The 72,089-nt window shown below is 42.4% G+C and overlaps 1 pseudogene; it reads left to right on the top strand.

Annotated features, from left to right (window-relative positions):
- Positions 1 to 41,940: 41,940 nt before the first annotated feature.
- LOC133767206 (chromobox protein homolog 1-like) lies at positions 41,941 to 43,205 on the top strand (annotated as a pseudogene).
- Positions 43,206 to 72,089: the final 28,884 nt, after the last annotated feature.

Here is a 72,089-nt window from a genome sequence, read left to right as displayed (position 1 = left end):
GACCAGGAGGAAGCTCCTGGCTCCTGGCTTCAGATCAGTGCAGCGCGCAGGCCGTGGTGGCCATTTGGGGGGTGAAACAGCAGAAGGAAGACCTTTCTCTCTGTCTCTCTCTCTCTCTCACTGTCTAACTCTGCCTGCCAAAAAAAAAAAAAAAAAGAGTAAAGATATAGTGTCTTGGGGTCCCAATCCACCCTTTCATCCTTCCTACCTGGACTAAGAGTCAAGAGCAAGGATAATTACTGGACCAAAATGCTGATGGATGTAGCTATCCCCAATAGGAACAAAAAGAATTGAAAGTAGTCCACAAAGGATAGACTCTTTCTCTGGAATTTACTTCCAGAAGTCTGGAGAGGTAAAAGATGAAAAGGGAAAATGAAGACAGACGTACGGGTGGTGCTCGGGACGTGGAGTGGTAGCTACAGACAGCTGGTCTCCAGCCAAGCAGGAGGGGCCCTCCAGTAGCGGAGGCTCCCTGCTGAGGTTCTGAGCCAAAGCCACAGTTGTTTGTGGTAGAGGACCCCAAACACAGGAAAATACCATCAGAATAGCAAAACCACTTTTTGGGATTTACAAAATCCACAGAGCGTCTCAGCAAGATTCTGTTGCATCCAAGTGACTAAATCATGACATAGAAGCCTGGGGAGTTCAACCTTTTCCTCCGCCAGGATAGGGAAACCATTTGCCAGAGACAAGACCAAATCCTGAATCTCAGCTGTAGCTTTCACCCTCCCCCCATCTGCGAAGGCTGGGAGTTTTCTTGGTTACTGCAAGTCTCATCTGACTTTGTGACAGGAGCTTTATCCTCAGGGATCTCTTAATTGGCGTATAGCATATTGACATTGAAACACACCATCTTCCTTGATGTCATGCCAACCTCGCAGAGAGCCCTAAGCTCATAGGATCATTGTCTCATTAATGCTTCTTTTTGCAAAGCCCACCAAGTAACACACACCTGCCTGGGAGGTGCAAGGCTTCAGCTGAACAGGACATGCCACCAATACAGAGTAATTCGCCGACCCCCAGCCCGACCTCACTTAGCTGCTGAGATCTGATGGGATCAGAGCAGGAGGTGACAAGGCTATGAGCTTAATTAAAGGAATGGTTTTGTTCGGTCCATGCTCATCCTTTCCCCCCTTCACCCAGTAATGCTCACACATGCCAAGAAAATCACATCGAGGATGAGATTATGACCTAGTGATCTCATTCGGGATGTGACATTATCTCATTGCAACAGCCTGGGAAGAGCTGTGTCATTTACAGCTCTGGGAGAAATTTGACCGGCAACGGAGCAAAATTCAGCCCAGACTTTGTGCTTTTCCGTTCATCTCCAAGGCAAAGGGTCCCCAGCCAGCTGTGTCAGGGAGTCCAGGCACTTTCCCAGTCCTAATAAACAGCTTGCTGGCAACAGAGCCTCCTCGACCCCATCTCTCCACAGGTTAGTAGAATCCACATGTGTCCTAGAAGTGAGACATACACATTCAGGGAATGAGAAAATTATAGAAAGTCTTGTCGCTCCAATCTTTACCCTGCCTCCCCCGAAGCCAGGAAAGGATTTCTGTCTGCTACACAAAAAGGTGGAGATTTCAACCTCTTAAACTATGACTCAATATTAAAAGGATTTGGTTACTGAATAGCCTTAAAAGTCCTTTCCTCTCTGCTCTCTGTTCCAATCTGCTTTTGGTCACTTTCATTCATCTGCTCATGGCTGGCTGCCTGGATTAATTTTCTGGACTGAACACATTTCCTTGCATTACCAACATATGTGACAAATAACTAATCTGACTCATCAAAATGCATTAGAATGCAGTGTTCCAGTTACTGAAGGACATTTGAAATTCAGCAAGTTGTCTTCTTACTCTTACTGCCAAAGATAGTAAAAAATTATGAAGAGGTAGAGATGGCGCTAGAACCTAATTTGTGCCTAGAAGTTGTATCAGCATATTTCTCATTACTATTCCAGCAATCCAAGAAAACTTGGCCTTGTCTCTGTGTATTTTGCACATCGTAATATATTTTTCAAATTAAAATTAGGAATATAACTGGAATAAATTCTGAGAAGCCTAGCATAGACCAGACTATAAAGTATCCAAAACAGCATCAAGTGTATATACTAAATACACCTAACAGTGTTTAAAGCATCCTAAATATATCATTGCTTTCCTAGGACTATTTCCATATTCTGAATTTCAACAGAGACCTTCTAAATCAAGCAATAGTAAGGCTAGATGAGTAATACGTCTAAATGAGATGAAAGAGAATATGTTACAGAGAATGTGAGCTAAGTATCAGTGTTTAATCGACTGTAATGGACATCCTTCAAAAATTTCCCAATATATACCAGGAGTTGCTGGCAAAGAAATTAACACAGTGACTCCTTGAAAGAAAAAACAGGGGTGATTTTACAACTCTATTTTAAATTACTTTTTTAAAGAATTATTTTTATTTGAAAGAGTTATTTATTTATTTGAAGAGTTTATTTGAAAGAGAGAGAGGTAGAGCCAGAAAGAGAGTTATTCTATGCTGCTGGTTCACTCCCCAAATGACCACAATGGCCAGAGATGAGCTGATCTGAAGCTGGGAACTAGGAGCTTCCTCTGGGTTGCCCATGCTGGCACAGGGGCCCAAGGATTTGGGTCATCCTTTATTGCTTTCCCAGGCCATAGCAGAGGGCTGGATCAGAAGTGGAGCAGCCAGGACTCAAACTGGTGCCTGTATGGGATGCCAGCACCTCAGGCTGGGGCTTTAACCTGCTGTGCCACAATGCTGGCCCCTATTTTAAATTATTGCAAAGAGCTGTCATGGAGTCAGAAATCCAAGAATATTAAACGTGATTGCTACAGATGGATAAATGCATTAAAACATATTTTATCAACATATTAGTGACTTGTAATTTTGTCAGCATTGTTTTACCTTGCTTTTTTTTTTCTCATGGATTTTCCTTTTTGATGATCTCTTATACCTATGTTTTCATCATTATATGCTTAGGTGTCTTTTTTGAGGAGCAAAAATGACTGCATTAAGAGATTGCCAAGAACCTGAGTTCTGGAGAAGTAAACCTTGTTTTCCCACTGATTTTCTACCTAACTTGGAAATCCTACACTTTTTTCCCCTTTTTTCTTTAATCTATAAAGGGGAGATTGTGAGTTATTTGCCTGCTTCAACGATTGTGAAGGAAAAAAACATGTATCATAAAAATACTGCGGAGCCCTTTTGCAGTACAATGTGTGAGAGTGATGTAGGCAGACATTCAGCTGGCTGCACTGGGAGGCTGCAGACGTTCATTATCACATCCTAAAGTCTCATCACCGCCTCTCAAATGTTCTTGGGCAGAAGTGTTCTCCTGACACCAGCAAGCATCATGTGCATCTTGGTCAGTTTGGCCAGAGAGCAGAGTGGGAGAGAATGCAGCACCGGGTTTCTGCACTCTGACTGCCGGGGTTCAAGTCCATTTACTATCTTGCAGTTTTGGGCCTGGGTGCAATTGATTAAACCTTTCTAAGCCTCAGTTTCCATATCTTCCGGGGTGACTGTAAGGAGGAAAAGCAGAGCTTAGCAAGCAGTAAGGGCTCATCCATGTTGCTGCTACTAGGACAGATATGCTAAGATTTTGGAGGCGTTCAGGGGAGCAAACCAAGGAATAAGAAGACGAAATGCCCTGTCTCAGAGACCTGCAATCTAACTGGAGAAAAAGCACATCTATTCAATATGGGAAAGTCACTATGGGATTTGTGGGGGCAGAAGAGCAGTTTTTACTTCTTGATTAAACTTCTGGGGTTGTCTTACTTAGGACCTTAAGAGAATGGAAACACTGGCCACCACTTGGATAGACCTCAATAGGATTTGGATTAGCCAAGACTAATGGTAGATTAGGTCAAGTTCCTTATTGTGTGGGGTCAAGTTAGAGTGTTTCTTGAAAAGGGACAATCTGTTTAAAGAAAACGCATTTACAGCTGTGCCAATTTGTGTGCTTTCTTTCAGAAAACCATGTGTAATGTATTCTGTGTTAGAATATTTAAAATGTTTTTGATGATTAAATTTATGCCTTTTAGAAGAGGTAAGAACATCTCCTACTGGAAATGACTTCCTTTTTAATTTATTTTTTATTCATATACATAAAGGGAACAGTTTTCGTATATTTCATAGACACACTTTTAAGAACATAATGATACTTCCCTCCCTCCTGCCTTCCCTCCTACCCTCCCTCTTCCATCCTTATTTTTTCATTCCACTTGCAATCTTCTTGAGGACTGGGTCAGCCTTAATTTTTGGACCTAGGACAATTTGTGTGCGAGCTCAATAAATTTTACTTCAATTGAATCAAATTTGATTTCATAATGTGAATTTTTTATTATTGTTTGAAGGGGCCTTAATGAAGGCAAAATGGGCTTGGATGATGACTGGGATCTCTTTTGTCTTCCTTGCTCATCTTAGTGCTGGGGAGAAGGACTCCTGAGCAAAGATCATGTTTTTTAAACTAACTTTTTATTTATATAAGGTGAACAAATTTCTTGTATTTCATACATACAGATTTGGAGCATAGTGATACTTCCCACTCTACTTTCCCTCTGTCCCACACTCCCACCTCCCTCCTCCTTCCTTTTTCTTTCTTTTAATTTTTATGATGACACACTTTCAATTTATTTTATAATCATAAGCTTAACCCTCCACTAAGCAAAGATTTCAACAAATATTAAAAAAAAAAGTATTCCTTAACAGTAGAGACAAGGACTATAAATAATAATCAAATCTCAAAATGTCAATTTTACTCATACATTACACTTTTTGGTACTCTATTAGTGACCACAGAAAAGATCAGATGTTAAAACATCCTCTGAGAACACACAGCTGCCTGAGCAAAGCTTAGCAATCCCACAGACTTAATCCCTGGTCTTTGCCTTTTATTCATCAATAAACTTTTCAAGCTAGCTGAGAATATATCAGAACTGAGATATATTATACTCTTTTGGGAAATTTATTTCATTTAAGGCACACACAGAGAGAGAGGATGATCTACTTGTTGGTTCACTCCCCAGATGCTCACAATGGCCAAGCCAAAGCCAAGAGCCAGGAACTCAGTTCACGCCTTGCATGTAGGTACTAGGAACTAAACCACCCAAGCCATCATCTGCTGCCTCCAGGAAGCTAGACTCTGCAACAGGAAGCTGGAATCTAAGCGGAGCTGGGACTCAAATGGCACAGGCTCCTACACAAGCATGTGTGCATCCTAAGCAGTGTCTTAATCACTAGGCCAAATGTCCATCCCATTGATCAGGATGTCAAGGGCCATAAAGAGTTTGTAAAAAGTTCTTCTTCAATTAATGATAAAACTTGTTGTCAAAGAAAAAGAAACCATATTATCATAAAATTTAAAGGAAAAGCAGAAAGGAAGTAGGAAGAAGGGTAAAAGTGAGTGAGGGAGGGAGGATGGGCAGGAAGTATCATCACGTACATGAAGCTGTATGTATGAGGTACATGAAATTTGTTCTATTTATATAACTAAAAAAATTAAATAAAAAATGTAAAACTTAAAAGTTTCTCAGGTAATTCTCCATTATATCTCTGCCCACAACCCTGGGCAGAAACAACAGTTGGAAGCAACTGCTACAAAATAATATTATTTTAAGTCTCAATGTTTATTTCTTTGTCAAAACTCTGCTCCCCTGTGACTGGAAGCAACGAGACCATCTTCAGTCTCATTGAAGTAATGCACCACTTTCCAAGATCCCTATTGTATCCAAAATTCTAGATTTAAAAAAAATTAAATTCTGAGGATAGGATAAAATAAAGAATAATGGGGCATGGAATAGACAATAATTGTGGATTGAAATTAAGACTTCGCTTACATGTTAAACTAAAGAATGTTCCAAGGCCGGCGCCGCGACTCAATAGGCTAATCCTCCACCTTTCTGCGCCGGCACCCTGAGTTCTAGTCCCGGTCGGGGTGCCGGATTCTGTCCCGGTTGCCCCTCTTCCAGGCCAGCTCTCTGCTGTGGCCCGGGAAGGCAGTGGAGGATGGCCCAGGTGCTTGGGCCCTGCACCCGCATGGGAGACCAGGAGAAGCACCTGGCTCCTGCCTCCAGATTAGTGCAGTGTGCTGGCCACAGCAGCCATTGGAGGGTGAACAAACAGTAAAGCAAGACCTTTCTCTGTCTCTCTCTCACTGTCCACCCTGCCTGCCCCCCCCCCAAAAAAAAGAATGTTCCAGAAATATTTATACACATATTCATAGAACACAGAGCAGACCAAATGTTGGATTTTTAAACTCCCTTTGCCATTCTAACCTAAGGAAGAGATCCTCTACTTTTATCAAGGACGTACTTAAAACCCAAGAATCCCCTCTGACTCAGTATCCTATAGAAAGGAGCCATTGAGGAACAAATGAAAGGTTTTAATACCTTCCCTCCTCCTCTGGCAGAGTGTTTATTTCTGTGATTTAAGTTGACTTTAATGAGATTTAGGCTAAGTACACATTCTTCTAAGAAGGCTCGTGACTTAGGAGGGCAAGACATACCCTTTGAAAGAGGACACGATGGCTACTTACGTTAAGGCAAAAAGTCAACAGAAGCCAGAGAATTTTCTTTTCAAGTAAGACAGCAGACAAGAAGTCAAAACAGAAATCATAATGGAACCAACCAAGAAGCCTGGGGCTGCTATCCATGTGCCAGGAAGAGCTACTGAGTGTAAACAAGCCATGTCCAACCTATATAATCATATCCAGCTAGCAGACCGGAAGTAGGTGGTTGGATAGGAAAATGCTCTAGCAAAGGTGAGGGGACCCCAGGTCTGTTTAACAAAGGCCAGAATATTCCACTTGAGTCAGAAAATTCAGGTTGAGAGAGCAGTTTTGATCTGAAGAGAAATGTTATAACTAAACCTTATAGCAAAATGAGTCTTCAACGAGTCCTTATGAGGGTACATTGGAGAAAAAGGAAGAGGAAAATGTAGGGCCAGAAATATATGATAATGCAACATAGTAAATACATATTTGGTCTCTGTCTCTGCTCCTCAAATCTTTGACATTGCTTAAGTGATGTGTCTTTTTATGTACTACTGAGATGACTGATGGCTGGGGGATCCTGGACAACCTCAGGATGGGGAGCTGGTTGCCAAGGCAACCAACCATGTGGTTAGAGGGTTGAAACCTTCAGTCTCACCACAAGACCTCTAGGATGGGAAGAGGGGCTGACAGTTGAGTTGATCACCAATGGTCAATGATAAAATCAATCATGTCTAAATTTAAAAAACCCAAAGGGATTGTGTTCAGAGAGCTCCAGATCATTGAACATGGAGAGGCACATGGAAGTTCCACCCCCCCTTCCCTCATATCCATGTCTCTTCCCTATCTGACTGTTCATTGGAATACTTCAATATATCCTTTATTAATAGATGAGTAAATGTCTCCTTGAGTTCCATGAGCCATCCAAGCAAAGTAATTGAACTCTACAATGGGGATATGAGAACCCTGATTTATAACCAGTCAGTCAGATGTAGAGGAGGACAATTGACTACTGTGATTGGCTTCTAGATGAGGGTACTTTTAAGGGACTGAGCCCTTAACTGTGGGATCTGACTATACATATATATATATATATATATATATATATATATATATACACACACACACACGCACACACACATAGTGTCCGAATCAAATTCAGCAACAGGATTTCTAGTTGGTGTTCACTGGAGAATTGCTGGGCATATATATGTGTTGGCAACCAGAGGTAAAATCATCAGTATTGCATTGAATGTAAGACTGAGAAAAACTGAAGTGTTTTTCTTGTCTCAAACAGGATGAAATTAGGGAAACAGACAAGCAAGCATGAAGACTCATGAAAGAGGACTCAGACAGCAATAATATCAGCAGCTAACATTTATTATGCACTTACCATGTAGCCAGGCATGGTTCAGTCCCCACAACAAGGGTCAGCATATTTTTTCTACAAAGGGCCAGATAGTTTTATGACAGCTATTTGGCTTTGCCTTTGTAGCACAAAAGCAGCCATCAGCAACAAGCAAATGAATTGGCATGACTGCATGTGGCTCATGGTGCCCTAAATATGGCCCCAAGGCCATAGCATGGCCCATCCCCTACACTAAGAGGTAGGTGGTATAATTATCTCCATTATGGATGTGAAGAATGAGGCTTGGAGGTATAGAGGGAGAGTAAATAGTTTGGATCCCCCTCAGCAGGAACACTCATACAGAGCAAGAATGAGTTGTGCACTAAAGAGACAGGTGGGATGCCCAAAAAAACTGGACCACATGACCCTACTGTCATCAGGGAACAAGACTGCACCGGGCACCCTCTGAATATCCCCCATATTAAGACTAATATAAACATCAAAGGAAAAAAAAAGCATCATTAAATAGACCTCGTGTGTGCTGTATTTTCAGAGCATGCAGGCACAGAAGATACTTGGGAAAATAAGGAACAAAGGCTGTAGAACCCCTGGGTTGCAGTCATTCTTAGGAGGACCATTCTCTTAACTCTGTCCCACCCACTGCTGGCAGTACAAAGTGACCCAGGATAAGACACGTGGGGCTGGTGTCAGAAAACTGTCTGTCCTCAGAGCCAGACAGCTCTGCCTTCAACTCCTGCTCAGCCTACTAATGAGTGTATCATCTTGAGCAGTGGACAGATGGGTCCCTGCCTCTTAAGAGCTTGAAATCTAGAACAGAAGGCACGCAACAGATTTCACATTATCATGGATCTTCCTGAAGTGGCTTTGCTATTACATCTTCAAGACTAACATATTGAACCATATATTTGCTGCTGACGTCAAGTGTGTGACTCTCCTTGGAGTTAAAATCTCCTGCACCACTCGGAGTATTTACACCTCTGATATTGATGAAATAAATACCATAGTGACAGTAATAGGGTGTGTACTTTAATTGCCAGAGGACTGCAAACCTTTGCTAACAGAAAAAGAAAACGTGAAAGAAAACATTCTTGACATGACCCTCACACATTTCCCTTTCAGTTGAAATGCAAATATCACAGCAATCTCACATTTATTAGCTATTTTGTTCAATTGTGGGAATTCTTAGACACAGTTTGGGATCCTGACATGGTCCTCCTTACCAGCATCATATCATATTTGCCTCTTCAGAACAAAACAGGAAGTAATTTGCAAGTCACAGTGTGCAAAGCCTGGTTAGAATTCTGCCCTATGTTGGAGAGAGGCAAGGGCTTAACCAGGGGTACTGGGTGAGCCTGGAGACCAACACATGGCCTGCACCAGAGCTAAGGGCTCTGCTTGAGGAAGACCAGGAGTCCTGCTGATCTTCATTTTATTTTTAAGATTTATTTTATTTTATTTGAAAGAGTTACAGAGAGAGGTAGAGACAGAGAGAGAGGTCTTCCATCCACTGGTTCACTCCCCAATTGGCCGCAATGGCCAGAGCTGCGCCGATCCGAAGCCAGGAGCTTCTTCCAGGTCTCCCATGTGGGTGCCGGGGCCCAAGGATTTGGGCCATCTTCTGCTGCTTTCCCAGGCCATAGCAGAGAGCTGGATGGGAAGTAGAGCAGACAGGACTAGAACTGGCACCCATATGGGATGCTGGTGCTTCAGGCCAGGGCTTTAACCCACTGTGTCACAGCGCTGGCCCTCTGATCTTAAAGTGTGTTTTCATTGAACTTTTTCAACCTGCATCTTCTCTCGTGCCTCTACTCTCCCTAGAAGGCAATGACAGACATATTCATCTTTAAGCTATGACCTCTACTTATACAATTTATATAGACCCTGGGTGGTCTAATACCTTAGCCAGTAACCCAATGTGGCATTATAAATTTAAATTCATTAAAATTAAATAAACTTTGAAATTCATTTCCTCATGGTACTAGTTATATTTCATGTGCTTTGCAGTCATTGGCTGCTAGAGGTTGTCATATTGGAAACACAGACACAAAATATTTCCATCACTATAGAAAATTCTCTTTGTCCCTACTGTCAATGTGGAAAGGCAGCTGCAGAGAATCTGGGCAGGCATTGCAATCGCGCCCTCCTGGACACCATGTGCAAGGATTGTGAGCCCTGTGTCAATACAGCGGAAACTTAATGTGGTGAGATTGATGGAATGTGTTTCTATCTTCATTGCACCTTGCACAATACCTGGGTTGACTCAAAATTTACATATGAATAAGATGAAAAGTGTATGATAAAGAGACTGGAAGAAAATATTCCAAAACATTAAGCAAGATTACTGAGGGGTAAGAATTTGAGCCATCATTCTGCTTCTGGCTATTTGTAGGGAGTTTTGTCTGCCCCTCCCACAACACATGACTCAGGAAACATTGCTTGAATTCCTGGAACCAGCCATGCTTGAAGTTCAACTCACTCCTGTTAATTTTTCTCATATTATAAGCCAGCCAAACTGATTTCAGTTACATTTTTGTTTCTTAGCACTGAATAGATATTAATTTTGCTACTTTTATGAATTTCGGTGTCTCTTACCTTGTGCATGTATTTTTCCTGTAAGTAAAAAGAAACTTGAAATTTGCATGTGATAAACAGTGTTCTTCTATATTTTGTATATCATTTGTGGGCTGATATTTATAAGCTCATATAAAGCAGTTTATGCTAATAAGCTAGAACTAATTTCCAAAAATCCACAAGGAAGACAGCATACTATGCCAAAATAACTTTGTTTATTAAAAGGAAATTTGAGACAACTGTTATTGTTGAACTGTTTGGAGTCTTGGCAGAAAAGCTGCCCCCAAATATGATTGGAACTTCTTTAGTAACTCCTTTTGTCAGATTTGGTTGTACAATACAGAGTAACATCTCACTTGACCAACAAAACTCAAATTAGCATAATTTACCATTAGAAAGCATTCTCATTTGCTAATCTGGCTAGTTCCAAGGATACTAAATCATAATTTTCCATTTTAACAAATGAGCCTATTTGCAAGTCTTCTAACACCCATGGTTTGGCTGATCAAACAAAATCTACCAGACTTGGCTCTTAGCACAGGCTACAGAGAATTTGCCCTGGGATGATATTTTGGTTGGTGATGCTATTGAAAAGATTTCTAATTAGTCCATTCTGCATATTCTTCTTTGCTCTTAATTGAGTGCCCAGCAATAGAGTCACATAGGTATTTATCTCACGTCACTTCTGTGCAGCTTTGGGAAGCACTAAATGTCAGTGTCCCCTTGTCTCTAATTGTTGAGACACCTAGTGAAAAGCCAAAAGAAAATGTCACTTTGCTGACGCTGCCCACAGTGGACTCTGAGCTGTTCCTCTGTGTTTTCCAGGCTCTTTTACAAATCTTTCACCAGTGGGCTTGACTGGGACTTTAGAGACATTAATCCTATCCTTGAAATCACGCATGCCACACTTAGCTTAGACGTGGCTCTGGTGGTGGGAAAATGTGGGTTGGAAGCTGTTGCCTGCTGACCCCCATTCTCCTGGCTTGCTACAGCAACTGCCACTATCGTAGTATGTGCCCTCTTCAAAGGGGGGGGGGGGGGCTGGCCTTCAAGGGGGTCATCTCAGGGCAGGACCATCTGCAGCTGTGCAGAGGAAGCGCATGACCTTAACGGACTGGATGCTCCTGGTACCCACTGCCTACGCAGTAGCTTCTCTTCCTACTATTGTTATTCCGTGGACTTTCCCTTTGGGTCTCCAAAAAACACAACTTCTTCCCTCCTCCAAACTGGCTCCCTTATCTAAGTGGCCTTTTGTTTTGTGTCTGAGGCTCCCAAATATGTCTTCTGGGCCTCCAGTGCCTATGGCTTGTATCGGGATGGGATTTTCTATATGAACGACCCAGCTGTGGTTAGGCTATATGTGTGTCAAAGGGTCTTCCTATTTGCCATCTCACTTGGCTCGCGCATTCTGTGAGAACTAGATACGGTGGGATTTGCCTCTGCATTTTAGAGATGAAAAGGCTGTTTAATTTTATTTCTTCTTAAAAATCTAACAGTTCTTTATCCTTTCTCCCTTGATGGTTTGGCTCGGAGATTTGCCTTAAATGAACATCGCAATGGAAAGAAATTGGTGCAGTGCTTCACAATTATAAAAGTGACGATTAACAGGGCGAGTGTATCATAGGCCCTACCATCTAGCCAGACTGCATTATTTATCTGTAGCTGGGTGCCCTTCTACAACTGCTTTAAGGAAGATAAAAATGTGTCTTTCTCATTCTGTTTCCCACTGGGAAAAAAGAGTCGTGCGCTCTGAATATTACTACAATTCATAATAACAGTAACTAACATTCATCATAGTATTTTACTGTGTGCTAGGCGCTATGCTAAATTCTTCACATAGACTACATCACGCCATTTTATAATAACTCTATGAAGCATTTATGAAGAAAAATAAAGACTGGAGTGACTTCATTAACGAATATATGAGAAGCAGTTTTCTATCTGATTAAGACCATGGAGTCTGGAACTCGGCTGTAGACTCTAGATTCAGTCTCAGTGTCCCACTTACTCGCTGTGCTACTTTGGACATGTAACTTAAGTTCCCTGTGCTGCAATTGTCTTACTTGTAAAATGAGCAAGAATAATACCTGCAGGTAGGTATAATGGGATAATAATAATACTTACTTCCAAGGATTATTGTAAGAGCAAATAACTTCATGTATTTATAAAGGTTTGAATACTTCAAAGCCCTTAAAACCTTCTTTGCGTGGCCCAAAGAAAACTCTGTATAGTGTTGCTATGGTTACTACACAGCTGTGTGACATTTAGCAAGTTAGTTAACGTCTCTGTGCCATTATTTTTTAGTTTATTTTTTTTAGTGTGTAAAATAATATCACCTACCAAATGAGACAGTGCCTGGCACATTGTAAAGGGTCAATAAATGTTAACTATTGCCACCTGAGCTTCTAAATAAATAAATCTGAGGGTTTACTAAGCTATAAAAAAATCCATACTCCACAAGCAAAGCTGGGGGTGCTGGTCTATTGGAAATCACATTTAAGTTGCTGGGTCTTTTTGACTTTGGAGATGATTACACCCAAATTGACTTTTAGACAAGGTAAGTAAAATCACTTACAAAAATCACTTGTGAGTGGAAGGAATTGGAAATACTGCCGAACAAGATCAGCTGCCAGTGAAGTCTGTGCAACTGCTTCCCCTCCACAGCGCAGCCGCCATAGCTCATCTTCTTGGCTCAAGACTCTTGCTTATGAGAAAGGTCATCTTCAAGGTCACTGCCACCAAGGTGGAGCATTCCCTCTTCGAAAGCTCACAGCTTTCAATAGCAGGGCTGGGGCAGTGTGGAAAGGATCTCAGGGCTTTTGAGCTTTTAGGTACCACGCGAAAGCCCAACTCAAGCTCCTGTCAGAATACACGGAGGGGGAGAAACACGGGTGTTGAGAGTGAAGTAGAATCTCAATGCATGCCAAACTTGAAATTGCTCCTGGGTTCAGAAGATCAGCATGTGCGGAGAAGGGGTTGTGTATGGGCAACCAACCGGCAGAAGCACGCCTCGGAGCCCAGGCAGCAGGTGTCTGGCGCCTTGCAGATCTGGAGCGAGCTTCTACCTCAGCTGACATTTAGAAGACATAATGGCAGTGCGTGTCCCTGCCAAGAAGTGTGAGTATGAGATTTATACAGCCTGTGCCCACCTACTTGCTCCATGTGGAAATTTACTCTCCCGCCCACCCAATTAAGAAAATAGGATATAGAAGACTAGAGGGAGGAATAGTTATTCTATTGTGGCTGATTTCAGTCGCAAAGTTTATTTTTTCGCAGAATTCTGGGTTGCCTCCTTCCCAGGAAGGAAAATAAAACCCATAACAACCTTGCTACGAATCTCACTCCTTTTTCGCTCCAAAGCTGCTCAAACTTGGGATCGTTCACCACCCACGACCAGCAAAGTCAGCAGAGAGACCTCTGGCTGGTCCGAAATCCTGCACAGTGACAGCATCAACAAAAAGATTAGTTGTCCCCTTTTTTTTGAGATCCAGTGTGAATGAATAAAAGCCAGAGGCAGGGACTTGCTCTTCTTTGTTTAAAGCCTTGTCAAAGAATGCTTTGAAATGCTCGACTTCATGGTTGAGAGAGTTCACTCGGAGCCCAGCCTCTAGAATGGATTGGTACTTGCGGGTCTCTCAAGACTCCTGCCTGGAATTTCATTACTGAAATCCTTCCGATCATTTCCCATGGAAGCCATCACCCTAATGACTGTGCACCATTCACACTCGGTAGGACTCACGCAACCGGCCGCCTTCCCACCCAGGCTTGTGAGTTACACCTTCCACACTCCCCCCAGTGGTGACAAATCTTTTGGAAGAGAAGAAGTGCTATTTTTCTGGAACTAGAATTTGTCCCCCTGGAGATATGAGTGCCAGAAGCCTGGGAGGGCCCAGTGACTCAAACAAAATTCTTATTAACAAAGACTCAGACTGGGTATGATGGAGAGACCCGGGCGTGCCCCCTGAGCCAAGGCTTAGAGAGCTGAGAGCTTGGATCTTTCCACTCTGCTTAGCAAGTTCTTAGCAAGACCTTTTCGCTGGTACAAGGAAAGTACATAGAAACCACATTGGCAGCAGTACCTTAAAGGTTGATCAAATCACAGTGTGGCCAAATATCTAAATGCATGGAAAAACTCTTCCGCGGTTTAGACTTAGCATGGGCACAGAAGTTGCCTTTGTCCAATTTAAGCACATTTAAGCACCCCGGCGCCACAATGCTTCCTAATGGATGCGGCCCGGGCTGTGGTTTTCAGTGTTCCCCTGCCAGACACATAATTTGTTTAACATCAGTTCTTATTGATACAGTGATATCTGTAGCTTTTGCATTAGCAAAAACATTTAATAAACTGGGCTCTGCAGACCTGAGCAAAGGAAGCTGCTGGGGCTCCTGCCCGGGATGGGCTGCGTGAAGCGGGCTCACGGTGCCTGCACACGACAAGCCCTCACCCCCTTGTTTTTCTCACCCATGCTACAAAGAATGACTTGGGAACTGGTGCCGGTGGTTGAATTATTTTCAATCCACTTAATATTCAGGAGTATCTGTGGCTTTTTAGAGGCAGAAGCGCATCCTGCCAGGGCTGGTATTTGGGCTTGACACGGGACTTCAAAGTTTCTTTGATCCAAGCCCTCCCCTGCACCTGCCACCTCTGATTGGTGCGCTGAGTGATCAGTGCGGCTGCTTGTCTGCAGCAGACGGTGGGTCAGTGGAGAGGCACCAGGATGGTCCCCACTGTGACAGGAAGAGCTCCACACTCTCAGTCTGCATCAGCTAATCATGGTTGCAATTAGGAACTCACTTGGTGATGTTCGCAAGTCCTAATGGAGAAAAATTAAAAGAAGCAAGAAGGCTTCAAACGGATCTAAAGCTGATGCGTATTTTGAAGTGACCAGTAAGCAAATTTTGTGCCACTTCTTGTAAAATGCTTCAGGAGAGCGTGAGTGCCTGGAGAACACCAGCGTTAGAGCTGCTCGCTCGCTCGTGCTCTCTCTCTCTCTCTCTCTCTCTTCTTCATGGAAACACGAACTGCCTGGTCTGTGTCCATGTTGTTGCTGAATGAGAAATTCATGTTTTTAAAACATACTATGGTAAAATCTGAAGCATGGGGATCTTTTTTCTACAATATTCAAGGCCTCTGAACGTCTTCTCTTGTTGGCTATTGGCTCAACATACTGAAATACACCGAAACCCACTCAAAAAGCATCTTGTTAATATAAATTGCTGATTGCTTTTCTGAACCCCTTGAGGGCCTATGTGCTGACATTTAAGTTTTTTTTTTTTTATTTTAGAAAGGGAATGAATCTGACAAATATGTCATTGACTACCTAACACCCTCAGTGACATCTCAAAGGCCCTGTAATCAAACATTCACACACGTGTAGAGGTGCGTGTGAATAGCTCAATGGAATAGGATACATACATGTATATAAGCAAGGACTCTAAATAGCGTCACGTCAGTGCAGGTCGGGTTTCCTGTCAAATTAGTTATAAAATAAATAAATAAAAAAACCTTTCGTTGATCAGAGCTTTTCGGATTCTGGGTCTGTGGAGAAGGAATTATAGGCTTATATGTGGAATCAGTCTCCCCTTGCAACAGCAGGGTGTCAACATTAGGAGAGTTTCACTGTGTTATTTTTGCTTATTTCTCCCCCACTGAAATATTTTAAAGTATAATTTTAATCAAAGACTCTTTTATATATAAGCTCCTTCAAGGAGTTATGTTTTAAGCTACTCTCTTTGATCTGCAAATCGGTTAAACCCAACTGTTACTTTCTGATGCAGAACAACCTTTTCACACATGGACTCATCCATCCATCCATCCATTCATTCATTCATTTAATACTTCATACATTCAAGCATTTACTTAATACTTGATACATACAAAACATCATCCTTAACTCTAACACAGCCTCTGAACAGGCAGAAGTGGTAAAAACACTAGAACGCAGGAAGTTAAAGCATCAAGCATCATATTCATGAAAAAGTAGTGCTCAGGACATGGCTACTTTGAATCAAGACAGCAAGCATGATTGACGCAAGGGCCCTGGCCCCTTGAGCTCACCAGACATCACAAGGTAGAAGCCACCCTCACTCCAGCCACCGTCAGGAGGCAGTGATATTACTGAGGGGTGACCTTTGCCTCCCTAAAGATGAAAGCAGGAGAGAAAGAGACATTTAAGATGGAGGTCACCTGTACACGGAGGCTCAGAGCCAGAGGAGTTCATGCCAGAACATACCAGAAGCTGATATTTTGGGATAGAAAGGGATAAAAAAGAAACAGCAGAAAGAAATGCCCATTTCTAGCATCTGGGGTCATCAGATTAGCCAGAGGCCATGGATTACTGTCTTTAGGAGGAAAAAACATCCTCTCCACCCTGCTTTCTTACCTAATCTTCACCTACAGTATGATGCAATTAATATATATGTCTTCTTCAGAATTCATTGAGAGAGGGAGACAACTTAAAAAAAAGCAGGAAGAATGAAATAAAGACTTTAGTAATATTATATGGGACAGAAGAAAATACAGGGAGAAAAACACAGGAAAAATTTTTTGGAGGTATGGAGAGATAAGATGTTACCTTAAGCAGACATATGCACCAGACTAAATTTGACACACCCTTCTCCATCTATACTGCAGAGATCTCCCTGGTTCTTTCAGGGATGTTTGGGTCACAATCGGTGCTACAGGATGGGTAATGACCAAGTGGCTTATTCCCAGGCCCTGGATGTCACATGGGAGCCAGCCGATGAGGCCAACAACAGCCTCCCTCGGCCGCCATGCGGTGGCCTGGGCTTCATGAAGAACCCTTTGTTCTTGCTCCCCGCAGCCCATACAGTTGCCTTGTGTTTTATTTTCAATTAAATTTCTACTAATCCTAAACTACAGAAAAACATAGCTGCTGGCACACCCCCTCTCCCTTCCGAAAGCAATACAGTCTGCAGAGAAACCTTTTATTGTCCGAGGCCCGCCTTGCATGCACCATAAAAGGCGCATATGCCACTGGTTTGCCGACAAGTGCTTTCAAAAAGGTGCTTAATGGGGCCCTGGCCCCGGGCTTCCATGAATAGTGCCTCTTGTTAGGGTGGTTGCTATAGCAAGTCCTTATTTTTTAATTCAATTGCACAGTAAATAATACTTTATACACAGTGAGGGAACAAATGGTCCCTTTAAATCGTCTCCTCTTCATTTGATCCAGAGGGGGCATTTATGCGTTGCAAACACAAGCAGAACACCTGCTTCTTCACCTTGTTTGGATCTCCACTTGTTCTCACCTTGTAAGGTATTGAGGCCGACTGTATTCTCCATACTGGTACTGACATGAAAATCAGATTTTATTAACATTTCTAAATGGACTGAGGTCTCTTTGGGAGGTCACACTGCTACTCATCCATGGACGCTCGAAGCGCCTCATTCCATGACCACAAAGAGATGTTTGGTCACATTTGAGGGACTTTGGAGAGAACACTGCAGCACCAAGAAACAGAAAGCGTGGTTTTAGAAAGTATGTGTGCCATATTTAAATGGTTGACAGCTTTGGGGTCAGCTGATTGTTCGGGAAACATCGAAAACATAGGATCGGCTGAAAGAAACCAGAGGGGGACCAACGAGGGGTTCGCCTCCTGGTACTCCACAGCTGAGCAGGTCAACAGTTGTACACTTCTGGGGAATAAAAATAAAGGGAGCATAGAGGTTAATAAAATGGGGACTTATTCCTCTCTCCAGACACAGGGAGGCGAAAATTACTTATCACCTGCTGGAGTGGATGTGAGAACGGGCCAGTGAGCAGGAGTGTGGCAGGGGCTGTTTTGTAACGGATAAGCAATCTGAAAGCAGCCCTGCAACAGGCTTCCTCGGGCTTCCTTGCGGAGCAGCATCTTGTGGCTGCGTCTCCTCATTAGAGACAACAGCTGTTTCTTACTATAATTAGCTCACAGTTCAATAGTTAGCTCCAGTCTCTTCCACCTGTACCACACGCAATGTGGAAATGACAGCAGCACATGTTGTTTTTTTCTTAAATCACCTCCACTTACACACATTGTTAAGCATCTAATAGAAAACAACCGTACCTTCCCTGGTTCCTCTCGCCCTAGGATCACGTTTTAAAAGCAAGTTGGGAAAGCCTTGGTTTTTATGGGTCCCAGTTCCCATTTCCAATCTCACCTCCATGCTCTCCAGCACCTCCACCCCCCACCTCCGAATTAAAGAAGGTCTCCAGCGTTGTCAACCAATCCACCATGCATCAGGCCATAAAATCTGATTTTCAGCCACCTGCAGGGTGATGGAAGGAAGGGGAGAAGGGGCTGAGCGAGGGGTTGGGAGAGAGCTCCAGCTGGCCGCTGAAGATGGTTTCAACAGAATTCTTTGGAGGGGTGGTGGTGGAAGGGGGTGGAGTCCAGTCATTTCCTGCCAGGTCTGTGCTACATAGAGGAGAGACCATAATCACATGTCTCACGGTTCCATTAGTGTCAGAACTCATTAGAAGCCCATCTACTCGGCAGCAGTGGGCACACAAAAGAAGAACCAGCCAAAGTCTGCAGAATCCATAGTCGTTGTTAGAATTGGGGGGCAGGCGGGAGGGAGGGGTTGGAAAATTCCCGACTGGGTAATTAGAGTCAGCAGGGAGGTAGGCGAGGCAAAAGCAGGCCTTTCATTTCCCTCCTGGCGGTTTGAAGGGATTGGCAAGGGCTGCTTTCTTCCAGGGGCGAGGCCATGCGCCTGTGTCATCATTCACAAAGACAAATGATCATCAATTTGCTCCCTGTTCCTGGGTTAAGCCAAGGAGGTGGACTGTGGTTACCATCGTTATTGGCATGCAGGTGGGACAAGGAGAACAGGACACTGTGAGGTGGTTGCCTTGGCTGCGCTTAACCAAAGCAACTTAGATGGTATACTAGCTGATTTCTAGAAGGGTAAGAGGAGCAGCTTTGTGTTCCTTACGCATTGGGTGAGGACATGTGAGAAGGTTGGGGAGGCGTGACAAACCATGGCAGTGTTATTATCTATACCAACGTGCTTTGGCATTACCCTGTGTGTCATTCCAATTTTCTTCAAATTCAACTGCGGCAACAAAGCTAATGCGATACAGGCCAAATAAATACAAAACAGTTCGCTGTGGCTGTCGGGTCTGCTTTTATGTCAGATTTAGAAAATATGAAAATTTATCTACCTAGGAGGAATTTTTAAACAAGTTTTTTTTTTTGTTTGTTTGTTTTTTTTTTTTTTTTTTTGTGATTGAAATGTAATCTATAGGCACTGAAATGCACCTGTATGGAGTGCTCTGATGAATTTGCTGAGTTTTACCGGGATGGTTGCATTCAAAACATGTCCACCTGCCCCACAATCCTGCCTCCTTTCCCTGCGTGGCCAGTCTCCTCCTCACCCGCCAGCCCCAGCCCCAGGCTACCGCTTCTCTGATATTGGTCATTACGGTTCTGCTTTTTCTAGAGTTTTAGATAAATGGAATCGCACAGTGCGGAGCTTTTTGGAGTTTGGCCTTTCTCAGCTAGTGTCATGCTCTCAGCGCTGTGGCCTTTTTTCAGGGATCTGTTCCCACTGCCTGCCGAGTAGCTTTTCCTCACATGAACACCCCACAGTTCCTTTATGCATTTGCCAGATGATGGCCGTATGAGCTGCTTCCAGCTTGGGATCATTATGAATAAAGTTTTCAAGCACGTTGAGGTACAAATCTTTGCAGAAACACACAATCACTTGTCTTTATGATCATTCCATTGGTTATAAAACAGGGGAAAAAATAAAGCTGATGGTTGCAACTGTCCACTCAGCAGATAACAGAGGAAGTGGCTGAAGACCTAGCCAAGTGAGAGGAGCAAGCGTAATTCCATGTGTTTCAGATTGTGGCAATGGAGGGGGAAAAAAAAGAGAAGTAATGGGGGCTGAAGGTGCCGGCTCTCACACAGGTACACAAGGGCCCTGGAGTTCCAGGTTGTCTTTTAGCATTTGTGGCTGTGTGTAATGTGGTCAAGTTTGAAATCTGTGAATAAAAGTTTGTACAAGTTGCAAAACGATAATGCTGTATTAAGCACAAAACCTGAAACTTCCCCTGATGGCATGTAATCTAAAGATTCTGGTGATTATGAAACCACACTCATAAATATCAACCAGAAGCACAAAAGGGAAGGAGAAACAGTCACAGCTGAAGCACTTCCTTGGAGCTTCACTAAAACAAACGTTTTTGAAGATGCTGGGGAAAGGACTCCCCCAGCCTGATGAGAAGGCAGTGAGGCGAGGGCCAACACTAACATCTAAGTGCAGAACAGCCATTCTTGCGTTCAGAGGCTACCACTGGCACAGCAAATGGGCTTGATTTGTGGGTCAAAACCCAATGGCACACTGCCCTGTTTGGCTGAAGTGACTCTTAAAAAGTCAGTCCAGTTCTTTGGGCTTCAAATCGCAGTGTTGGGAGAAAGACTCCAACCACAGCTGGGATGGCACAGCACGAGCACCGGGGACAATGCAAGTGGCTTATTCCCCTGGTGCTCTGGGCTGGCCCACTAGGTGGTTAGCATAAAAACTGCCTTTTTCCAACAGCAATAATTTCTTCAATTCTCCCAAATCCTAGAAAAACACGGAACTAAGGAGGAATTTTAGGCATCAGTATTTTAGACAATGCTTCATTTTCAAGAACACCTGAAGCCAAAATGATTCTGATTGCATTCTGTTTTCCTAGTTCTTTTGCTAAGGTCCTAACCTTAACTTTGCTATTACACATTTTGGGATTTCTGGAGCCCAGCTTTACCCAAAGGGAAAATAAGGGAACAAATCAGCTTAAAACAAGCTTTTTGACCTAGCCCTCCATGCTAAGGTCACCATTGAAATGCATCAGTTTAACTCTGTAAGGTCTTAGGGCCAAGGGCACAGGAAAGTCAGGAAAACTAGAAGCTGTGAGGGACGTAGATCTGCTGAATATATTAAGCCTGCATATGTGTGTGTGTTTTCTAATCCTCTAAGGTAAATTTATCCCAATCCATACAGATGTACTCTTTTCTGTTTATTATTCCCCATTGTGCCATTGGAGGTTAATGTCGTGCAAAAGGGGAAAAATCTGGAGTTTGACAGCAACTCCGCCTACTCTACTTTAAGGCAAAACAAAGAAAATGAAAGCTTGTTCTCTGGGCCAGCATTTCTCACTCTCTCCTTCTACCCAGACTGGATTGTCTTAAATCTGATTTGGGATTTGAGCATTATTTGGATTAGCTCATTAGTGGGGCACCCGTTCTGACAAGCCACTAATCTGGGGCGCTGGTGCACAGCACCATGACGGTATTATGCTGAGAATGAGAAATCTAATGAGATTAGACAGATCCTGGTGCAAATGGTCTCAAGGTACTTTGTATGGAGATCCACGAGCTTGGGAATGTGGGAAATGGACAGATTGAAGCATCAGACTCAGCTGAGCTAGAACTGAGCAGGACAAACACCCAGCAGTGACTTCATTCTGAAAGGTAGCAAGAGTCACCCCTTTGCTAAGCAGGTTGAATGGCATATCAAGTAATTACCCAGATTAAAATGAATAAGTATTAAAGGCAAAAACTTTGAGGATGTCTATGGGCAGAGAGGCGGTTTTAACGTAAAAATTCGAGGTGGTTTCATGTGGTCTATAACGGAAGAAGAACTAGCTGGGACCAGCAACAAGTTTTGTTCCAAAGTCAGTTGCCCAGTCCAGGGCATCCAACAAAGCCCTGCAATGTTTTCCCCTCGGTTATAATGCTTTTCGTTATTCACTACTTGTCATTTTAGTTGTTTTTAAACTAAACAGAACATGCTGGTTCCTTTTTTGCTTAGAATGGGGCTGTCACTAAGATCAGAAAACGCTGCTCTCCAGACTGCTTGATTTATAATGCCCAGATGTGACAGGGCAGCAGAAAACACACAGTGCAAGGGGACTTTGTGCCTCTCCCATCCCTTTCCCTCTCCGTTCACTTGGAGAGGAAAACAAAAGTTTCCATGGCATTTTCTTGCTTGTAAGTGGAAAATCAAGCCATTACTAGAGGCTGGGAGTTGCCCCCCTGGGATGTAGTGCCTGTTTCATATTGTGCTGGTCTGCCACCTAGTGGAAGTTTGTAAGACTCCATGAAAGACCCTCTCCCCTAAAGAGCTCCTACCTCCAATTTAGTATCCTTTCTTAAACCAGGAAGAAAATCCATTGTATGAGTCATTTTTAACATGAATGAGTGCAGTTTCCGTACATGTTAATAACATATGAAAAGAAGCATGTGTTTTGTTCCCATCATCTCTGGACAGGCAATGAACAAGCATTTTGATTTCAAAGTATTATCTAAGTATGCAGAAATGAATTCAAGACTGAATGGGGTTCTAAGTTCATATTTTTCCTTTTCAAAAGTATTTAGGGATTTAGAGGAGGAAGTCAGCTGGAAACTAATAGATTTTAGGGTTTTTGTTTTTGTTTTTTTAGCTAAACAGAACCTGCTGGCTTCTTTTTGTTTAGAATGGGCTGTCACTAAAATTTTAGCATTTCAATAGAATGCCTCTTTAAAAAAAATCTTAGTCAAGTGGATGAGGACCTTAAAGACTATTAGAACAAATCAGGAACATTGGTCCCAACATCAGAAGGTAAAAGGAAGACATTGATAAATTCCTGGGGTCACAGAATCGTAAAAGCTTTCTGAAGCTGAGGAAAGTGTTATAAAGAAGAAAATATTTAGAAATGTATCTTCCAAAACACATTTTTACCTTCCCTGACAAAAAACAAAAGGCAAATCTGAAATCGGTTTTCAGAGCCCATAGTTTCAAAAACTGAGATCTAACAACCACAGAGGACACCTTTAGATATTATATTAACTGCTCAAGCATAGATGGGGCCTGCTTTGTGGTGTAGCAGGTAAGGTCTTCGACACCTGCATCCTACATGGGCACTGGTTCATGTCCCAGCTGCTCCACTTCTGATCCAGCTCCCTGCTAATGGACTGGTAAGGTACAAAATATGGCCCAAGTGTTTGGGCCCCTGTCACCTAAGTGGTAGACCCAGATGAAACTCCTGTTCCTGTCTTTGGACTGGCGCAGCCTTGGCTATTGCAGCCATCTGGGGAATGAACCAGTGAATGGAAGATCTGTGTATGTGTGTATGTGTGTGTGTGACTCTGACTTTCAAATAAATAAACAAATCTTAAAGGAATTTTTTGAAAAAGCCAAACATGGCTGTATCTGTAGGATTTCAAGAATTCTAAGCAGAGAATAAAAAGATGAAAGGAATGGATTGCCCCTAATTTGCAGGAAGCTAGGGAGGAATGGTTCATGACTCAAAAGGCCATTTTCCCAAACATAATTGCTTACCAGAATCAAGCCAGCACTAGAAAAGAAAGGGTTTTTAAGTTTTCCCTTTCAACAAAGTCCATTGTAGATATAATTTTTTGGCTTTTCATCATGAGACTAATGAAAACCCTTTGTCATTCAACTGTAGCTGAGTGGTAATGTATTATTTCACTTAAACACACACCAAAAGGGGCGATGTGGACTCATCAAAGTAGGAGCAGAAGACATGCTTTGGAAACAAAACTCTGCGATGCTCCCAAGGGGAGCACCCAGTGGCCATCAGAGCTCTGTTGCCAGGGAGATGGGCGCCAGGCATAGGTGCTTTCACAAAGCTGCACTTCCTGGAGGCTGAACCCCCGACAGCTTGCCTGATGCCCTTTGGACTGATGTCATGAATGAAGGGTTTCCAAATATTTTATTTTTCCTGTGTGTCTTGGCGAGGAAGGATGGTGCTGCTGCCATCGCTTTTCAAAGTCGGAATGAGGAAAGGAGAAAGGGCAACATGGGGAGGTGGGAGAAGAGGTGCAGATCGCCCTGCTGAGAAGCGGAGGAGAGGGGAGGCAGCGACCATGATGTGAGCCCAGGGGCAGCACACCCTTGGTTGTCCCTGGACTGAGGCCTAGGCTGGAAGCAAGGCTGACCCACAAGGACAAAGAAGCCTGCATCTTGTGATTTCTTCGGACTCCATCCCCGAGGCGAGACCAGGGGCCTGCCATTCCTGCCAGCATCTCACCGGCTCCAACCTGTTCAATTCCACACTCACCCCATGTGGGGCCCTAGTAGTGCCATTGAACCTGCAGGGATGCCAACACCACGCATCAGAATGGTGAGGGAACTTGCCAAATGCTAATATCCTCTTGTTTTCTGGGCTGATTTCAAATTCTTGTCTATCTCTAAATAGCTCCTTCCAGGGGCTCCCATAGGACTTGAAATTCCCACACTTGCCAACACCAGCTCTGTGCAATGACACATTTTTGGATGAAGGGTGTGTGTGTGCATGTGTGTGTGCGTGTGTCTGCGTTTGATGTAACTGCAGACACAGCTCTTGACAATGGAGCTCAGGACTTGCTTAAGAAGAATAAGTAGATTCAAAGCTAAGAAAATATTTTTTGTCTCAAAGACTGCGGAGTGAATAACTATTGAGACGTGATCTAATGAAGGTGAACATAACCAACATTAGGACATGGCTCTCCATCCAGGGGTGGATTTGGGGTACTTGAGGACTGAAGCTGAAGGTTCAAAGGCAGAGACAACTGGAGGATGACTGAGTGGACTTCTGACAAAGGGGAGGAATCTGGTTGGATCCAGCTGGCCATGCTGTCACGGGAAGGCGGGCAGATCCCAGCAGGGAAATAAAGGGGCCGTTTTATGAAGGTGGTGATGGCCGACTTAGACCAGGGGGTGAGCTGGGTCTTTTCAGAGTGAGTTTGTGTGTGTGCAGTGGTGAACCTGGGACTGGGGCAAAACGGAAGGTGACAAAGACAGAGGAGAAAAACAGCTTATCATCAGTTTCACTTTCCGTCCCATTTTGCCAGAATCAGTAGAGGTTAATGTGTGATCTATGTGTTCCGTCCTTTAACGAAGACCAGAAAACAAAACTGTGGCGTACTTGCATTCCAATAGTGATCAATGAGGAAAAAGAGTCCCACCCAGGTATGCTGGGCCTCAACAAATGGAGAGAAATATATTTTTTCAAAATCTGATAGAAGGTAGATGCCATTCTGGGTCATTCCAGTCCTGCATCCTCAGCCTAGAGGCTGGGGAGTGGTGGGGATGGGGCCAACATTTCTGCCAAGCACAGAGAATGGCAGGACTTTGCAGGGGCTGTGGGTTGCAGATGCGCAGGCTCATCCGGAAAAGGTGAGGCTATGAATCACTTTTATAGCCTGGAAATGACATCTCTCATTCACTCGGTGAGTTATATACCCTCTGCATGGAGTTCTCGGATCTCTGAGCCATACCAACATGTCTGTTTCTGAATCTTTGAGGAGGGGAGGAGGTTAGAGGGCTGTACCACCTGGAGAGAGGAGGGGAAGGAGAGCAGAATGCTCACGTAGGTGCCAAACCCTCATGGAGCAAGAAGTCTTGTTCTCTTGTGCCCATGTGTGGGCTTAACAACCAGGCACACTTCATCTCTGGTATGAAAACTTACCAGCAGCCAAGAATCCTAGACAAGGCTGGCACGAGTAGGGTCAGTTCCAACAGGGAAAAAGATTTCTACTTCTGCAGTTTGACCAGCCTTGCATCTGAGGATGGTAAGAGAGAAGGGGATGCAGGCAGAGACTCAATTCCAGCAATAAAATTACTTTTCCACTTTCATCCAAATCATGCCAGATTTGGACAAGGAATTTGCTGACCACCATGGATGCCCGCCTCACTGCTAAGGACTCACTGGCACATCTCGCTTTGTAGAATAACCCTCTGGGGTAAAGGGGACAGCCTATATGGAAATGCTTCCCAGCTCCGTGTGATATCTTAGTAAAAAATCAAGCCTTCAATCCCATTTAAATAAAAACTTTCACTTGCCTCCAACAAGCAGAATACATTTCTCAGCTGATTGATGCTTTTCCATTTATTTTATAATGTATTTTTTTCCTCAGCAAGGAATTGTTCTTTGGGATGTCAAGGAGGAAATATTTCCCAAATGATGTGCTGTGATTGGCTGGTGTGGGCCTAATCAGATAGTGCAGGGAGTCAGGTGGGGAGATGGGAGGTGGGGACGGAAAAAGGCGGTGATTTGTCACACAGCGCTCCGATTCTGGATACAAAGGAGTTCTGTAATGCCAGCCTGCCTCGGCTCTAGGCCACAATCAAATCATCCTCCCTCTACTCTCCCCCACTCTCCTTTGCTTGCTCACTCTCATTCCCTCTCTTTCTCTCTTTCTCTGTCTCTGTCTCTCTCTCTCCTTCACACATATATGTACACACACCCTAATTCTTCAGATAGATCACTGACAGAACCATTATTAAACACAATCTCAGCTCAGGGAATTAATAACCTCAAAGATTCCTTTCTTTATCAAATGTTGTGCCCTTAAGGACGAGTCCTTGGTGCCTGCAGAAACACCAAAGCGCATTTATCTCCTGAAGGGATGGGATGGGGTGCGATTTTTAATAATTGTCAAACAATTAGCAAGAGCGAGAGCGAGAGAGAGGTGGGGTGGGGGGATCTCAGGACATGCTTGCAGACACAACACAATCACAAACTTCTCTTCTGAGGGGCCTGTGATCCCATGGGAGCGTATGTTGTTGGGCGGGAAGGGCAGGGTGTAAGATGGGAGGTGGGCGCAGCACACACTGACCAGCTGTGGACTACGATGGAAGAACCTGGAACTGTCATGAGAAGGTCTTTTCGCCCCAGCATTTGGTTGTTCCACCGCCTTCGCCATCAGCCGGCAAAGTGGGCCGTGGGCTTGGGAAGGTTAAGGAGCCAGGGAAGAGGAGCTGCCGATGTGAGCCCTTGGATGTTTCAGCACGTTACAAGCTGTGTCGTTCTCAGGAGTGCAGCTCTGTGCTTGCACTCCTCTGGGCGGCAGCTGTCAGCCAACAGCAAGCAATCACACATGAAGGATATGAAGTTGTGGTGGGAAATAGCCTCTCTCTTTGTCCCTCTTGACCTTATTCACTGGGACACTTGTGACTTGTCACTCTCCTGATCTCGGAGAAAAGGGAAGTCAGGAGGCTAGTGGGAGATCGAAAAGCAATGCATCTTGGGTCAGAAACTCAGGGTTGCCTGCTGTGCATCGTTATCAGCATGACAAACTGAAATTGTCAATTTGAGCAAAGCCATGATCATCATCACAAAGAGTGTCTTCATCTAGTGTCTGCATTTCCCCTTCTGAATTTCTGATTATTGTGTGAGATGTGCTGGCCTAGAAGTTTCCTTCTGGGTGTCTTGGTTGCAATTACAAATCAGAGCCACTTGTTCACTGCTGTTCCCATTATTATCACATTGAGCATCTGTGGGAGGCACTCAGGTGGATGGCTGAGAAGTTGTGCAGCCTGAACAGTGCAGGGGAGTTAATACCACACGGGTAACTCTACCTGGAGGGATGGCAGCTTGTGATCATTGCCCTAATCTCTGTCCTTTTTCGTGCTTGCCAAAGACCCAGCCCACTGGAGCCACCATTGCCTACAGTGGCATCCCTGAAAATGCCCCTTTGGGTTGGCTCTTCCTTTTGCTCTGTCTTCCTGCTTCCTGTGGTCGTCTCCAGAGCTACCTTAACACAAGGCCTGGTTTAGATTCCACTTTCAAAGGAGAACAAACTTCAACAACAGTTGTGAGAGTGCAAGGTGAATCCTTCACCAGGGCTTCCTTTCTCAAACCCAAGACCCACGCTGCCGAAGTGGGTCATTATCTTTCCACCTCAATCCACGACATGATGAGCAGAAGGAAGTGAGCATTAGAGGTGTCACAGACATTAGTCACACACTAGGTATCACCCCTGGATAGCAGAATGCAGCCACAACACAATCTCATAGGAATTTAGAAATCATGTATTAAATCATGTATTAAGGCTCAGGTTCAAGGACAAGACTCAGGTTCAAGGACAAGGCAAGAGAGCCTTGATGCAGAATAAAACAAAATTTGTTTTATGATGATGCTGACCAAGGGACAGAGCTACTCCAAGAGACTAGGTGCCAAAGCTGAGATACAGCAAAAAAAAGATTCCTTGACCTCTCTGCTCCCAACTGCCACCTCCTGCACAGGTTTCCCCTAGCAGAAGCCAATCAGCAAGAGAGCCTGGTTGATGCAGTGGGCAAAAGAGTCAGTGTGCTAAGGCACAACAAGGAGGGAGAACTGAGCGCAGTGAGGGTGGGGAGGTGGCTGAAGGAAAATAGCCATCCTGCTCCCGGAGCGGGCAGGGGGAGTCCCACAGTGGCGAGTCAGTAGTGATTCTGCAGTGTTTGGGAGATTTAGGCACAAGGCAGAGTTCCAGGGAAGAATGCCCTACCTCCTGACTCACTGTGTACATTTGTCCCGGGCTGGGAGGAGAGCCTTTCCTAGGGCTTCGATGACAAGGAGACGTGGCAGGGAGGCAGAATCACAATGGAGTCTCCATGTTTTGTCACTGTGTGCGGTACAGACACTGAGGCAGGGATCCGCAGCCCCAGTGAATCAAAGGGAGCCTCATTAAGAGACATAGCGGGTGCGGGAGTTTTGCCCCTTTATGCATAACCAGCCAAGACTCTGCCTCCGACCACAGCCAGGGTTTTGTGAGTTAATGGTGTGTGACGCAGAAAAGGAACTGTGAAGGGAGCAAATCTCTCTTTAAAGTGAACATTTTATAGAAATCCCATTTTCTCTGGGGCTCAAAGCCAGACAGACTTAGTGGATTAAGCGCTGAGGTTTCACCACTGGGATGGATTTCAGGTCAATGCCAGCCTACAAAACTGTGTGGGGGATGGAGAGAGACCCAAAATGAAACTAACTGATGATTTCTAGAATATGACCTCAGGAACATCTGGAGGCTGCGTCACAGAATGGTGTCGAATGAACTGGGGAGGTGGCGAGGAAGAGAGCAGAGAACTGTACAGTCGTGACAAGGCTAACACTCACTTCTGTAGCTGCCGAATGTGTCACCCAGGGCAATTGCCTGGTGCCAACTTGGACGATGGTGGCCTTATTTGCTTTTTGCCAGTCAAATGCATTTTTGTCAGTTCCAGACAAACCTACATAATTATTTCTGTCACCTCAGGATGATAGTTGCCTCCGAGTCACTTCAAATGAAGCAAGAAGCAGGTGCCTCTTGCCCAAGCTGCTCTAGTTTAAAGCTCCCACAGTCTCCAACACAGCCAGCTGCCACAGTCCATATGCACACGCATTCTCACCTGCTATGTGACAGTGTATTATGGATAGTGCCCCGGGTGTCTTGAAATCAGTGGGATTCAAGTGAAGACTGCACAAAAGGCCTGGCATGATTAAAATTGTATCCCTGAATGGAGGATGGCTCCTTCCCTTTGTCTCCCCTCTCGCTTCTCGGCTAAGAGGCTGTTTCTGAGTCTGATGGTAGGGAAATGGGCACTACAATCATCTCATTGCTACTTCAAAAGTATTACAAGTGTTAGAAGGCTTTTGAGCTGTCCCCTTATTTTGCAGTGCTTCCAATCTCCCTCTCCCTCTCCCTCTCCCTCTCCCTCTCCCTCTCCCTCTCCCTCTCCCTCTCCCTCTCCCTCTCCCTCTCCCTCTCCCTCTCCCTCTCCCTCTCCCTCTCCCTCTCTCTCTCTCTCTCTCTCTCTCTCTCTCTCTCTCTCTCTCACAAACACACACACACACACACACATCTACAACACTCCTAACCTCATGGCAGATACAGATACTAGAAGAAAGTCTCCAGGTTAGCTTATTCAGATGTGACTGGGGACAGGGTTGGACTTGTGTGGCTCTTTTAAAGTGAATATCTCTGTGGCTGTTTGTGGTTATGTTTCTGGATATTTGTTTTTTCCTGCACTTTCTACTTTGAAGCCTGGCAGCTCCATGGGTGTGAACAGAACAGTAGCTCACCTATAGGAAAATCCAAGGCTCCCTGTTCTCCAAGCTGTACTTCAAAACTGTGCAGTGCCTGAGCTTGAATAAAATGTCTCTTATTCTGTCACTCACGAAGCAAAAACTGGTGAGAACTGTTTGATGTTCTTTCAGTGCTTGGGGAAAGCTAAGTGATTTTCCTACCGGGTCCAGATTTCTGTCTCTTTCAGACATTCTTATTATTCCTACAATGTCATGCTTATTTATTCCTTCAACAAATATTTATTGAGTGCTGAGTTAAGTTGACCAACTGAGAGGCTATTGCACCACTAGTCTCAGGGAAAGATAAAGGTGGCCTCCACTAGCCTGAGGATGATGGAGACAGGGAAGAGAGTGTATATATATTTAGGAGGTAAAATTGACAAGATAAGCTGTATGCCAGTCACTAGGCTTGGCCTTGAGGCTATAGTGATAAATAATGCAAATGAGATTCCTGCCCTCTTGAAGGTGATATTGCAATGAGGAAGAAAAATAAGTAATTGCCTGTACCTAAAAACATATAGAGGGGCCGTGCTGTGGCATAGCAGATAAAGCCACCACCTGCAGTTCCAGCATCCCATATGGGTGCCGGTTCAAGTCCCGGCTGCTCCACTTCTGATCCAGCTCTCTGCTATGGCCTGGGGCCCCTGCACCTGCGTGGGAGACCTGGAGGAAGCTCCAAGCTCCTGGCTTCATATCAGTGCAGCTCAGGCCATTGCAGCCATCTGGGGAATGAACCAGTGGATGGTATTTTCATTTCTCTCTCCTTTCTCTCTCTTTCTCTCTCTCTGTAACTCTGCCTTTCAAATATATAAATAAATCTTAAAAATAAAATAAAAACATATAGGTTTTAGTAATCTAGACAAAAGAACAAAAATGGTGATCCAATAGAGACTATGTGAGGGGAAGTGGATGGCTTTTTCAGGTGAGCAATCCCGGATGGCCTCCTGTAAGGAGGAGATTGGAGGATTGAGAAGGAGCCAGACAGGCAAGGAGCTGGGGAAGCACAATCCAGGCAGATGGCAGAGCCTGCATGCCGGTAGCAAGGCATGGTGAGCTTGGCACATCTTAGGAATTGTCACAAGGCTGGTGTGCCTGGAAGTGTCAGAGAAAGAGAGAGTGAATGACCTTGATGAAGGCAAATCCCCAAGATCATGAGGAGTCACAGTATGGTGTCAGGTTTTACCCTAAATGGAACTGGAAGCCAATGAAGAATTTGACAGAGGGAACATCCAAGGTATAACATTCGCTTAAAAAGAACAATAAAAGCTAACTCTGGGCAGTTTAACAATGCACTGTTGGTGTGCACTTGCTCCTCATGTAGGATCTCTGTCCTTAATGTGTTGTCCAATGTGAAGTAATGCTATAACTAGTACTCAAACAGTATTTTACACTTTGTGTTTCGGTGTGGGTGTAAACTGTTGAAATCTTTACTTACTATATACTAAATTGATCTTCTGTATATAAAGAGAATTAAAAATGAATTTTGATGTGAATGGAATGGGAGAGGGAGCGGGAGATGGGAGGGCTGTGGGTGGGAGGGACGTTATGGGGGGGGGGGATCCACTGTAATCCATAAGCTGTACTTTGGAAATTTATATTTATTAAATAAAAGTTTAAAAAAATGCACTGTTGGTAGGCTAGAGTTGAAGCAGGGAGGCCAATGGGGAAGCTTTTGTAGTAGTCCAGCCCATTGATGGTGGTGGCTCAGACAGGAGTGGCAGCTGTGAAGACAAGTAATGGAGAATATACTTAACATGTTTTTCAGAGGTAAGTGGACAATACTTGGTGATTTATTGCATACTGGGAGGACAGAGCGTGGGAGGAGAAAAGGGGAAATGCTTCTGGCTTAAACAATTGGTTGGAGAATGGTGCCATTTAATAAAATTAAGACCAGAGGGATTAGAAGTTGAAATCTTTGTTTCCCTCCACTCTGCTTGCTCCATCTTCTAACATCACATTATTTATTTAATGATGGGGTATTGGGGACGGCACCACGCTGAGAGCTGGGAAACATGTATTTTTGTCCATCTGCTCATTCACCATACTAATTCAGCATACCTTAGTTTTCTCATGGCTGCTGTGGACTTTGGAAGACCTTCCGTACTTTGAATTGGATTAGTTTGTTCTACACGGGCCTGGGATTTCTTTCCACTTCCAGTGCCACCCATAGTGCACCAAGATCAAAGGAAGGGACATTGATCCTTTTGGCCTACTAGCAATTTCTCTAGTAACAACAGCACTTGGAGAAGCAAATTCTTTGGCCTTCAAACTGTTAATAGCTGTCACTCAGCTGCAGAAGTGCTGGGAGAGTCGTTAAAGGTACAGAACTTGAAAGTTGATAGGTTTTGTTATCTTGTTAAGTACCCAAAACTGTGGCACATTATTGTGGGACACTGTTTAACACATAGACACCATAATACATTTTTTATTAGCTCATTTGTATAAAGTAAGACTTACAAGTTATTTGCATATTTAGAATATGTTTTTGCATACCTTTCTGCCTCTGAGAGTTCCTTAGAATAACATTTTACAAAGGCACTTTGAACGTTTAAAGTACTATGCAAATGCAAGTTGTTATTGATATTGACCAGTCAACTAATTAAAAGCTGGAATGAAGAGAACTTTCCTTTCCTGGACGATGCTGCTTAAAATTCTAGGAGCCATTTAGAGTTTGAGTCCTTACACTTTGACACAGATTTGGGACCCATATAGTGGTCATGGTGCACTGGTCATGTCCCTTCGGGCACTCACCTCTCTGCAGCTCTTGCTCAAGGGTCACGTCTATGCTTGTGCCAGGTGCCATTCCCTTGGTTATGGACCATTGGCTCAGAAGAGGCAGCAACACAAAGGCACTAATCTATGGGGTACCCAGCAACTTGTTATACGTATATACCATCTAGATCAACTCCTAGAGGAATTGGGTTTGTTCCTTTAAATTTGAATTAGAAAAGTCTGAGGAAATAGGAAAGTAATTAGCAGAGAGAACTGAAAATTTGTGTAGAAAGAAGCCATGAAGTCAAGTGAGGACCATGGTATTTTGAGTAAACAATAGCAATGAGGAATGGGAAATCCACTGTCAGCTCTCATAAAAGTCCCCAGTGGCCAGCTAATGACCAGTTTCAACAAGATCTCAGTCCTCATGCTCCTTATCCTCTTTGCAGGTTTGGATACTTTCGTGTTTTCTTTTTTTTAAGAGATATATTTATTTACTTGAAAAGAAGAATGATGGGAAGAGAGGGAAAGGCAGAAGGAGACAGAGATCTTCCATCCACTGGTTCACTCCCCAAATGGACACAATGACCTATACAGGGCTAGGCTGAAACCAGGAGCCAAGAACTCCAGGCAAGTTTCCCACATGGGTGGCAGGGGCCCAGATAATTCTGTCATTCTCTGACACTTTCCTAGGTGCATTAGCAGGGAGCTGGTTTGGAAGCAGAGCAGCCCAGACTAGACCTGGTACTCTGATGTGGGATGCTGGCATCCAAGCAGTCATTTAGCCTGCTGTGTCACAATGACGGCCCCTGTGTTTTTCTTTTTAAAGTCTCTTCTCTCCAGAGCTTTATTCTTCCCCTTTTTGTATCCTTATTTCTTTGCAGAACTCATGTACTTCCTTCCAAGGCATTGTATGGGAAATACTCGAGTTACCTTCTCTCTTGGGGCGAACTCAGGATCTTCTAACTTTTTGATTATCAATAGCTGCACATACATTGACCACATAACACCTCAAACTTTTCCCACCTAGGGAAAAATGTACCATTTTATTGCCACCCTAGCCTCATTTTTCTAGTAATGCTATTTCATTCTCCCACCAACCCAGGCTCTACCTTCTCATCCAAATCATCTCTTCCTCATTCTTCAAAATCTACCTTAAATAACTTCTTTGTGTTGTATTATAGTTCATTGATTAACCCTTCCAATTATGGGTCATTTCCTTGAGAAACTAAGTTTTACTAATTTTTGTATTCCCATTCCCTGTCTCTGCCTCCATAACTGAGCCTGGCACAATTTCTTACACATGAGAGGTTCTGGGTAAGTATTTGTTGGTTTGTACGAAGAGGCTTTGCTAAATGCCTTTCCTGTACAGTGGTGTTTGAATCTAACTCCATTGGATTTTTCCTGCCATCTCAAGTTAGCAAACTATTTTTCCTCTGCCAAATACACTGCTTTGTACTTGGCTCATTTTGAAGACCTGTTCTATTAACACCTACTTGTGATCCTCAGTCCTCTACTAAAACTTTTAATGTGTATGAGTTTATTCAAAGGGAAAAATGGTCAACTGTGGGAAGTAATTATAGATCAAGGGTTGTGCTCTCCTGGCCATGTCGGGTTGTTAAAAACGAATTAGGCTTCTTAAAAATTTCTCCGATTAAAGGAAACAAGTTTAATAATGAAAAAAAAAAAAAGATCTTAAAGGAGTGAAGTGGGGAATGAAGAGAGGGATGTTCTTCAAAAGTAACTTGATCAAGATGTGGCCATGAGTGTAACCAGGAGCGTGGCCTGACACTTACCCCTTCTTCAGAGACCTTAATTGGACCTGTGAGCATTCTCAAAACTGGTAAGATGTCAACACTAATGAAAATAGAACCACTTATCTTAGAAACTTCTATATCAGATTTTGTTTTTCATGTTGTTCTTGCCAGGGTTCACAGAGAGAAGAAAGAAAGAAATGGCATGTTCCTGTTGGAAGCAGTAATTGAGTTTGAGTTATTTATTGCTGAATATTCCCAGAATTGACTAAAAAGGATAGAGTTGGCCTAGATGTTATCTAAAGTCTCCTTTATGTAAATATTCGCTGATTCTACTACTCAGGTAGTAAAGTTAACTGTGGAGGCTCACCCTGAGCAGGCTCCCCATGGACAACACACTGAACTTCCTTGGACCGGAAGGTCAGTCCTGTCTGGCACTCTTGCAAGGCTTCTTCTTATGTAAGGAATGCATATGCTTCGTGGATGTTCCTAGTAGTAGTTGGGCTGGCTCCCTTCCCCCACCTCAACTATGGCTGCTTCACTTTCATCCATTTGACATAAATTTTCATTTGAGGAGAGAACTCTGCTGTTTTTAATAGAAAAAGATAAAGGGGAAAAATGAACTTTAAAAATCACAGATCTAGTGGCTTATGAAGTAACCTGTGCTTTTTTCTTTTCCTCAGCAAGCCTTCAAGGACTAGGTGGAACTGTTGAGCGTTGCCCTGGAAATTTGACCTATTGAGGTTTGCTCTTTGGTCCCACCGGTAAATGAAAATTCCTTTGCACTTTTTTTAGAACCTGGTGATACAAACAGACATTCTGCCACCAGGGCATCTGCCAGCCAGGAGAGCTTCAGAGTATTTACCGGTGATCATTTTATTCAGGTTCCTATGTTCATTGCAGGCATCATTCATGAAACAGTTTGGGTTTCCCAAAATAGAGATTTTGTTTCAAGTTTTATTTACAGGGTATTCAGGGGAGTATGGGAAGGAATACAAAGTCAGACAGTAAGGCTACATCTGGGATACAAGAATAAGGATTAGGAAGGAGTGTGAGAGGCAAATAAAAATCGTATCTCCTTATTTCATTACACACTTTACAGTTTGCAAGGTGATAGAACGTGGATTATTTCACTAAGATAAACAAGCATCTTATGTACTACAGCTGGACCAGGGAAAGGACAGATCTTCCATCTCCTGACTTCTCTGTTAAGCCCAGCCATAAACACCTTATTCTGAGCTATCCCCACTGTCTGGTTGCTCTGCTCCTACTTCCAGGCTGCCAAAAGAAGCTAGAGAATTATGTAGTCCTAGTCTATGTCCAACTCTGATTTGGCCACTGTCTATTTTCAGTGATCATATTTTACTATTCTAGCCTATGCTCTGTGGATATATATTTATCAGGTCATTTCCATTTCCTTTGTAGTGGATTGAATGGTAGTCCCTCTAAAGAATATGTGCCCACTCTGAAGCATGTATAATTCAATTAAGAATCTTGAGATCAACCTAGATAGATTATCCTGGTGACCTCTAAATCCAATGGCAAGTGAGACAGAGGAGAATCTGACCACAAACCGACACACACACACATGAGAGAGAGAGAGAGAGAGAGAGAGAGAGAGAGATGTGCATGTGGAGACAGGCTGAGATTAAAATCATGCAGCCACAATCCAGGAGTGCCAACAACCACCAGAAGCTAAAAGAGACCAAGAAGGATTCTTCCCTTGGACCTTCAGAGGTAAAAAGGCCCTGAAAATACTTGAACTTCAGATTTCTGGCCTCCAGAACATATTTGTTGTTGTGCTAAGCCATTCTCTGTTATTCACTGTGGCACCTCCAGCAAATTAAAACATTCCTTACGTTTCTAACACTTTTCAGTTCCTAAAACCCCAGCAGTTCTACTCTTCAGAAGAGATTGAGGCCATATCCCCTTCCCCTAAATTCTTCATTCACCTTTTCCCTTCTTTTACCATCTCTTTCACTACCGTGATCTGTCTTTGCACAAATATACGCACTTACTTCTTTCTCCTATTTCATCCAAAAGAAAGATACTCACCCTTCCTTCTTTGCTATAGTTAGTTCAATTTTCCATCTGTGCCTCTGATCCTACCCTTTCCTGGGTCTTGAGAGACCCAGTTGTTCCTTGTCAACCCTTCTTGGCCCCAAACTGGTTAGGAGGATGAGTGCAAGGCTCTAGTATTGCCCAGAGCTGGGCAAGAGGTGGGGGTGGGGTCGGCTGTTACAAAAAGAGAAGTCTGACTGAAGGGCTGGATCTAAAGAAGATAAGATCACCTCTGGATTAGGGAGTGAAGCAGGGGGGTTAGTCCACTAGATCACCAGAACAGAACAAAATATTGGAAAAATCAGGAAAGGGCTGAAACAAGGTAGAAAAGAGGAGTACTGCAAGCCTCTGTGACTGGAAGGTCCATTTTGATAAAGTTCTCTTTCCTTCATTTTTGTTAATCTCTTCTTTTCAACTTCATTTTTGTCTCTCTGCCCTTGGACATGTTCTCTTCTTCATACCATTCTCTTCTTTCTTTGTTCCTTCTTTGCCTCCTTTCCAAGGGACTTGTCATTTTCATAACTGCTAAGTATTGATAGCCATTGGAGATTAGCTCATGTTGTCCTGTTAGTATTTCTACTCCATTCTCAGTAATAAGTACTTTCTTTTGGCCAGCTTTCTGTGGTTGACTTTAATCTAGGCTTATAGCTCATACTCTTGTTGAATACATTCAGGATTTCAAGGGCTGGTTCACTAGGTAATGCTGCCCTGGTTCCTGTGGAGACCCCTCTGACAATTCCATAATGCTATATATTTTTAAACTTATTTATTTGAGAAACAGGGACAGAGAGAGACAAACACATAGAAATTAAGAACTCTCCCTCTCCCATCCCATTCTTCATCAAGATTCATTTTCAATTATCTTTATATACAGAAGATCAATTTAGTATATACTAAGTAAAGATTTCAACAGACTGCACCCACACAGACACACAAAGTATAGAGTACTGTTTGAGTACTAGTTATACTGCTAATTCTCACAGTACAACACATTAAGGACAGAGATCGTACATGGGGAGTAAGTGCACAGTGACTCCTGTTGTTGATTTAACAATTGACACTCTTGTTTATGGCATCAGTAATCACCCTAGGCTCTTGTCATGAGTTGCCAAGGCTATGGAAGCCTTTTGAGTTCGCCAACGCCAATCTTATTTAGACAAGGCCATGGTCAAAGTGGAAGTTCTCTCCTCCCTTCAGAGAAAGGTACCTCCTTTGATGGCCTGTTTCTGCTGGGATCTCACTCACAGAGATATTTCATTTAGGTGTTTTGTTTTGTTTTGTTTCGCCAGAGTGTCTTGGCTTTCTATGCTTGAAATACTCTCATGGGCTTTTTAGCCAGATCTGAATGCCTTAAGGGCTGATTCTGAAGCCAGAGTGCTGTTTAGGACATCTGCTATTCTATGAGTCTGCTGTGTATCCTGCTTCCATATTGGATCGTTCTCTCCTTTTTAATTCTATTAGTTAGTATTAGTGGACACTAGTCTTGTTTATGTGGTCCCTTTGACTCTTAATCCTATCATTATAATCAATTATGAACTGAAACTGATCACTTTGACTAGTGAGATGGTATTGGTACATGCAACCTTGATGGGATTGAATTGGAATCCCTTGGCACATCTCTAACTCTACCATTTGGGGCAAGTCCGATTGAGCATGTGCCAAACTGTATGGAGGGTTGCAGGTGGGAGGGAGGTTGGGGGGGAAAAGCCACAGTAATCCAAAAGCTGCACTTTGGAAATTTATATTTATTAAATAAAAGTTAAAAAAAAAGAAATTAAGAACTCTCATCTATTTGTTCACTCCTCAAATGCCTGCAATGACCAGGGCTAGGCTGGAACAGAGTTGGGAGCTGGGAATTCAATGCATGTCTCCCCTGTAGGTGACTAAGACCCAGCCACTTAAGCCATCAGCTGCTGTCTCTCAGGGTGCACATTAGCTGGAATCAAGAGTAGAACCAACACTCAAATGCAAGTACTCCGACATGGGATATAGACATCCCAACCAACATTTTAACCAGTAGAACAAACAGCACCCCCATAATGATATTTTTATTATTCTTAGGACAATATACCTTGATTTATTTTATAGTTGTTTATTCTTTCCAAATTAGCACTTTATTATTTATATTGCTCTGTAGCTGAACTTGTGACTACATTGGATGAAGTTGTTATCCCACCATTTTGACCATAAGAATATATGGAATCCATATATTGAACATAGTATGAGCACAATCATTTAAATCATAATTATGTCATTATTGACAAGAAAGTATCTTTTGAATCAAACTACAGTAAGCCAATTTCATTATTTGATCAATTTTTCTATATACACTATTTAAGCAATTTCTATTTTTTCCATTTTCATTCAACAGAAGTTACTTTTTTCAAAATAGTCTTTTTTAGAAAAATGATTCTTTCTCATGAATTTTATGATGTTGTTTTGATTTTTCCATAAGGATTCTTTCTCCCTCACATACTAAATGATATTATATCTTCTACTGTTATGAATTTTCTTTTATGACCTTTATTCCCAGCAAGTATAATTGTCCAGGATCTCACCTTAGAAATTATTCTATCAGCTTTTAATCAAAATTAAATTTTACCATATGCAATAGTAGTCATTGTCTATTTTGTGTTGATTATTTTAACCAAGGCTATTAATTCTCAGATTCACTTTTGAATTTTCAATATTATCAATGAGATTGATTCTTGAACTGATTTTTCATTTATCATAAATTCTGTTGGCAAGTTTCAGCTTTTGTAAATTGTGTTTTGCAGTTTTATCTGTGAACTTATTTATATTAATCACCCAAAAGTCTGAAAATTTATATTTCATTAATTCAGTCACAAATATCAAGGACCATCCTACCACACAGTAAGTTCTATTCCAAGCACTGGGGATATATCTGTGGAAGCAGATAGTTTTCTCCTACACAGCCTCCTTTCTAATGTAGGCTACAAGAGATCATACATACAAACATCTGAGCAGGAGAAAGAATTTCATATGAAAATAGGACTGTGAAGACACTTAAACAGTATAATGTAATCATGAGAGGTTAGAGGGACTACATTAGAATGGGTTGGCAAGAAAGTTCTCTGAACAGACAATATATGAAATGAGATCTGAATGACAAAGTGATAAGCATATAATAAATTTAACTGCTACATTTCTAAAAATATAAAAAGTGTTTTTTACAAGCTTCCAAAGAAATATTCTACCATAACCCCACATTTCGCTCCCTGGTGAGGAATAAGAAGAAAACTGTAGGCTAGGTTTGCATGTTGCTGTCTTGCTCATGGCCACATATGGCAAGAAGAAAGTGGAGAAATGCAAATGGTTGTGCAGGGTAGGTAGAGGGTAAGTATCCTTCCCACAAATTATTTCATATTTTCTTATGGCTTTTCAATAAAAATACATGATATGTGCGCCTCGTATGCCAGATTTTCATTTTTCACTGATGTAAGTGCTGTTCCATCCCCTCAGTGAGACTAAAAGTTCAATTTTATTCTTTTTGTTTTGCATTGTTTTGCATAAGGCATTTAAAAACTTGTGGATGAATGATTCCTAAAGATTTTCTATCTTCAAACATAAATCATATTTTAAATATAGATTTTCTAATGAAAAATGGAATTTGAAATTTTAAAATAGAAAGGTTTCCCAACAATCATAGTGAGACCCAACCATCTGAATTCAAGTGCATCCCTAAAATGGACATTTGCAAACCTTTCTATTTCAGGGAAATTTGCTTTACCATAGTCAAACTCGCCTTATAAAATGACATTAGGCCAACTCCTCTCTTTTTCAAACAGGAGTAACTGTTGGATGAAGAGACTTGCCAAACAACAGCACAGACTCTCCAGGAAGAGTGAGAGGACATGGAGCAGCTGTTCACACACAGATTGAGACAGCCATGGCCATCTGCAGCTTAAATGGCAGTCACGTTTGCATTTTCCTCTAAGGACCAGTGCTCAGAAATGTGCTCTTGTTCCTGTCCGTGCCCTGCATGGACCCATAAGGAGGAGCCAGTGGCATTTCAGTTGTATCTTCACTCTGCAAAGAATAAGGCTGGGGTTTCTTTTCTGCCTCCCTCTCCCACCCTTTTCCACTCTGCAAAGTATAAACACAGACATTCACACTCCCCAACACTGGTAACTTTGAGCACAGTATAGGTTTTGTTTAGAAAGCCCATTTTAAACAAACAGATGAAGTGCACATAATATTTTTACTACTCAAAATCTGGACTACTTAGCATTAACATTGACTCATTGAAAGAGCTCCAAGTAAAACTGTATAATGTAATGCACTCTGTCAATGCTTAAACATTCTTATGGAATCACAAAAATTATGCTTAAGATAAATAAATAAAAGTCTCTACCCAGGTGTCTAGATTTATATACTGTGGTTTCATGTGTTTCAGCCTTCTCTTAGTGAAAAACAAGTTACAACAAGTACCACATCCCAGAGAAAGTACACCATTCGGGCACCATTCTTATTACTATGAAGCCTTGCACAAGTCATTTCCCTCCTAAAGTCTTACATTATCTTTGTAACACAGGAGTTACTCATCTACTCATTCATGCAACAAGTGTTTTTTTCCTTTTTGCTATGTAGCGATGACATTTTAAGAACTGAGAAGATAAAGGTATAAATGTGTGGTCCTTAGAAAGCTCATCCAAATAGCAAGAGGCAAGAGATAGAAGTCATCACGCAGTATTCTGTATTATTCAAAGGAGACAGTCCTACAGATAGTGATCATTCAGCATGGTCAGCAATTGCTACTGTAATTCACAAAATTCCCACACAACACAAATGTATTCTTCTACAGTGATGCAAGACAGAAGTCTACACCATGGTGTTCATAGAACTGCATTCACACTAGAGTCTTCAGAGGAGAATGCCTTTCTTGTCTTTCCCTGTCTCCAGAGAACACCTACATCCCTTGGCTCGTGGCTCCTTCCTCCATCTTCAGAACATATCAGTCCTATCTCTAGTTCCATCATCACATCTCCATGTTCAAGTTTTACCCTTCTTACTTCTCTCTTAAAAACAAGCCACCTAGGGGGAGGGCCGTTGGCCGGGGCCTGCGGTACGCCGCTTCAGTGAGGGGCTCCACTGCGGCCACCCGGCTTGTTGCTTTCTGGGTGCCACTCCCCAACCCTCCCCCCACCCCCAACAGGCCGGCCCGATGCAACGCGCCAGTAGCGCGACCCCGATTCTTCTCGAGCTCTTGGGCGCTGCTTTGAGCAGCGTCACCCTTTATACCAGAAAGCTGGCGGCACTATGGGGAAAAAACAAAACAAGAAGAAAGTGGAGGAGGTGCTAGAAGAGGAAGAAGAGGAATATGTGGTGGAAAAAGTTCTTGACGATCGAGTTGTAAAGGGCAAAGTGGAGTACCTCCTAAAGTGGAAAGGTTTCTCAGATGAAGACAACACATGGGGACCAGAAGAGAATCTGGATTGCCCTGATCTCCCTGCTGAGTTTCTGCAGTCACAGAAAACAGCACGAGACAGGTAAGTCAGAGGAGGGCAGGCGCAAAGCTGATTCTGATTCTGAAGATAAGGGAGAAGAGAGCAAACCAAGGAAGAAGAAAGAAGAGTCAGAAAAGCCATGAGGCTTTGCCCGGGGTTTGGAGCCGGAACGGATCATTGGAGCTACAGACTCAAGTGGAGAACTCATGTTCCTGATGAAATGGAAAAACTCTGATGAGGCCGACCTGGTCCCTGCCAAGGAAGCCAATGCCAAGTGCCCACAGGTTGTCATTTCCTTCTATGAGGAAAGGCTGACGTGGCACTCCTATCCCTCGGAGGATGATGACAAAAAAGATGACAAGAATTAAGTCTCTTGAGTACCAGCCCCGTCACATCTGACCGTGGGTTTCAAGTGAGGAGGGAAGAAGTTCTACTTGTCTTGACACCATAGAGGTGGCTTGAGAAGATGTCCTTTGAAGAGCCAGTATAGTTTCTGTGCCCTGCAGCAGCCCAAGTGCTGTAAGCTGTTCCAAGCTATGTAGTTCACACACCCATCCCAGTGGAGGGGAATGGGGAGAAGTGTTTCAAGGCAGCCCGTTCTGTGCTTTGCTGAGAGAAGCAAAGGGCCTTCTATGAAGGACAAAACTTGCAGAATTGAGTGTGTGGGAGAACAAAAAGATACTGTAGGTCTTCAAAGAGCATCTCCACAACCCACAGCCTTCTTCCCAATAGTGTTAACTCTGCGTTTTTACAGTGTAGCATGTGTGTAGTTTTTGGCTATTACTGGTGTATTATTTAGGGGTGGGAGGGATGGGATAGGGAGAAAGGGAAATGGGTTGGATCATTTTGATTAAAATTTGGGGCTTGATTGGGGAAATGATGAAACAGTAGAGAGAACAACTAACTGAAGATTCGGTTCTGTGTCCAGGATATTTTACCTTTTCAAACAAATGTCATTGACACCATAAATGCGGACTGTGAGAGACTGTTTAAAAGCTGTGAATTCCTGAAACCTGTAAGCCAAGGTGTTCCCTGCCTAAGCTTAATGTCCCCCACAGAGGACTAAGCCAGTTCACAAGTTACCAAAGCTGCCGTTTTGGAGATGGAGACTGACTGGGGAGGGAGAATGTACACAGGCAGATAGAGCATTCTGTCTCAGAGGTGCTAATTCTTGAAATTAGACAAGAAGACCCTTTCTTTTCCAATTATGAAGTTGTATCAGCTTATCCATCCAAACCACTGGCTGAGGTATTGGAAGAGGGGAAGAGAGTGGTACAGGAGATGGCAGAGTAGGGAAGAACAAGGACCCATACTCCTAAGGTAGCAAACTCTTGAAGCCTCTGGTTTGTTTTGACAGCACAAGTTTCATTGAAACTATTCAAGGGTTGAATTTCAGAAGCCCTGGTCTCAGGAGAAGAATCATCATTCATACTGGGGCAGTGGTTTACTTTAAAACACCAAACCATTTTTTTTTTATCCTAAGAATTAACTGAGACCCAAGATGTTCCATCTTGATTCCTAAGATCCATCAGTTCTTGACATGGTCTAGACCTGCATCTAGAGCTGCATTGTAAAAATCTCTGTAGGCATGTGTTAGGTTTCTGTGAAAACTTTGTTTAAATGTAAACTTCATACCACACTGTCAGTTTTTGTCTTAATAAAACTATAGATTTATTTTAAAAAAAAAAGCCACCTAAATTACCCAGAATAATCTTCCATCTCAAGATGCTTAACTTAATCACATCAGCCCAGTCCCTTTTGCCAGGTGAGGTTGCATATTCATAAGTTCTGGGGATTAGAACATTGAAATCTTTTTTTTTTAAAGAATATTTATTTATTTGAAATTCAGAGTTACACACAGAGAGAAGGAGAGGCAGAGAAAGAAAGAGAGAGAGAGAGAGAGAGAGGTCTTCCATCTGCTGGTTCACTCTTCAATTAGCTGCAATGGCCAGAGCTGTGCTGATCAGAAGCCAGGAGCCAGAAGCTTCTTCCAGGTCTTCCCATGCGGGTGCAGGAGACTAAGGATGTGGGCCATCTTCTACTGCTTTCCCAGGCCATAGCAGAGAGCTGGATTGGAAGTGCAGCAGCCAGAACTCGAACTGATGCCCATATGGATGCCGGCACCGCAGGTGGCAGCTTTACCCACTACGCCACAGCACCAGCCCCAGAACACTGAAATCTTTGGAGGGCCATTATCTGTTGTACCATAATATTTATGATATTATAAAGCATGACCCCTGTACAAATTAAATGTAAGCATAGGTGAAGTCTTCCATTTTATTTTTATTGTAGTTTTAAAGACTTACTTATTTGAAAGGCAGAGTGACAGGGGGAGAGAGAGAGGAGAGAGAAAGAGAAAGAGATCTCCCATTTGCTAATTTGCTTCCCAAATGGCTGCAAGGGCCAAGGCTGCACCAGGTCAAAGTCAGGAACCTGAACTCCATCTGGACCTCCCATGTGGGTGGCAGGAGACCAAGCACTTGGGCTGTGACCTGCTACCTTCCCAGGTGCATTAGCAGGAAGATGGATCAGAAGTGGAGCAGGCGGGACTCAAACTGGCTTAACCCACTGTTAACCCACTGAACCACAATGCTAGACCCCTTAGAGTCAAAGAAGAAATGACATTGAACTAGGATGTGAAGGCTGAATCAAATTTTGCCTGCTAGAAATATCAGGAAAAAAACTTTAAGGAAGAGAGAGCAGTGGTATCCTAACTGCTTGAGAACTGGGAATCATTTCAGAGACCACAAGATATAGAGTTTCAGGAGAGAAGAGACCTTATAGAAACTCTGGTTTCAACCACAATGTTTGACAGTTGAGGGAACAGGAAGCCCAAACAAGCACCAGGACTTACACAAATGATAAAGACTGGAGAGTGGCAAGCCACAAAGGGACTCACTCCCTGGCCTACTGCCCCCATTCAAACCCTTGAGTGACCTTCCCATGCTAAGACATTCACATAGATCCAACTGAGTGGGACCTCTACCTGCTTTCCAATTTCACTAAAATTGGTAAGAATTTAAGGCAGAAATCAGTCATCTGGATTGATAGTTTGGAAAAGTAGGAAGGATATAAATAATGAAAATGAAACATATCCATTTTTAAAATGACAATAGTGTAAGTTCACTAATATTCTCCTAGAAAATGGATTGGCAGGTATCAGTTGCAAAAGTTGGCTGACTATGAAATGAATATTTGTTGAATAAAACCCATTGATGCTTATAAAATTCACTATCCCAGGGAGGAGTTCATTGCAAAATGATGCTCACACTCCTAACTGGACTTTTACCCATTATTTTTCACTGATGGGAAAAAGGCCAGATCTGGCTTATTATCTTCAGTATGAACACCTCATAAATACTTATTTAAGCAATATGTCATAAGGAATCCTAATTGTGTCACAGCACAATGACATTCCTTAAGCGCGTCAGCATGTTTGCCCTAACTGCTCATGATTTCCCTCGTCCTGTCGTTTGGAGAATTAGTCCCAGAATTTTCCCCAGATTTCCCTTTGGGAAAGTTTCTTATTTGTTTTCTAGGCTTTGTTTTGTTTTGACTTTAACTTATGACAGTGAAGCATAAATCATGTCTGATTTTATCTGAATGGAAACCCACTCACTCTCCTTCAAACAGTCAGGCATACTCCTGTATTAGGTGTCTTGTATGAGAGATCCCACAATGACCGATTTATCCATAATTTCATATTTTGAATTTTGGATTGCAATGCACATTTAGCATAAATTGCATGGGGATTTGGAGTAAGAGGCATGTTGAGTCAAAGATAAATTCTAAGTTCTGAGGAGAACTAATCTCCTTCACCAAATTAGTGCGTTGAAATTTCAATCCCCTTTTACTAGAAACCCAGAAGGTGATCTCCTGTAAATATTTTCTGAGAACCTAAAGTTGCCAAGAGGTAAGAATGATGTGGCGATCTTTCATAAATTCAGAAAGAAATGATTGAGTCCAGACTAGAGCATGTATGGATGGTCTGCAGGAAGCACACTGGTTGGCAAATTAGTTGGAAATAGGGACAAACAGTTCAGGAAATTTGTCAAGCCAAAAAGAAATAGCCTAGAGAATATGAGAAACTGGGAGCAAAACACTGTGAGATCTGGATTGGCTGTGTGCCCAACAGCAAAACTGGTTAAGCTAAGGAGGACAATGTCTAGATCATGTGATAGAGAGAAAGACTGGTACCTTCCCATAGTGACCAGGCAAGGGACATAAGAAGCTGGGGCAGGGGCATCATGGTGTCAGGGGACTTGGAAGCATGCACGCTGCCCCTAAAGCCATAGAGTTGAACCCAAGAAGCTGACCAGACACCACTGGATCTGTGTTACAGAGTGGGTGAGAGAGACTGGTATTTTGAGTCCATCTGGAAAGTATTATCTCTAAGTGATATTTATACTACTATTAGTAGTAATAAAGAAATAATTTGGGTTAGATTGTGCAGCTGGGCAAATAGGGCTCAAAACTGACCATTTCTAATTAGGAATCTGTGGCTCCATGTAATCTCCCTGGAATTTCATTTTATTGACAATAAAATCATCTCATAGTCTGTTGATGAGGATGCAAGGAAATAAGGTAGGTAAAGTGACCTGCAGCTGGACTCATAAATGTGGTTTCCTTTGAGGCTGAGACCTTTACCACTCCTTTTAGTCCCAATACTAAAGAGAACTCCGGTGCTCAATGTCAATCTATTCTTGTTTCTCATGTCTTCTTTGACACAGACTACCTCTGCTGCTCTTGCTACAAAGAAGCTTCACAAAGGCTACATTGATGAGCGTGGATCTGACCCACAAACTCAGGGGAGCAAGTAAGAACCTTTAACTTCTTTAATTTTTCCATTGCTGAGCCCAGTGTCTGTCATAGACCCTGTATGTCTTTGTAACAAACAATCTCCAAAATTTTAGGAGCTAAAAACAGCAAATGTTGTCGGAGCTCTATCTGGAGACATGGCCTCTAAATCTCTGAAAAAGAGAAAAGGCTGGAATGTGTACCATTGCTTCCACGCCTCAGGTTTGGATCACTTCTGCTCACAATCTATGGGCAAGAACTTGTCACAGGGCTCCAACTTAGGCTGCAAGAAACACTGGTAAACACAGGAGAACATATTCTGTTTCCTTCTAAACTTCAAATGTATTAGGATTTGAGGGGGGTGGGGAACATGTGATAGAAGAAACCTAATTCAAACTGCACTAAACAAAAGAGGGAATTTATTACAGCACAAAACTGAGAAGGGTTTTTTCCTTCTAATTTTTATTGAATTGAAAGGGAGGAATGGGGGGATGAGGGGGTAAGGGGCTGGGGGAGGGAGGAAGGGAGGGAGGGAGAGACAGAGATGGGGGAGTGGAGAGAGAAACAGAGAGATCTTCTATCTGCTATTTCACTCCCAAATGCTTGAATCAGCCATGACAGGGCCAGGTTCTAAAGCTGGGAACTGGGAACACCATTTCAATATCCCATATGGGTGGCAGTGACCCAAGTAGTTGAGCAGTACAACACCTGCTGCTTCTCACGGTACATGTCAGAGGGAAGCTGGACTCAACCCCCAGCACCCCATGTGAAATGTCCCAAGTAGCATCCCAACCCTGCCAAGTCTCTGCCCCCAAACGATGGCTTATCACCGGAGCAAGCATGGCTGGGGCCAGGAACTCAAACAGGGTAACGAGTTTGGTTTCTTTCTGTACCTCAGCTCAGCCTGTTCTGCTTTGGCATCAGTCTTTAGGATGTTTTTCTCCATAAGGTTAGAAAAAAATGGCTGCCAGCAGTCAGCAGCCCATACCCCCCTTGCTTAGTAAAATTATTGGAATGAACCAGTCCTGAGGACTGATTGGTCCAGCTTGGGTCACAAGCCTATGCTAGTAGCAGTAACTGCCACCAGGATGGCATTCTGTGATTGCCCATCTTGTGTCATGTGTCATACTGTAGTAAGGACTGGAGAGAGAACAGATAATTCTCTACCCAAGACACATGATATAACTTTTCTACTGGAAATTTGAGTTCTTTTAAGACAAGAGGGAAGAGCTATGGGCTAGTCTACAGCATCAGCTGCCCATCAGAGCAAGGAGACTGTCTAACATACCCCTTTTACCACGCACCACTAGGGGCTGTAAGTGGCTTCTGTGACGCATGCCCAAAGGAGTTTTACTGGAAGTGATAGGTGCTGATGGGCCAATGGCCACTCCGTCTTCCAATATTTTGTGGAAATAATGGTTATGTCTTCTGTAAATTTGACACAGAACACAGCTAGGAGATATGTGAAGTAGAAAACACTATGATCAATGATCTATGCCACATCATAAAATAGTTCTTTTAAAAGAAAAAAGAAATAAATAAGGTTGCATCGCATGGGCAGGGGGGAATCTTTCACACTGGCTTTATGGCGAGCTTTATGGCCAGCCTGGATTACTGTGTTGCTGCTTCTCAATCTTTTCCAGGAAGTCATCGCTCCATCTCCCATGCCCATCAGCCTGAATTCAATCCTTTGCCTGCCAGGCCTCAATCTGAGTAGCCATCTAACAAAATAACCAATTACATTAGGGACTATGGCCTCCTGACAACTTCCTCAGTTCTGTTTCTAAAGCCCATTTAAAATACATTTCTCGTTTTACTACACATTCAAATTTTATTCCTCTGGTTATAGAACTATAAATGTCTGCATTTCATCTAGACTCACAATGAAGGGTATGTACGCATGTATAAATCACACTGCAAAAGTTGCATTTCTTCTTCGAATAATACTCGATACTTGGCTGAATGAAAATTATATTATCTGGCTACTGCTCATGCTATTTCATATCTACATATGCAAAAGAAGCCCACACACAATGCATTTTTTTCACAATTGGACTACTCTAGACCGTATTTTAATGTGAAATAAAATTTCCTCCTGAAATCTAACAATGCTCTAGTGAGTATGCTTATTTTTATGCCTGTATGATTGGAGTTAAATTTCATCACATAAAAATTGGGAAAGTTCAGTTGTTGGGGTTTGAAAACTAATCTACTGTGTAAAATGTTCAAAATGGAAATGATATTGACCCGGCTTCAGGAAGATGACTCACAGAGCAAGGACATGGGCCCTGATGACATACTTGGGGATTCTTCAGCAGAGGGAATGGATAGCACAACGTAGAGGGGAGGCCCTGGAGACTAAGAAAATAGGAAGGGAGTGTCATTCACCAATGTCTGGCAGTAGAGTGGCTATTTTTTCCTTCACTTAAACAAACAGCAGCACAACATTTTTAAAAATAAACAAATAACCAGGTGCTGGTTGTATCAGTGAATAGAAGGATGACATGAACTCTACAAGACCTCATCCTCTGCAGCTGTGAACTCCACAGCAAAGGCGCCCCACCCCACCACCGTGCCCTGTTTCTGCAGCAAAGAAAGCCAGGCCTCATTCTGAATTCTTTCAAAGAGTAGACTCAGGACCCCTGAATTTGACCTTTGTGCGTCCTCCCACTTTGGCTATTTGAGAGGTCTTTAAATCACTCCTATATTCCTAGGTTCCCAAACCCATCTGTCAGTGCCCCCCTCCCTACCTTTCCTGCACAAACTGGCCACACTGTTGGGATCATCTAGAGAATAAAGGTGTGTGACAACCATCAGCGAATACTTGAAAGGAAAAGAAATCATTTTGAAAATTATCTCATTTTCCCCTTAGCCTTTTCCAAGCACTTTAACTTCTAGAAAATGCCAGACTTTCCAATTCACAGAGGTATACTTTCTGGCAGAAATCAAACGGCTAGATCTGGGTTCTGTAACTGGCCAGTTTCTAAATAAGTGACATCATCAACATTCCTGTTTTTGTATGTTTTATTCAATGCAATTACTATATTTGAACACTCGTGATTTATAAACACACATGAAAAAAGCTAACTAAGAGATGATTGGAACAGCTCTTCTGTTTACTAGCAGGGGCAAGAAACATACGAGTTTCTCAGACTTCTTTTTCTTAAGCCTTGACAAGGCAAATAAGATATGCTTAGCAAATTATAGAGTTTTGCATGTTTAAAGAGGGGCTTTATGTTCTTTGGAAAAGAACTGTGGTCATTGCTAACCGCGCCGAATTTTATCGCTTTTAAAAATCTACATAATTAATAAGTGGATTCTTTAATGTCCATCTTCACCTAGTCCTCTCCACTTTATTCTTTCCTTCCAAACTTCCCACATCTGAATCAGAATCACGAGCACCTCATTCTCTTTGGGCCTCATATTCACAAACTGTCGTGTCAGTTAACATCTCAAATTATCACACTTTCCATGAGACATGGACCTTTTGAAGAAAACACCGTAAGACCAAGAGAACATGGGTTTCCAAGCCAAGGGTTCTTTGTCATTGCTGGACTTTGATACCAGAACTCATTTACTTTGGTGGGCAAGGTTGTCATTCCATATTACTCAAAAGCTCAAACTTCAGTAATATCAATAGAACACGGAACATGTTATACTTTAAGCATCCACTAGGGGCACTTATTTAGGACCCTCAGCTTTGGAATTCAATTAGAAATGTATTGTGCCATGCTGGGGGATATAATAATTATGTCATATTTTCTATATCATCTAAAAATAAAAATAGGAGGCAGGCAATGTGGTGTACCAGATAAAGGCAACGCTTGTGAAGCCAGCATCTTATATGGGCATCGTAAATAGGAAGCTAGTATCCTATATTCATGTCCTGGGTGCTCTACTACCAATCCAGCTCCTTGCTAAAGGCCTAGGAGAATCAGCAGAAGATGGCCCAAGTGTCTGGGCCCCTGCACCCATATGATAGATCCAGAAGAAGCTCCTGGCTTCAGCCTGGCCAAGTCCTGGCCATTGCAGCCATGTGGGTAGTGAACCAGTGGATGGAAGATTTCTCTGTCTCTCTCTCTCCATCTTTCTCTATAAATCTGCCTTTCAAATAAATAATAAATAAATCTTTATAAAAATAAAAGAATAACTTGATATATTTACCAAGTGATGAAGAAACATGCTAACTGATGCTATGTAGTACTTGATTTGTTAGGGAATTTTTTTAAGGCTTATAAAGGAGAAATTGGTAGTGCTTTATAAAACAAATGCTATTTTTTAAAAGCATTATGCCTTTTTCATGGATTCCCTTGATAAATATCCCACCTCTGCCTGGTGTAATTACCACATTATCAATGTCAAGGTCACACGGGAAACACAGGGAACTCTGAATTAACACTCCAGTTGTGGTCATGATACCAGCACTGATAATCACTTTGTAAAGAAATCCATAATCCATAATCACTTTGTAAAAAAAAAATCCAACAGTAACTAGCAGGTCAAGTTGCAAAGGAAATGCCAAGTAGAGATCAGGGAATTATCCCTGGATGGGAGTGATTCCTATATTCCCAAGTTTAAGTTCCCCTCTGTCTAGAGAAACTGAAGGGAAATTCATGAACCAGGAAAGCAAATGGAAGGGTGTTCGCATATATGGAAATATCCAAATTCAACTAGAAATCATTAAAAGTAAGCAAATGAGGGTGAAGTGCCAATGAAGAAACCTCAGACTGGAGTTCTGCTTGCATTAGCATTCATAATCAAGATCCTGGTTAATTACAAAATCATGGTTATTTCCCTTAATTTTGGAATAATTAGGAGCATTGCGTACTTGATGTTCTTCCCCTCTTCAGCCCCCAAACCCTACTTTGAAAGAGCCCTGCTCCCCTTCCACCGAGAATTCCCCAATCTGTGTATCATTGGCAGCACCCTAATCCCGTGTAATTGTATTAGTCTCAATAGTAGATTAGCTCTAAGTGCCCCCATAGAAAGGGAGCTGTCAGCCCTGCTATTGTTTTCCATTTAATGTGATTCTGGGCAGCAAAGAAGAAAGGCAGCCAGAGCCCTCCGTCTCACATTACAGACCACAGTTTCTAAACCAATTAAGGAGAGGGGATTTACAGTCCTCAGGATTAGAGTCTCTGTTTATATTATCCTATATTTCTTTTCATAATACCCTCTACTTGATGTCTCCTAACAGCCACCTCTCTGTCTCTGGAAAGCTCTCATTCCCTCGCCCATACCTCGCCCTGTTTACTTCTCTGAGTTTGCTATGTGAGTGCAGTCACTGAGCTGGCTAATTCTCACTGATTGTTTTAATTATGTTTCAGAATCCTCATGCGTTTGCTGTCTGGAGAACTGAGTAACAAATATGCTGGGGCTCAGCCCAAGCCTGATAGTCAAGCAGACCTTGATAAAACAGTACATTTCTGTGCAGGCAATCATTCCAATTAATTGAATAAAAACATCCTGCAGGATGTTTATCAGAGAAATAAAGCTTGGCTCTCAGAAGGCAAATTGGTCAGTATCCTGATATTGCCGCAAAAGGTGCCAATTTTTTCCCTTGTTTTTAGGACCACAGCTGAGGCAGAAGGTGAAATGAGATTTCACGGAAACAAGGAACAAATGGGAAGGCTCTGTTTAAGAGCTCCTGACCACCTTAAACCAACTGTGGCCTAATCAGGGTGTGGGTCTCAGGCTCTCTTTCTCTCTTTCCCTGTTCTTGCACAAGAAGTCCAACTGCCTTTCTCCCACCCAAGTGTATGTATAATTTTTCCCTTGGCTGGTGTGCAACAATGAAAACCTCACTCGATGGGTTTCTATTAGAACCAAATGGATTTGGAGAAGCATTTTTACTCTTAATGGAGCTTTTCTATTGAATTCCATTTTTCAGAATTTTATTTTAGTTTCAGCTGAATATTTAAACAGGTTTAAATTTTAAATATCTGTGCTGAACAAGCTCCGATATATATTTTTTAAATTGCTGTAATACTTCACTGGGTTTCATTTTTAACCCGATACAATATGCATAATCCATTATGTTAACATTACATAACTTGGGTTTGCTCAGACACCAGGCTGAGGTACCCTTTTACACAGTAGAGCCACACCATTGCAAACAGACTGTCTTATCAAATTGTTTTTATAACAGCTTTGTTACTTACAAAGCCTAAAGAGGCTTCTAAAATTCAACTTAGGGCTCATTATTGCAGAAATACTCATTCTGATTAATGAAATTTGTATTTAAGGTTGTCTTTAAACTAAATTATCATATTCCACCCTTTAACCATCATCAGGAAGAAAAAGCTGTGCCTCCTTTGGGGGGAATCCCATTTCTATGGCTACCAGCTTTTTCTAGGATTGCTTTGGCCCTTTGACAGTAACAAATATTTGAGTGCTCTAGGTACACTGTGGGGAAAGAATGACACATAAATCACACCTAGTTCTCAGGTTGCTGCTCCATTCTAAAGGCCTGGATATAAGCATGGAAGTTTAATAAACCACAAAGGGCTTTGAAGAGATGCACTTTTAACATGGGAATGTTCTAAGTGGGTTGAGGCTGCCTGAGTTGGGATCAGCACTAGTGCTTACTAGGTCTGTGATTTCAGGCAAGTCATTTCATCTCTGCTTTCATTTTTTAAAAAAATGTGCGTGATAATGATACTTATCTCATTGAAACAGTAGTATTCCGCCGGCGCCACGGCTCACTAGGCTAATCCTCCGCCTGCGGCGCCGGCACACCAGGTTCTAGTCCCGGTCGGGGCACCGATCCTGTCCCGGTTGCCCCTCTTCCAGGCCAGCTCTCTGCTGTGGCCAGGGAGTGCAGTGGAGGATGGCCGAAGCCCTTGGGCCCTGCACCCCATGGGAGACCAGGAGAAGCACCTGGCTCCTGCCATCGGATCAGCACTGCGCTACCGCGGCGGCCGTTGGAGGGTGAACCAACGGCAAAAGGAAGACCTTTCTCTCTGTCTCTCTCTCACTGTCCACTCTGCCTGTCAAAAATTTAAAGAAGAAAAAAAAAAAAAGAAATAGTAGTATTCCACAAGCTAGCCTGCATAAAGCACTTAACATAGTGCCCAACGTGTAGAAAGAGCTCAACATCTATTATGGTAGATGGATGAACTTTTGGAAACAGAAATATTTCCAAACATAAGACACAACTCATGCATGAATGCTCAGCCAACACAGTTGGAGCTCAAAGATAGGTCATAGGCTGGAAAATAGGGTTGTAATCAGCAGAGAGGAGAGGACCTTTTGCCCAAGTGCTTGGGGACAAGCTCTGGCAACCCCTCCCATCAGTAGGTAGCTGAATCCAGGTGAGAGATTGCAGAGCAGGTTCTAGCCATAAAGACTGAAACTGGCACCTCCAAGAAGGGCAGGAAGTAAAACCGCTGTGACTTTTTACTCCTTCTCGACAGTTAAACCGAAGAGTCAGTGTACATTAGCAGCGCTTTATAGAAACAACCCTTGCGCCATCCATCTTGCGCAAAATCCACACTCACAATTCATTCGCTAGGCTTATAAGGTTCTTGGGCTATAGCAAATTGGAGAAATTGATGTTTACCCTGAAAGCTTGTACCATACACTATTTGTAGCTGCTGTTGCCTTGGTACATGGCTGCCAGCGTGCCCAGACTTAAATCCCTGCATGATAACCTTTAACTCTTTGCTAGGAGGCAAAATCAATCCAAGGTAGAACTAAGTGGAAAGACAGCAGAGGCACCCAGGGGTTCGAGGACACACACACACACCGAATCTAACTATAAACTAACAGATTTTGGGCACAGGTGAGAGAAGCCAGTTGTGTTAAATAGCAACAATTGCTAAGGTTCTTCCTGTGCTGACATTTCTAAAGAGTTTCTGGTCACTGTAAGAGAAAAGGCATTTCAGGGAAATAGGACCTATCACCTTGAGAAGGGACCAAGAAGCTGAAATGTATTTGGCAAATGATTCCTATATGAGCACGGTATGGACAACTGTGCTCACAGGCAGCCACCATCACAATCATGCGCTTCTCTCTCTCTCTCCTCTCCCACCCTTTCTCTCCTCCCCGCCCTTAAAAATGCTCTGTTGACTGATGCCTCAGAGAGCCTGGGAGTCTTCTGGGCTATAAGCTCTTTCTTGAACTTGCTGCAGGCGCTTACCTGGCTGTAAGGAGAATGTGAGCCATTTTGATGTTTGTAAATGAAGCCCATCCTTTTACCCTAATCGTTATTATGAAATGTATAGAGCATAAAACATAGGCAGCCATAAAAATAGAATTTTCACTTTAGTCATGCAAAGTTATGATAATCTTTTATGGGTCTTAAAGATCACTGCCCATATGAAGACTTAACAGTTTCTCTGCTTCTTCCATTCCAATCCCTTCAACAATGGGGGGATACACAAAAGCCATCCAGGAGAGCAAGAAAAGGAGCAAAACTTATTTTCCCAGTAGTCTCCGGTTTAGTGGTCTCTCGCAGACAGCATAGCAAAGGTTGCTGCCTGCACGTTAAAGCGGACACCACACCCAGAAGATGCAAGTCGGCAGCCAGAGATAAGAATTTGGAGTCATTTCTCCTGCTAGAGATCTCTATTCCCCTCTGGGATCTCCTATTCCCTCTGCTTCCTTTAAGCAAATCATTCAGGAATTTGCTCGAGTACTTTGAGTGATTCACACCCTAATCCCTTATATATCCCAGTTGCTTCTCTCTCTACTCTACTCACTCTCTACTCACTCTCCGTATCTCCGTATCTCTCTCTGTCCCATTCTTCATTCCTGCCGCAGGTGATCCAGGGGTGGACCACTGCAACTCCTGGCTCCTTGTGACCTCCCTGCCCAGGATCTGTCAGAAATGAATCCTTGACCTTCTTCCCCATTTTGGTGGTGCATTGGATTTGTGCTTTCCACCTGAAGAACAGGGGATCACCACAGGCTGGGGTTTCCCCGGGGTGCTGGAGAGAACACAAGGTCAGACAGACATAAACTGCACATGGCTCAGACAAGAATCAGGAGGGCACCTGTCAATAGAAACAAGCATCCTGTGTGAGGGAGCCCTGTTCACTGGTTAGATGAGTAGGCACCAGACCATCTACAGGTAAAAACACCCGGGGAATGATCTCAGTGAACCTCCACGTCCAGCTCCTCTTCACTGTCCACGAGGACAGTGCTACATGCTGCTCTGGTACTGGGATTTTAATTTTCCTGAAGGCTCTCAGAACAGGCAAGAAGAAGACAAAAGTACTTTTCAAAAAGTAGGGATAGGATTAACAATCAGAAATGATTTGGATAATGCACAGTGTTTCAGTCTTGCTGTGCTGCAAGCTTGCTGTGTGACCCTGGCATGTTGAACCTTCCTAAACCTCAGTTTCTTCCAAATAAAATGAGATTAGCTTTAAAAAATTGTCAGGGTTTATTCCAGCTTCACCTCTCTATAAAGGAATATAATGTATATTCTATGGTTTCAGATATGCATATAAATATGTCAAACCTACCATGTTAGAAAGTTGACCATTGCCACCATGAAGTAGGCCTTGTTGGGGGAGAGCAGCCTGCCCATTGAAGAAAATCTAAAAACTAAACATCCTCAATGAGTTACTAGCCATATGACTGAGCAAACCACCTGACTTCCAGGGATTACGTACTTACCTGTTATTCGGAGCTATTAACACCCACCTCATATATTTTATCAAGTGGCAACTAAGATGCAAGCGGTGAATGTACCTTGCAAAAACCCACACATACTCACAAATATGGCACTGCACAGCAACGTTGTGCCATTAGTGTTACTGCTTTTACTTCTTTCAGTAGCAACATTGTCTCAAAAATAGGCACCTTTTGAGGCTGGTGTTGCAGCATAGTGGGTAAAAGCTACCGCCTGGGATGCTGGCATCCCATATGGATGTCGGTTCATGTCCTGGCTGCTCCACTTCAGATTCAGCTTCCTGCTAATGGCCTGGGACTGCAGTGGGAGATGGCCCAAGTCATGTCTCTGCTACCTACATGGGAGACCTGGAAAAAGGTTCTGCCTCCTGGCTTAGCCTGACTCAGCCCTGGCCATTAGGACTATCTGGGGAGTGAACCAGCAGATGGAAAATCTATCTCCCTCTCTCTCTCTCTCTGTTCCCCCACCCCCAGCCCCATTTTAACTCTGATTTTTAAATAAATAAATAAATCTTTTAAAAAAGAAGGCACATTTCAATGGTTTGTATCCAGCATAATACAAACACATCACATGTCTTTAACAAATGATTTTTGAATCGAATGAATATTAAACAGGGGTTATATTTTCATCATTGAGTCTTCTCTATGAAACCTAAGAGTTCAAGGAGCAGAAAGTACCAAAGCTTAAAGTTAGAAGGGAGTCAGTTCCCATAGCAGAGTAAGGAACAAGAGCACAGGCCATGGCTGTGTTTCTCCAAAATGCTCTTCTGAGAACACAGGCTTCTAAGTCCAAAGGAGCTCGGGAAGCTGCCTAGTCTCTCTTTAGAAAGTCACTATTCAGGGCCAGCGCTGTGGCACCTGCATCCTTTAAGGGCACCAGTTCATGTCCTGCTGCTCATCTTTCAACCCAGCTCTCTGCTTACGGCCTGGAAAGCAATAGAAAAAGATGGCCCAAGTGCTCGGGCCCCTGCACCCAAGTGGGGGAACCAAAAGAAACTCCTGGCTCTAATTTCGGATCAGCCTATCTCTGGCCATTGCAGTCATTTGGGGAGTGAACCAACAGATGGAAGACCTCTTTCCCCCTCTATCTGTAGCTCTACTTCTCAAATAAATAAAAAAAGTTTTTTTAAATCTAAAAAAAGGTCACTACTCACATTAGCATATTAAAAGTTTTGAGCAGCCCTGCAAAAAATAACAAGAACATTTACTTCTCATTAACCCTGCTGTCTCCATAACTATTTGTGCTCTCAATGCTTTCACAAACATTTAGCAACATTGTGCAGCACCAGAGTTGTACTGAGCACTGTTCTGGAAGAGATGATCTAGGGGACTCAACAGGGAGCTTCAATCTGTCACTTTGCTTTGGGACTTCAGACCAGTCCTTTAATCCTTCTGCTGCTCAGCTTTGTCTTCATGTAAAACTGTCATCAACACATGACCACTGTGAGGGCTCAATACGATCATTTAAGATTCCCGTTCTAAAACTACTGCTGCAGTTTCTGCCCGAGAACCTAAACAGGTGCCACCCTAAATGCTTACCCCTCTCACCACTTGGGTCATTAATACTTACTTTCACTTCTCTACCACCTCCTTAAATCTCTGAGAAACGACCTTGCCTCAAGCTGCCACCCTCTTGTTTCACCCATTTATCTACAAAGCAAGTATTTATTGAGACCCTGCCATGCAGCCAAGAACACAGTTCCAGAGATACAAATTGTGAACAAGACAGACAGTGGATTGCTGCCTTCATGGAATTTTCTATCTAGACACACAGAGATGTATATAATTAAATGGGCAATTACAATTTGGTATGATAGTCTAGTAATAACAACAATTAACATGACAAATCCTTAAAAAGCGCATAGGAAGCACATATTATGAAAAAGCTTGCATGGATTTCAAAATATTTCATGCCAAAATAAACTTATCTTTTAATTCCATTTTTCCATGAACTTTCTGAAGTCTTCCATATTCACTGGGTGCTTATCAAATGCTTTGTACATATGTATCCTGAGTATTTAATCCTCACACATATCACAAATATCACACGGGTAACCATTATTTTATATTAAATTTATAGGTGAAGAAACTTAGAGAGATATTGGAATAAATATGTGGTACAATAAAAGCACATAACAGATGTCTCAAAGATATGTGTTATGAGTCCCTGAGGAAGGGTAGGAGACAACAGGGTGGAGAAGTGCAGGAAGAGTGCGCCATGGTACAAGGGCAGTAGTGGTGGGGGAAGGGAAGAGGAGAGAAAGAGAATAGTGCATTGCAGAACCTGAGAGAAGCGGCATGGCCAGAGTAAGATGTTCAAGGTGTGTGCATGTGTATATATGTGTGGTTGGGTGGGGACTTAGACTGGGTGGTGGTGACAGATTATGAGGTAGAGTTGAGAACAATAGCTAGATCAAGAAGAACATTTCAACCACTTTAAAAGCTTAACTTTATACTTATGGCAAATAGAAGTCCACAAGGATTCTAAGTGAAACAGTATTAGGATGAGTTGCTCTTGTGGCATTTTTGGGAGGTCCACCTTGCTGAACGTGGAGAATCAATCAGAGGAGGCAACATCAGAGAATCAGTTTGGAGATGGACACAGTGCTCAGGTAAGAGAAGATAGGGTTGAAATAGAATAGAAGCCGGCGCCGTGGCTCAACAGGCTAATCCTCCGCCTTGCGGCGCCGGCACACCAGGTTCTAGTCCCGGTTGGGGCACCGATCCTATCCCGGTTGCCCCTCTTCCAGGCCAGCTCTCTGCTGTGGCCAGGGAGTGCAGTGGAGGATGGCCCAAGTCCTTGGGCTCTGCACCCCATGGGAGACCAGGAGAAGCACCTGGCTCCTGCCATCGGAACAGCGCGGTGCGCCGGCCGCAGCGCGCTACCGCGGCGGCCATTGGAGGGTGAACCAACGGCAAAAGGAAGACCTTTCTCTCTGTCTCTCTCACTGTCCACTCTGCCTGTCAAAAAAAAAAAAAAGAAAGAAATAGAATAGAGACAGTGGTGATGGAGAGATGTAGATGGGCTTGGAAAGCATTGAGAATAGAGAGGACAATTGATTCACCGTGATGGGCAAAGCAAAGAATCACTGCCAACATTTGGCTTTTGGCTTGGGCATCTTGGAGAAGGTGATCTCTTCGATGTGGGACATGAAGGATCGGACCAATCTCTGGGACATCTACCTGTATCTGGCTGGTAGACACTTGGACCTGTGGATGTGAAGCACAGGGGCAATCTAAGCTAAATAAACCATTTTACCTGGCACAGGACCTGATGGACAACTTTTAGGAAGCAGAAGATTCAGAGACAACTGCTCACTTGAACACTTCTGCATCAAGACAATGCATGGCATTCACAGTGGTATAGGTCAAGAGCCCAGCAGAGAAGAAAGGGAAGGCACATAACATGAGCATGGTCAAAGATCACCCAACTCAGCTTTCCAAGGATAACAGCTGCTCTTGATGCCTTGACCTCGTTGCCTTAGTTCATCCATAACCTTTGTGCACTGACGACTTCCTACCTGGAGCATCTGAGTTCTGTCTCTCAGCCTAAGGGTTTTCTCCAGAACTTAAGAGTTTGAGCATCTACAACAAGAAGAACCAGTGCTCTAGGGCAAGCCTCATCCAAGGAGAAAGTATGGTTGATAAACATGTTTTCCATTTCTTCCATGGGACTGTTCTGAAGAAATGATCATTCTCTTTTACCAGATTGTCCAGGTAGCTTCCAGAGGGTTGAGCCCTACTCATCTGCAATGATAGCTAGGTCTTTAAAGCATACATTTGGCTTCTCTTGCTTTCAAATGTCTCTCTTCTCATCCCCTCACTTTTGCTTCCTTGGGCCAGCATCCCATATGGGCATGCTCCTCTTCTGATCCAGCTCTCTGCTATGGCCTGGGATAGCAGTGGAAGATAGCCCAAGTCTTTGGGCCTCTGCACCCATGTGTGAGACCCGGAAGAAGCTCCTGGCTTCAGATTGGCACAGCTCTGGATGTTGCAGCAACCTGGGGAGTGAACCAGCAGATAGAAGACGTCTCTCTGTCTCTACCTCTCTCTGTAACTCTGTCTTTCAAATAAATAAAATAGATCTTTTAAAAAAATAGGTATTTTGCTATTGTCAGCAAGCGATCTAGGACTTGCTCCCTCATTTCTCTATTCTAAGCCCAACTTGTTCTTTCATTTCTCTATTCTCTTCAAGGTAGGAAACTAATTCTATTATGAAGGAATCTGTAGGATGCACAATTTAATCTTTAGACCTTATAAAAGAGATGGCTAACATTTTTCTGTAATAGCATAGCCAAAATAAGAACTTAAATAATAATCTCATAGCTAGATTCACTTCGCCATCAGCCAAGTATACAGTAAGTAGAAAAAACCTCCCTTTCAGACCAAAGGGAAAGAAAGTTTTAAAGTGAGAATATAATTTTCTTCATGGGCATTGTCTACCTTAGAAAAACTACTGCAGAACATGCCTGTGACTATAGACTTGTAGTTCAGGCCACCGAAGATTAGAGATGGGACTTGGGCACTCCCTTGACTTGCATCCTCTGGTCTGCTTTAACACAAACCAGGAGGAAAAGAAAGCTTGGCATCAGAAGCAATGGGTGGCAGGCCTATTAATGGCTGATCTGTACAGTGATCTGCCCTCAAGCAGACCCAACAGTCCAGTCCACTGCAGTGGCTTTCCATGTGGTAAGCCTGGGCTTCAGCAGAAGTCAGCTTGTGAAGAGCCCTGGCAGCTCTGCCAAGAGTTGGATCACTGGAAATGGACCTGCCCTGGAGTCGAAGGATGCCCAGGTCAGAGCCACAGATCTTATTGGCTCTAAGCTGAAAAGCCCTTCACTCAGCCCAACTTCCAAAGTGACCACTGCAGCTGAGGGTACGGTCAAGTAGGGTCAGCAACATTGCAGGCAGAACTGTAAATTTCTTGTTAGAGATGCCCCCTGCCTTTACCTGGCCAGCTCTCTCCCAGGCCAGCCAAGTAATGAAAGTCAACAGAGTGCCTTCCCCTTGGAGGTTCACACCTCCCTTAGGATATACCCCATGTGAAGAGATAGATAGGTCTGGGCCTCTTAACTTACAAGGCCTAAAGCCCACCAGATTATTATCAAGCCCCTTCTATCAGGTTCTATTTGCCTCTCATTCAGAAAACTTAATTGTAGCTTAGACAGCACCTTTGTTAGCTCCTCTAATAATGACTCTGTCCTTTGTTCTAGGTCCTGTCTAGTGCACTTGGGCCTCATTCCTTTGTAATCATAACCTCTACTCTACCACCAATGGCTCTACTCCCAACCTGTGTGTACTGATGGTCCTCTTCCCCACTTAATGCTGTATAATTGTTCAAACCCGGTAAATACCACTCTTAGGATCATTGGTTACTATCCTCACTCTGTCTTTTATGACCTTGTCTAAATATGATCAGAGTCAGTAAACTTGGAAGGCTTCCATAGCCTTGGCAACTGATGACGACAGCCTAGGATGGTTACTGGCGCCATAAACTAGAGTGTCAATTTGTTGGGTCAACAACAGGAGCCACTGTGCACTTGCTCCTCATGTGGGATCTCTGTCCTTAATGTGCTGTACATTGTGATTTAATGCTATAACTAGTACTCAAACAGTATGTTTCACTTTGTGTTTCTATGTGGGTGCAAACTGTTGAAATCTTTATACTAAATTGATCTTCTGTATATAAAGAGAATTGAAAATGAATCTTGAAGTAAATGGAAGGGGAGAGGGAGCGGGAGAGGGGAGGGTTGCGGGTGGGAGGGAAGTTATGGGAGGGGGACGCCATTGTAATCCATAAGCTGTACACTGGAAATTTATATTCATTAAATAAAAGTTAAAAAAATAAATAAAAAATAAAAAAATAGGTATTTTTAACTTTCCTTTAAAAGGATGGAAGGAAGGAAGGAAGGAAGGAAGGAAGGAAGGAAGGAAGGAAGGGATCCCACTAAATATTTGGAGAAATTTCATGATAAAAATAATAAATAGATGGAGGATAAGATGGTGGAGTAGGAAGGAAGCTTGCTGCTTGATTCTAGGAGAAGATAGTTTTTTAAAAAGTGGAAAGAGTGTAGTCTCAGGGAAGAGTAAGAGAGAAAACAGTAGAGGAAACTATGTAAATTGGAGGAACACAGTGGACCTACGTGGAGGGCAAAGGCCCACACAACTTAGGATCTCAGCAGTGAAGAGCCTCCATACAAGCATTGGAGAGCAAGGTGAGACCAGACTGCAGCAGCCCAAGCCACTGGCAAAAAAGCTGCAGGAAGAGCCTAGAGGGAATCCAGCTTGGAGCCTTGTGGGGGATAGTGTACCAAACTAGAGGAGAAAAATAAAGGGAGGGATGTTTTCTGTCTCCCCAATCATCCTGCTGATAGCAACCAGCCAAGCAGAAACTCCTGAGTCTGGTGGGGAGAACAGACAGGGGGCTGGGTGCTCATGACTGTGGGAGGCTTGTGTGCCAGGACTGTGAAAACACTGAGGCTGCATGGGAGGACTCAGGGTGTGGCTGGAACATTGAACAGTCACTGTGGAAGGCTCCACATGATCAGGGCCCCCTGGTTACCTGGCAAGGGACATTGCTGGGGAAAATGAGCTTATACTAAGACTATAGAGATCCTTTGTGTGGTCCTTATGGCACAGCAGATGAATAATAAATTGATTGGGTCTAGTGCCTAGGCACTGGTCTCCTTCGAGGAGTGGAGCTCAGCTGAATCTATGCCAACAGACAAGAAGAAACCTACCCTCTGATTTAAAAAAATGGAAATTTACCATACCAAACCTGAGTGTGTCACCTCACACTCTTCAGCCAGGAGCACTGAACCAAGCTCCCTGGCCACCCCCACCACACATCTCCAGGTATTCCCTAAAAGCAGATACTCCACCAATCCAATCAGACATACTCCAAAGGTAAAAGCCTCCACAAAAGAAACAAAGAAGAAATCAACCAATATCCCCACAAAGGCCTAATAACAAGCACACCAATCCAGGAAACAAGAATAAGGAAGACAACATGACACCCCTAAAAGAACACAACACCTCAGTGCTAGATTGGAAGATAATGATATTGTAGAAATGCCAGAAATGGAATTCCAAAAATTGATCACAGGGTTACTTAGAAGTAATCAGAAGCAAATTCACAACTAATAAAATCCATACATGATTTTTCTCTCTCTCTGTCTCTCTCTCTCTCTCTCACTAACTCTGCCTATCAAAAAAAATCCATACATGACATGAAAGAAAACTTTTCCCATGAAATTGAGATCTTAAAGAGAAATCAGAATGAAAACTTGGAAATGAAGAATTCAATAGAATAAATTAAAAATACAGTGGAGAGCCTTAACAACAGAATCTGTGAAGCACAAGAAAGGATATCTGACTTATAAGACAAAACACAGGAAATTATACAGTCAGACCAAACACAAGTTGAAATTTGAAAACTAAAAAACATTGATATCTAGAGGACACTATCAAATGACTCAACATACAGGTTCTAGGAGTTCCTGAAGACGTGGAAAGAGAAAGGATTAGAAGGCCTTTTTAGTGAAATAATAACAGAAAATTTGCCCAGTTTGGAGAAAGAAAGGGACATCCAAGTAGAGGAAGCACATAGAACTCCTAATAGACATGAACAAAAATGATCTTCACTGTGACACATTGTAATCAAACTCTGCACAGTAAAACATAAAGAAAAGATTCTAAAATGTGCACAAGAGAAATGCCAGATTACTTTCAGAGGATCTCCAATTAGACGAAGTGCAGACTTCTTTTCAGAAACCTTACAGGCTAGGAGAGAATGATGAGATATATTCCAAGTCTTAAGAGAAAAAGCTGTCAAACCAGAATGCTGTGCTCTGCAAAGCTCTTATTTATGAAGGAAGGTGAAATAATGACCTTCCATGACAAACAGAAACTGAAAGAATTTGTCACCACCCATCCAGCCCTGAAGAAGAGGGTTAAGGATGTGCATAAGGAAACACAGAAATATGGTCATCACTATGGAAGAAAGTAAATGAAGGAAAGCTCAAAAGTAAAAGTACAAAAGACATCTAAATTTAAAAACAGGAATATTTATGGGAAAATGATAGGGCAAAGTCATTACTTATCAATTGTCACCTTGAATGTAAATGGCCTCAACTCTCCAGTTAAAAGACACAGACTGGCTGAATTGATTAAAAAACAAAACCCATCTATTTGCTGCCTACAAGAAACACATCGCACCAACAAAGATGCATGCATACTGAAAGTGAAAGGATGGGAAAAAATATTCCATGCTAATAGAAACCAAAAAAGAGCTGGTGTAGGCATTCTAATATCAGACAAAATAGACTTTAACACAAAAAGTGTTAAAAAGAGACAAAGAAGTACACTATGTAATGATTAAGGGATCAATTCCACAAAAAGATGTGACTATTATAAAAGTATATGCACCTAATTACAGGGCACCTGGCTATCTAAAAAAAAATGTTAAGGGGTCTAAAAGGAGAGATAGACTCAAATACAGTAGTAGTGGGGGATTTCAATACCCCACCTTCAGCAATGGACAGTGAACAAAACAGAAAATCAGCAAGGAAACAGCAGAGTTAATTGACACTATAGATCAAATGGACAAAACAGATATCTACAGAACTTTTCATCCTATAGTTGCAGAATACACATTCTTCAAACCTGTGCAAGGAACCTTCTCTAGGATTGACCACATGCTAGGCAATAAAACACATCTCAGGAAATTAAAAAAAAAAAATAGAAATCATACCATGCATCTTGTCGGACCACAATGCAATAAAACTGGAAATTAGCAACTCAGTAATCTCTAGAACATATGTAAACACATGGAGACAGAACAATGTGCTCCTGAATGAACAGTGTGTCATATAAGAAATCAAAAGAGAATTCAAAAAATTTCTGGAAACAAAAGATGACAATACAACATATCAAAACTTATGGGATACAGCAAAAGCAGTATTAATAGGAAAGTTTCTAGCAATTGGTGCCTACATCAAGAAATTGGAAAGGCACCAAATAAATGAGCTATCAATGCACCTCAAGGATCTAAAAGAACAACAGCAAACTGAATCCAAAACTAGTAGGAAAAAAGAAATAATTAAAATTAGAGGAGAAATAAACCAAAACAATACAAAAGATCAGCAAAATGAAGAGCTGGTTTTTTGAAAAAATAAATGAAATTGACAAACCATTGGCCCACCTAACCAAAAAAAGGAGAGAGAAGACCCAAATCAATAAAATTAGAGATAAAAAAGGAAATATAACAACAGACACCACAGAAATAAAAAGAATCATCAGAAATTACTACAAAGAGCTGTATGCCAACAAATTGGGAAACCTAGAAGAACTGGATAGATTCCTGAATACATACAACCCACTTAAATTGAAGACAAAGAAAACTGAAACAGACCCATTAAAAAGACGGAAATTGAATCACTAATAAAGACCTTCCAAACAAAGAAAAGCACAGGACAAGATAGCTTTATTGCTGACATTTAAAGAAGAGCTAACTCCACTTCTTCTCAAGTTATTCAAAACAATTGAAAGCGAGGGAATCCTCCCAAATTCTATGAAGCCAGTATCACCTTAATTCCTAAACCCAGAAAAGACACAACAGAGAAAGAGAACTACAGACCAATTTCCCTGATAAACATAGATGCAAAAATCCTCAACAAAATTCTAGCCAATCGAATCCAACAACACATCAGAAAGATCATTCACCTGGACCAAGTGGATTCAACATTTGCAAATCAATCAATATGATACAGCACATTAACAAACTGAAGAACAAAAACCATATTATTAACTCAGTAGATGTAGAGAAAGCATTTGATAAAATACAATACCCCTTCATGATGACATCTTTAAGCAAATTGGGTATAGAAGGAACATTCCTAAACACAATCAAGGCAATTTTTGACAAACCCATGGCTAGCATCCTAGTGAATGGGGAAAAGTTGGAAGCATTCCCATTGAGATCCAGAACCAAATAAGGATGCCCACTCTTATCATTGGCATTGAATATATACCTGGAAGTTTTAGCCAGAGCCATTAGACAAGAAAAAGAAATCAAAAGGATTCAAATTGAGAAAGAGGAAGTCAAACTATCCTTACTTGCAGATGACATGATTCTATATTTAGGGGATCCAAAAGACTCCACCAAGAGACTATTGGAACTCATCAAAGAATTTGGCAGAGTAGCAGGATATAACATCAATACACAGAAATCAAAGCCTTTGTATGCACAGACAATGCCACAGCTGAGAAAGAACTGCTAAGATTGATCCCATTCACAATAGCTGTAAACTAAATACCTTGGAATAAATTTAACCAAGGATGTCAAAGATTTCTATGATGAGAATTACAAAACATTAAAAAAAAGAAATAGAAGAGGACACAAAAAATGGAAAACTCTTCCCTGTTTATGGATTGGAAGATCAATGTCATCAAAATGTCCATTCTTCTGAAAGCGATTTGTAAATTCAATGTGATACCAATCAAAATGCCAAAGATATTCTTCTCAGATCTACAAAAATGATGCTGAAATTCATACGGAAACACAGGAGACCTTGAATAGCTAAAGCAAGCTTACACAAAAAAAAAACAAAGCCAGAGGCATCAAAAGAGCAGATTTCAAGACCTACTACAAGGCAGTTATAATCAAAACAGCCTGGTACTGGGATAAACACAGATGGATAGACCAATGGAATAGAATAGAAATACCAGAAATCAATCCAAGCATATAACCAACTTATATTTGACCAAGGAGCTAAAACCAATCCCTGGAGCAATGACAGTCTCTTCAACAAATGGTGCTGGGAAAACTGGATCTCTACATTCAGAAATATGAAGCAGGACCCCTACATTGCACCTGACACAAAAATCCATTCAAAATGGATTAAAGACCTACATCTACTTCCTGATACCATCAAATTACTAGACAACATTGGGGAAACCTTGTAAGACACTGGCAAAGGCAAAGAGTTCTTGGAAAAGACCCAGACAAGCAATCAAAGCCAAAATCAACAAATGGGATTACATCAAATTGAAAAGCTTCTGTCCTCAAATGAAACACTCAGGAAAGTGAAGAGGCAACCAACAGAATGGGAGGAATTATTTAAAAACAATGCAGCTGATAAAGGCTTAATAACCAGAATATATGAAGAGATCAAGAAACTCAACAACAACAAAACAAACAACCAAGTTAAGAAATGGGCCAAGAATGTATACAGACATTTTTCAAAAGAGGAAATTCAAATGGACAACAGACACATGAAAAATTGTTCAGGATCTCTAGTCATCAGTAATGTAAATCAAAACCACAATGAGGTTTCACTTCACCCCAGTTAGAATGGCTTTCATACAGAAATCAACAAACAACAAATGCTGGTGAGGATGTGGGGAAAAAAGGTACCCTAATCCACTATTGGTGGGAATATAAACTGGTAAAACCAATATGGAGATCTGTTTGGAGAGACCTCAAAAATCTGAATATGGACCTACCATTTGGCCCACCCATCCCACTCCTAGGAATTTACCCAAGAGAAATGAAATCAGCAAATAAAAGACTTATCTGCATCCCCATGTTTATTGCAGTTCAGTTCTCAATAGCTGTGAGTGAGATCCCAGCAGAAAGAAATAGCCATCAAAGAACAATGTACTCTTCTCTAAAGAGAGGAGAGAACGTCCACTTTGCTTATGGCCTTGTCCAAATCCTGACTGAGTTTGTGAACTCAAAAGGCTTCCATAACCTAGGCAGCTCATGTCAAGAGCCTTGGGTGGTCACTGATGTCATACATAAGAGTGTTAATTGTTAAATTAACATCAGGAGTCATTGTGCACTAACTTCCCATGCAGGACCTCTGTCTTCAATGAGTTGTATTATGAGAGTTAACTGTAAAACTAGTTCTCAGTTTTGTGTGTGTGTGCAAACTCAAATCTTTACTTAGTACAGAGTTAATTTTCTGTGTACAAAATTAATTAAAAATGAATCTGGAGGATGGGACTGGCAACAGGAAAAGGAAGAGAAGGAGGTTTAGGAGTGTGGGTGGGAGGTCTGGTGTGGTGGGAAGAATAACTATATTCCTAAAGCCACACTTATTAAATTTGTATACCTTAAAAAATAAATTTAAAAAAGAAATCCACAATAGCTAGGACATGGATTCAACCTAAATGCCTGTCAACTTAAGACTTGATAAAGAAATTATGGGAAATATACTCTATGGAATACTATACAGCAGTAAAAAATGAAATCTGGTCATTTGCAACAAAATGGATGAATCTAGAAAACATCATACTAGTGAAATAAGCCAGTCTCAAAGGGACAAATACCATATATTCTCCCTGATCTGTGATAACCAATAAAGCACCTAAAATGAAATCTGTACAAGTGAAATTGATACTTTGAGAAGCAATGAGTTGAACAGCCCCTGACTCGACTGTCAAGGAACAGTTTTTTTTTTCCTTAATGGAGAATGGGATTGGGAATGGGAAAGGGAGGAGGAGATAGGCTGGGAATGGGGAGTGGGAGGGTGGGTATGATGGGAAGAATCACTATATTCCTAAAATTGTACTTAAAAATTTTTACTCATTAAATAAAGGACTTCTTTGGGGGAAAATAATAATAAATAAAACATTGAAATTATAAAAATTATGTGCATGGGTCTGGCACTGTGGCTTACTAGGTTAAACATCTGTCTGCAGTGCCAGCATCCCATATGGGTGCCAGATCATGTCCCGGCTGCACCTCTTCCAATTCAGCTCTCTGCTTATGGTCTAGGAAAGCCGTGGAAGATGGCCCAAGTGCTTGGGCCCCTGCACCTACATGTGAGAACCAAAAGATGCTCCTGGTTCTTGGTTTCAGATCAACTCAGCTCCAGCCATTGTGGCCATTTGGTGGAGTGAACCAGTGAATGGAAGACCTTTTTCTCTGTCTCTCCTTCTCTCTGTCTGTAACTCTGCCTCTCAAATAAATACATAAAATGTTTTTAAAAATTATGTACATGATGACACTAAAAAACAGGGAAAATAGTGACATTTGCTACTATTGAAGGTAGCACATAGACTTCTTAATATGAAAATGGTAAGAAAGGGAGGAGATGTACAATTTGGGACATGCTCAAGCTGACTTGCCCCAAATGATGGAGTTAGAAATGTGCCAGGGGATTCCAATACAATCCCATCAAGGTGGCATGTACCAATGCCATCTCACTAGTCCAAGTGATCCATTTCAGTTCACAATTGATCATACTGATAGGTCTAAGAGTCAAAGGGATCACACAAACAAGACTAGTGTCTGCTAATACTAACTGATAGAATACAAAAGGGAGAGAAAGATCCAACATAGGAAGCGGGATACACAGCAGACTCATAGAATGGCAGACGTCCTAAACAACACTCTGGCCTCAGAATCAGCCCTTAAGGCATTCAGATCTGGCCAAAAAGCCCATGAGAGTATTTTAGGCGTGGAAAGCCAAGACACACTGGCAAAAAAACAAACAAACAAACAAACAAACCTAAATGAAAGTTCTCTGCGAGTGAGATCACAGTAGAAAGAACAGGCCATCGAAGAAGGAGGTGCCTTTCTCTGAAGGGAGGAGAGAACTTCCACTTTGACTATGACCTTGTCTAAATAAGATCGAAGTTGGCGAACTCAAAAGGCTTCCATAGCCTTGGCAACTCATGACTAGAGCCTAGGGAGATTACTGACACCATGAACAAGAGTGTCAAATTGTTAAGTCAACAACAGGAGTCACTGTGTACTTACTCCTCATGTAGGATCTCTGTCCTTAATGTGTTGTCCAATGTGAATTAATGCTATAACTAATACTGAAACAATATTTTACACTTTATGTTCTGTGTGGGTGCAAACTGATGAAATCTACTTAATATATACTAAATCAATCTTCTGTATATAAAGATAATTGAAAATGAATCTTGATGTGAATGGAATGGAAAAGGGAGTGAGGAATGGGAGGGATGCGGGTGGGAGGGAAGTTATAGGGGGGAAAAAGCCATTGTAATCCATAAACTGTACTTTGGAAATTTATATTTACTAAATAAAAGTTTAAGAAAATGTTCGCTGACTTTGATCTTATTCCGATAGGGTCATAGTCAAAGTGGAAGTTCTCTCCTCCCTTCAGAGAAAGGTACCCCCTTCTTTGATGGCCCCATTCTTTCCATTGGGATCTCATTCACAGAGATCTTTCATTTAGGTCTTTTTTTTTCTTTTCCATGGTATCTTGGCTTTCCATGCCTACAATACTCTCATGGGCTCTTCAGCCAGATCCGAATGCCTTAAGGGCTGATTCTGAGGCCAGAGTGTTGTTTAGGACGTCTGCCATTCTATGAGTCTGCTGTGTATCCCACTTCCCATGTTGGATCTTTCTCTCCCTTTTTGATTCTATCAGTTAGTATTAGCAGACACTTGTCTTGTTTGTGTGATCCCTTTGATTCTTAGTCCTATAAGAGCCATCGATTGTGAACTGAAATTAATCACTTGGACTAGTGAGATGGCATTGGTACATGCCACCTTGATGGGATTGTATTGGAATCCCCTGGCACATTTCTAACTCCATCATTTGGGGCAAGTCTGATTGTGCATGTCCCAAATTGTACATCTCCTCCCTCTCTTTTTCCACTCTGAAATTTAACAGGGATCACTTTTCAGTTAAAATTTAAACACCTAAGAATAATTGTGTGTTAATTACAGAGTTCAACCACTAGTACTAGAACAACAACAACAACAGCAACAAATACTAAAGAACTCTAAAGGCTTCCATGGCCCTGGCAACTCATGACTAGAGCCTAGGGAGATTACTGACGCCATGAACAGGAATGTCAAATTGTTAAGTCAGCAACAGAAGTCACTGTGTACTTATATCCCATGTGGGATCTGTCCTTAATGTGTTGTCTAATGTGCAGTGATGCTATAACTAGTACTGAAACAGTATTTTTACACTTTGTGTTTCTGCGTGGGTACAAACTGATGAGATCTTTACTAATTATATACTGAATCGATCTTCTGTATATAAAGATAATTGGAAATGGAAAAAAAAAAACCTGGTGTTAAATTGGAAATGGCATAGAAAATTAATTAATTAAAAAAAATATTATGTAGGATATCTGTCTTTAATGTGCTGTACACTCTTATTTAATGCTATAACTAGTACTCCAACAGTATTTTTTTTCACTTTGTGTTGCTATATGGGGGCAAACTGTTGAAATCGTTACCTAATATATACTAAACTGATCTTCTGTATATAAAGAGAATTGAAAATGAATCAAGATGTGATTGGAAGGGGAGAGGGAGCGGGAAAGGGGAGGGCTGTGGGTGGGAAGGAAGTTTTGGGAGGGGGAAGCCATTGTAACCCATAAGCTGTACTTTGGAAATTTATATTCATTAAATAAAAGTTTAATAAAAAA

The sequence above is a fragment of the Lepus europaeus genome, chromosome 1, assembly GCF_033115175.1.
Source record: "Lepus europaeus isolate LE1 chromosome 1, mLepTim1.pri, whole genome shotgun sequence".
NCBI lineage: Eukaryota > Metazoa > Chordata > Mammalia > Lagomorpha > Leporidae > Lepus > Lepus europaeus.
The sequence above is the reverse complement of the archived record's forward strand: the minus strand, read 5'-3'. Positions and strand labels throughout refer to the sequence as shown.